Below are 72,089 nucleotides of genomic sequence, written 5' to 3'. Positions count from 1 at the left end.
AAGATAGTGTATTTAAAGCTAACCTATCGTCGCCGTAGGAACTATCGAAATTGGTGTAATATTTGTATGATTTCGCGGAAACCCGGACCTGCAACATCCTATATTCAATTTTCTGTGAATTCCCCTGTTTTTCATATCGTCAATGACTGGAGAAAATTTTGCTGACATTTATTTGACTGTACAGGCTGACTAATACTGGTGGTATATGTTGGATTAGTTTAGGTGTGTCTTAATAAAACCATCTGCATCCCCTGTAGTCATTCTAGGTCAGAAAAACATGCATTATATATAACCTGCGATCTGCAATCTATCTTTGCATAACTGCTTATAGTAAATAAGAAAAATTCTTAATCGGTACAAAGATTATAAAAAAAGTGTTTTCGAATTTACAGTATTTTGTATATCCTCTGGGCTTCATCTAAATGTCACATGCTTAACATATTGATATAAGCTAAAAAGTTGAGAATGTTTCAATTTTTCATAAAAGTGAATCATTGCTGAAGGGTTTTTTTAATAGGTGTGGGTCGAAGCAGGTGTTCCTGTATGTCATAAATCCCAGTTTTCTGGTTGTCTGGTAGCCAGCCCAGCCCCGACTGGTCAAGCCTCCGGCCATTTTAGTCAAGTGACCAGCCGAGTGACCAGTACTAATCGATTATCTACATCTTTTTATGGTGTACGGTCAAACCTGTAGCATTTATAACTGTCTTCACGGCCTGTGGTCGTTGTTGGTGAATGTTTCCACACCTGTGTCAATGAGGGGCGATATCACCCTCCCTGCCGTGACCAAATCCTCGTGTCAGGTGTGATGGCCCCCTGGGAACCGTAATTGATTTCAATCTACTGGAAAAACCTATCTACCGCACTTTGAATAGAAATTCGCAATGCCCATTGTAATGCCTTGGGAAGTTTGACATCTCTTGTCTGATGGCATAGATTTTATGGTTTTAATTCTGAGATGTCAGCGAAAATAAGCATTGGTGTGTCTTAATGTTGTCGTTTCTTTCATTAGCCTGACATCTTAAAGATGTTTAAACATTTTTACGTCCCCAAAAGTTACACAACCATACTTTAGCGGGAAACCTCGACAATATGTGTGACCACAATCCCGAAATGAACACTGTCACTTTCAATACCAAAGTATCAGTTAACGAGCAGAAAAAGTTTGATCCCAAGTAAGATATATATATGTGTGGGGTATACATTTACTGCGTACAATCCTTTGCCTAATAATTCTGTTTCTCTTCATTTTATATATTTTCATCTCATCACGACGTCCATCGTTCTACATACATTTCTAAGAAGATTGTAGGTCATATATATGAGATATAAAATAAATTAGCTCCTGGTGGGCAGTGTCTGATATGATAGAACCAACCAGCAATAACTGAAATAATCGTTACGTCATGTTTTCTGATGTCAAATTGTAAACTACAAGTATAAGATCAGAATATTTACATTTCACTTGGAGAAAGTGATTTGATGAAAAAAAAATTACATGCATGTTATATATTATTCCTTGTGAAACCATTCTTGAAATATTGACAAGTAATGGTGTAAGTAAGTTTGTCGAAAAATACATACTGTTCTTATTGCGTTTTAATTTGTCACTAAGAAAGTGTGTCTTAGTTTATCTTAATTTATCCGGACAGTGTGACAATATACAATAAGATTTATCAATCTGGACCAAAAATGTATCCAGAAAGAGATATAAACATATAAATTTGTCTTCTAGTGTCCTTTTTTGGGTCGACCACATATTGTATAGATGTGTCTTGTTTCAAATGTATTGTTCTTAATGCCATTCCGTGCCTTTTATTTCTAATAAAATATGTTCACATCGAAGAGAAATGCTTCATATTCAGTTATGTACTTTTTATGTCCCCTGATGTATTGAATAACTGCACGTGAGCTGTGCTGACCGATGTCTCCACACCTGTGTGTTAATGATTAAATGCCTTCCTCTTCAGTCATTTATAAATGCTACTCGCCAATCTGATACAGTCTTATGGTCCATAGTAAATTTTAATCTGCTGGGAAAATCTACTCCGGGAATGGTCATGACAATAAAAACCAAACATAAATTCAACATTGACCTTACGACTAAATATGTTTATTGTCTCACTAAATAAGGCATCAACTATTTTCTAAGTTAGTAATTTGGGATTTTTTTTTTTTCAAATTTGGAAGATTTTGGACATTTTAATGATCAAAAACTTGCATAACGTTATATTAATTGTGGAGGTTTTTTTCAGTGGTCATTTTGTCCGTTTATAGGAAATGACCACAAAAGAAAGAGGGTATTACTATCCAAGGAAGCATGCATTGACACTTGTGGAAAACATTTCTCACAGTTCTAGGGAGGTTTGCATATTTTCTATTAATAACTTGATTTGTAATAATCTGTAACACTTCCCTACAAACTATTGCTAATGCCTGGTTAACAGTGTTCAATAAATTTTATATATAAAAAAGACAGATTTGAAAATGTATCATACCAGTAATTTCAATTTGTAAAAGACCTGAATTAATTTGCTTCTTATTTCAATAACACCGTAGTAATATATATACAATGTGACCCCATACAAGGCTGGACTTTACAAGGCTCTTTCAAATTTACGGCGTTAAACGGAAATTTTACAAGGAACTAAATTGATTTGTTAAAAAAAATCAAAACCAAGTGACGAGACACAAATATTTCCTTGTATTTTTCCCCATTTATTTATAATTTTATATTTTCTTAGTAAACAAACGGAAATATATTTGAATGATAAGTATTAAATCCTGAAAAGTGAATCAGGATGTATGAACGTTTAATGGCTTCCCTAAAAATTAAATAACAGCTAATGCTACAGACATGTTTTGTATCGTTAATTCATAAGGAACAAAATGTAAAGGGTATTTTTAAATATTCAACAAGCAGATATCAGCGTCAGACAACATGTTAATCTTCTCATGACGTCTACAGAATCACCGTGGGATGCCACCCGAGGAGGCGACGTCATTTCCTATATCATCCATAAAATACATTTATGTTGAAACTTTATAACTTTCATCTTTTAATAACATTTTCAGCTCTTTAAAAAAAAAAAAAAATACACACACAATAGTCAGATTCAAAGGACATGTATATCTTAGCATCCCCGCGGTAAAAACTAATAAGGTAGTTTAGTTAGACGCCAAAGTACAGCCGTTTCAAAGCTGTGTATGTGAGCAAATCGTTTTAATGTTCATACGCTCTATGAAAAGAAGAGTGTGAAAGCGGTGACAACCTTAAATAATGTCAATGGTATTAAAATGGAGCGTGTCATGTGTGGCCATTAACTTGTGACGTCACGCGGTGATAAATTGGTTGTTAGGTACACACAGGGAGGATTTAGTGATAGACGCAAAATTCTCGAGTATTACACTGCCCGACCTAATTATCTCTAAGGCGAAGTGAAAGAAAAGGGCGTTAGGGAACGGTCGTTGGTAATGTTAAATCACTTTGAAAGTGTATATATAATCCATCTGAATTACACTTATGTGCATTGAAATAGGTTTACGTCAAAACGAATGTTCCTGTTAAAGAACATTCTAATATCCAGGAAAATTGTCGTCACATACTAATACACCACGATCCACGAAAGAGTAAATTGATGTCAAGTACAAATTTCCGTATGATAACATTGTTTACTAACATGTACAAAAATATGCACGTGCATCCGGAGTTCGGTTAATCTCGTGACGACAATAATGACAACAACAAAGCGCTAAGTTACACTTTGTCTGGTACCGTCCAATGCATCAAAAAATAATATATATATACATATCAACGACTGTTTCATATTTACGTTTTGAGTGAACTTTAACCTACTGATTAGGTCATCTGACCAGGAGGGTCATGATGTCGTCCATGACCGTGTGACATGCCGTCTGATTTGCACCGTGAGCAAACCTTTCACATTTTAAATATTTCAAGTTCCACAGGTTGGATTCAATTGAATCCTGCCTGAAATGATCCTGAGATAGTCTTGATCAAGTGTTGTTATTTTTCGGGTGGATCTGAAATCCAATATGGCTGTCGTGACCGCCATCTTAAACATATCTTTGAACTTCTTACGTTCCACCGGTGTCATTGAGCTGAAAATTGTTCGGAATGTTAAGGAAAGAAAGCTGACACTATTGCTATTTTTCGTTTTGTTATATAATTGCTCGGTTTTCCTGAAAAAACTTCATTTAAACTTCAAGTTACACAAGTGGGATTCAGCTGAAACTCATTTGCCTAAAATGATCTATGGTTCTGACCAAGTGGTTTTTTTTCTGGATCATTCCAAACTTCAATGTAAAATCACATTGTAAAAGCCTTATTTCAAGTTACACTGGTGCAATTGAACGGTAATTTTCTAAGAATGTTGTGGAACTGAAATAAGAGTGTTTTAGCCTTAAATGCTTAAGTATTCTGAACTGTTTTAGTTATTTGAGCAATGTTTCTACTACTGCTACTATCGTTGTTGTCACGTGACCGTTAAGGTCCATGGTCGTCTTATTTAGACATAGAAGCTTATTTGTCACCAAGAAATCATCCTATTAGCATTCAAAAGACTATTTGATGTAGTTTCTGTATTCTAATTATATCGTAACAATTCTTATGCAAAGGAAATATTGTTGAAATCAGAGCAACACTTATGATAGACAACACAGCAGAAAATAACATTCCAAGCAATGCCAAATTTTCAGTAAATCAATTTTTAAGCCAAATTCAAGAGAAAATCCTTCACCAGCCCACTGGGAAGAGATTATGAACTAATTCATAGCTTTATTATCGCCAACATGATATCTTATTTTTTCTTTTTTGGGGGGATGGTGATGGGCTTAGATTATCAACTAATTCATTATCTTCGACATAATGTTTTGTTTGTTCCTTGTTGTGATGTAGAATCCATTCAGTAAAACAAACCTTTTTGTATATTCCTCCGACCATATGATATGCTTTACTATTGCTTCCGATTAGAAAAAAGTATCAAATTTTCGAACACTGCACCACTAACCCTTAACAAACAAGGAAGTATTCTCTTGAAATCTCTTCTTCGTTGAGTTTCTAGAATACTTCATGCTTGACACTTGATACAGTCAGTCCTATCAAAGCGATATAGTGAAAGTGAAATTTATAAGTAATTGATCCTGACTTACAACAGGGTTCAGTTTTCAAATGTTGACAAATTGGTATCCATATGATTGATTGTGATACCTTAATCTATGCGACCCCCTTCTCCAACCTCCCCCCTGTTCCACTTCCTTATCACCATACCAGTATAATGATCGAGTCTGTCACTCAGAGGACGGGGCAGTCCAGCTGTATATATCCCTTAGTGGACACCAAGGGTTAATTGATGATAAATAACATAAGTACGTATTTTAAGCGTCCGTATTCAATCATTTTCAGATGATTATATTTCGAAAAATGTCACATATTTCACTTGTCAAACCCGGATGATTTATCGTGGTGTTAGCCAGCTGTTTTGTTGTTTTGTGTCCGGTAGAATTACGCTCGACCACGAAAGGAAATTCTCCCTATAATAATAGTTACTCTCTTTCTCGATCGTATGTAAGCTTGTCCTGAGTAGGGAATGATCTTATATTTTCGAGTGGAAAAGCAAATGAAATCAGAAGATTCCTGATATCAACATGGCTAGATATACAATTACTAGTATCGCTGTCATAAGGAATCCAAGTCCTCTTTGTGATGTATGTTGCAGTTTCCACATTATTATTCAATTGATAATCACTTGATTTGAGGTATATATCTAACTTATATTTTTAATAGATATTTCGTTTTATTACCGGACCTATTTATTCTGGCGTTAAATACCTTGTGAAACAATGCCATATAAATATTTGCATAGATTTGCTGGGCGATCGTTCGGTAAGTGTTTGATCGGAACTACGGAAGTCTGCGTGAATGAAATACTGAAAATTCTACAGCAAACTTCCTGTAGGAAATCCGTGGTACAGATTGTTTAAATTCATAACAGGAAATAAATGATTCAATACATAATATTTAAGACTGTATGACATAGCCACAGCAACCTTACCAATGCAACAAGAAAATACCAACATAGTCATAACCAAAATTCATATTAAATATGATTTTCATGAAAAAGACTAAGACCAAGTGCTCCGGAAGCGTAAACGTTTTCTGCTTCATCGACGAGTAGTTTAAATAATCAGTAGCTTTGATTGGAAAAAATAGAAAGTCGAGAATATCATAATGAATATTATTCTATATGATTATAAATCACTGATTACTGATTGTCAGAGGAAAGATATACAAAACTAAAAGCAGGAAAGAATAAGAAAAATGAAAAAGATAAAGATCCAAAGTGTAATCTAGGCAGCAAATTGATGTCGGTCTTCTCTTTTTCTTTGAAACTGACGACAATCTCAGCTGTTTTGCACTCTGAACTCTGTTCTAAATGGCGACCATTTGAAGTACAGTACAATTTCATTTATAATACCGGTTCAAATAACATCATTTCTTTCTTGGGTGTAACTAAATGATCATAGTTCATCATTTGATGTAGATGGATGTGACGGATATATAATATTGCCGTTTAACTCGCACACGAGGTCAGCAACGCTGTTGGCGCTGCTATCATGGTCCTTATCAAACGTACATAGACACGTATCTCGTATTCAATCATAAACACAGACACACTGAAGTCGATAACATCATCAACAAGCGTAAATCAAACCAAGTACTGTTTATGTGTTTTGTATACACTTTCATCAAGATTCATTTCTGTAAGTCTTGTAACCGATATTTTAAATTTTTGTTGATAACTATCAAATGGATTGTGGAATATTTTAAATAAATTGATGCCAAACACCAAGGAAAGGTTGACATCAATTGAAATTATAAAGATCACATTGTGGCATTTTCAGTTAATCATATGCAACAGAAATAATTAAATGTATGTTGTAATAAATATTGAGTAGTTGCAAATGAAATTTGAGTGATGGCAAATGAAATTTGATAGAATTGAGCACAAGAGGACTTTTTTCACTCTTTTTTGTCAACTAGTGCATCATAAAGTATAATGAATTGGAATCAAAACGCGATAAATCTAATCAGATAGAGTAACCTCGTGAATTCAATCGAAAAAACAGGAAATGATCATGAAAATAGGAAAATTGGCCATGGTGAGCTTTGATCAGATATAATTCATTGAAATCGTCACACACACTTGAATTTATTTACCTGGTGTATATCAGTAGACATAAACTTATACCCTTTTTTTCTCCGAGATAAACCAGGTAGAGATAAAAGCATGAAAGAGTAGGTAAAATATTCCATTAATGACAATTAAGGACCAAACATCGACTGACGAGGCGACTACAATCCCAGAGAGTCTGCCTGTTATTGTTCGGGGTGTTTTTTGTTATACTTAGTGATATCTGATCAACAGTTGTGTCAAGGATCATTGTAAGTGGTCTATCGTTTTTTTAACTATATCTATTTTATGTCCGTATGTCTAAAAGTTACAGACAGAATGTCTGATTTGCTCTATCCAACTAGGCCACCACAAACATCCCTAAGAGCAATCTAGTTGGCAGTTTCACAGGGTGGAGATAATTTTCTGGTTGTCGGATCAAATTTTTTTTATGTCTATCTGTCCTTTTTGAGATCTGTTATTTACTTATGTCAGATTGTGATGATGTTCTCCAGTGGATGTGGCAGTATTTGTGGCTGGATATTCTTCATGTGGTGGCATAGTCTCGTGTGGAAGATTTTCTCTCTTTTTAAATAGTTTATAATTTCTTCCTGATGTCAGCTTAATTCTTCCGGTTGAAACAATTTCTCCCTTTTGTATCTAAAGCCTTAATAAGTACTGTAAAATTCAAAATAATTTTTTGAAATGAAAAGTTATTTAAAAATTGCACGAACATTAATGTATTTTGTGAAATGCTACTTTTTTATCAATAGTGACTGCGAGAAATATATTTTGTTGGTTGTGTTCCTAATTTAAATTCGTAGACAATATTGCTTAATAATTCACTTTGTAAAAGTTCGTTAAAATCAGGTTGAATATCTAACACACAAAGATACGCCTGGAGCATTGAAGCCGGAATTTTCAAAAGGAGATAAAATGAAACCAAACGAAATTGTTTGGTTGAATTGGTGCTTAATTAAAGTCGAACTAGAATGAAACCTTAAGTAAATCCAGCATGAAGCTTACACTATTGTCCGGGAGAGATGGCATCGGTTATGTACTTTCCCGGTACAAGAACCGTACTTACTCACCTAGGGACTCGTATTACTACTAAAGAAATCCACTAACGCAGATTTGGCATGTTGTTTATATAAATACACTCAAAATGTAACTATTTATCTTTACAAATATTTAAAGTCCCTAGCGTCTTGGCTGTTAAGAATGTTTGATCCCTGGTTCACATAGTAACACTCTTTACAATAGCCATTGTCGGTACTTTACAAACAACAGTACACAAAGAACAATATACAGCCATTGAACTCTTATCATTTAATCATAAATAATTTCGTTTTTTCCCCACTTCCTAATCTTACAGAATTATTTTCAGATAATGAACTTTTATCTGGATTCCGATTGAATATAGAGCCCTATTGAAATGAAATGCTAATAAGCGTGGGGCGAATCGACAGTTTATTCACATTTCGATAATGACCTATTTGTATGGGTATGTCACGTTTGACGGCGTCTACAAATTTATTACAAGCTCAGGCTTGTTAAAGATTATATGGACAAGCCGCGGCTTGTTTTTACCTGTGTAGGTCCTATGTGTATTGATAAAATTCCACCTGAGCCGCGTACCGCAGATATGACTTACCTGTACAATCTTGTCACGTGGACGTGTCAACATTTGCGCATGCGTGCATAGATTAGAAACGCGACATGTTGAAGCGTGTTGTTTCGTATTTAAACCTGTAAGTACCTGTTGGTGACCTTGTGGGTTTAAATATAAGTATCGCCTATGTGTATCTAGGGTAAAATTTGGACCGCGTCCAAGTTGTATTTACAAACTGTCTTATGTGTGTAACCCCGACGCCGGTCTATGAATAAGACCGCTTAAACAGAAAATTCTATGCGACGTATTTTTAAACTTAAAATTTCCAAAATAAAGTTAATTTTAGAAATATTAAAATAGTGTGCTGCAATTATTTCTAATACTTTTTTTTAAAGTGTGTATTAGATACACATGCATATTGAGTAAATCCAATGAGGAAAAAACCATGAACCTTTGTCTGTACTACTCGTAGTCTGACTGATCAATCAACATTATGTCGAATGAGCTGTTTGGAGATTACAAAGATTTTTTTATTATACGGCTAGCATGACAAAGCAGAATTGAGACTACAGTTATGAAAATAGTAAATCACGACAAAACAGCTCTTAAGAGAAAACTTCTCAGAATTAAAATGTTTTCTTTAACCAATACACTTTTGAGATGAATGTTAACCACATAAATCATTTTATCTCGTGACTAATTCCTATGAGAAAGTACTAATTCACCCTGTAGGGTTGTACGAAGTACATAGATCTTGTCCCTGTAGGGCTGTACGTAGTACAAAAATGTACTTATCTAGGCCCTTTGATAACATGAGTGGCTATGTGATCGTATCTATCTTGAAGGTCCAACGAAAAAACATCTGAACATGCCTAAATAATTACTCAATATGGCATTGGACATCTACTAAACCAAAATTATTATGACATTTTGAGACAAAACAAATCACATATGAGCCCTTCAGGGGAAGCTGTTTATAAATATTGATCAACATAAAGGGAAAATACTCGACGAAAATACAAAGTCTGGATGAAAGATGGTCGTTTACAGACAAGCTTCTGATGTAGGGATAGCAGTGATATTGGGATTGAAATTGGGAATAGTAATTGATCTAGTGTTGTTTTAATTAAGCCATTCAAACACTATATCAAAATTGATTGATGCTGGTGGGTTTTATCTAATATCTACCTGGATTGTATATAATAATTCTCCTCCTACGTCTCTATTTCAGGTGTACCTTGACTTCTATTGCCAGCCACGCCCAATTGTCTTCTTCCAAAGGTAACAATACAACTTCCTAAAGTGACTCAACTTGTTTATTATGCCACACATTTTAAGGAGCATATCAGTAAAATTTTTCAACTTTTGACCATATTTTACCAATAAAGCATCTTATTAAACGTGCATCACAACTAGAAGTATGTAACAGCATTCAGTAGTTATCAGGTGGCCCGAAAGTAACCAATTGTTAGAAATTTTGTATTTATATCTCCATATCATAAACACACATTATGACTAATGATATAAATAGAAGGTATATGTTAATGTTTAAACGACTTTTCCTATTTGTCTAGGCCTATGAATAATTACCCGTCATTCAAGCCTGGGTTTTGAGGACTTTTCAGGGGAACTGTCCGACGAATATAAATATCTACAACGTTTCGAATAACTCGAAAGACATGAATTCTTCAATTCATCGTTATTGCTTCTTTTAAGTTAATTGTGAAGTTTTGTATAAATATCTAGAGATTAAGAGTATTAAGCTGGATCACTCGAATCCCATTGCGTCTGTGATATTTCTAAATGTGTCAATGATAAACTTACAGGGTCTTCCTGTACTTTTTACACATTCAAAATTCTAAACTTCTTAATTTGTATTGAAAAAGTGTCATTTACATATTTACTTATGTACAATACTCCAGACAGTTTCACCTATCAGATGTTAAGATGTCATTCAAATGAGGTTTGACTGTGATATAAGTTGCCCCATTAACCCACATATATATTTACTAGCACAAGATTTTGTACAACAGTTTCCATGATAAATGTTACCAAAGATGTATAGTCATTTTTTGTTGATTTAGTGTTCCCTGTGACTCTATCGCCACAGAAGATATACTTTAGCAGGAAGCTGTCAAAAGTTCAAAATGCCTTACGCCCTTTTCTTAAATTTGAGGAAGCTCAGGCTACGTTGTGTTCTACAGTAAAAGCGCCTGTTAATCACAAAAGACGATGATAGCACGGCTTTATTTTGTACTTCCCGGTAAACATTTCAATCTTGATTATTTTTAGCAGTAATCTTACGTCAGAATACTGTCTTAAATCATGTTGAAACTTGAATGTAGGCTAACAAACATGTACGGGCATGTTTTCTGCGTAATAGATATGGACCGCTTATGTAATACACTAGTACTGTCGTCATCCCATTGTATCGTACTTAAGTACTTTACTGAACATAATTTCCAGAAAACTCACAGTCTTACATTTTCATTTTGCCTCACTTCTGAGAACTTATTCGATAAGTTTAAAAACATGAGTAGTCGGATGAATCATGGGTTTGCTTTAAATATTTGTTCGGGTAAATACTTACAAATTTTGGGCTTTTGATTAAAGAAATACTGGTTTTCAAACACATATGATATGTGGATTAAACATAGCAAGAAATATCTATTCTTAAAGGGCAGACCCGAAGCAGAAACAGCATACAGTAATGCCATCATTCGCCAAAGTTGTACATTAAAGAGGTTAACACTCATATATTTGTCTGATGATAACGAAAGAACTACTGGAATTATACAGAATGCCCTCGTATTGGTATACATTCGAACTCGGCGTGACCATTGGGAAAACTTCGAGATAACAGAGTATTTGATCGAAGTAAGTTCGCATGTTTAGTGTAAAGTTAGGCAGGGATCAATGAAATGCTTCGAATTAAACGGGATCTTCGAGTTATACAAGCTCGAGATAACGACGTTAGACTGTACTAGATATGTTGTCATTAAGAATAAAAACGTGACATCACAGACGTGTGTTATGATAGCACAGTATAGGTATTCCTGACAAGGGACCCTACTGGCAACGACACGGGCCTTTGAAACAGAAGCAGGGGTGATGATAGATATTGTTTTAAGGATAACACAAAATATCAAGCTATACCTATACAGAGTAGTCTTAATGTATGGAGTTTTCTGTCCTTCATTACCCTGTCAATTTACTAGTATATTGACCTGCATTAGTACCAGTATGTTAAAATGCCTGTCTAACCTTTGTAAATTACATACCAGCAGGTTTAGTAATATCTCTCTGTTGTTATCATAAGAGAGGCTACACACAGGAAGGCTAAATGTCGGTATGATATTTCGTTAGCTGAAACGATATTGCAATAAGTAATTATGGAATTCCGTCTTTTATTTTCAGTTTTCTTCTGTTTTTTTTTCTTCTTGTGACTTGCTCTGTCACTGATCCCACTTATCCTTATCAGTGTGTTTTTAATATGATTGCAATAGTGTTTAAGCATTAATATTATGTAATCATTATGAAATGTTCCCTCACCGGGTTTTCCTTTATTTATTTCCGTGATTACATGTGCTGTGTCTGTCTTTCTGAACTTTACTAGCTTGACTTCTAAGATACAGTTTTATTAACTAAATAGAAGATATTGATCACAAATGATCTATCACCTAGCAACTTATATGAATCAGTCTTGTTGGCGCGATGGGTCCAAGTGTAGGCGGAAACCGAATATCCTGGGAAACCCCACGTGATCCGTGATCAGGCAGGTGACACCATACTTTTTCACTTTTTCTTTTCCTTTAACATTTATATTGTTTTAATTTCAGTATTCAGCTCCAACTCCTTTTTTTCAACAGTCACTAATATCTAGCATCTCCATTGCAATCATTATGTTGTGTGCCTCACCATCGAGATTTTGACATTTTTTAGAACTATTTTTATTTTTCATTAGTCGTCCTAAAGATATCTAATCCTTAATTTGTATTCAAACGTGATATTCATCTATATGTCTTATTCACAGTCATTAAAATACATTAGTCACATAACGTATTATTTCCGGTTTTAGAAATTGTGTTTGCTAAACTTCTAAAACGGACCCTATTGTCCTATAGATTAATATACTGTGTATATGTAAGACGTAGTTAAAAATCCGACCAATGCAATATTCTAATACTAGAATCATAATTTGTATAGTATTTACTTCCGTGTCACTAGAATAGGCATTTGTCATGTTTTAAGTATGATAGCTACACTGCAGAACATGCTTAAACATGTTTGTTTGACGCTGACGTGTATAGACTTGTCTATATAGGTTTTGGTTGCCCGTGATAGAATATAGGACGCTAAACTTTTTATACCGAATACACACTTTATCACACAGGATCTAGGCCATGCTTGATTTTAAATAAAACGTCAAAATTAGGGATCATGTTTAGGATTATCAAAAGGATTGTTCTTTTCTTATCATAGTTGTTAGTGTTGACACCTCGACATGGTTCACAGTATGCGTTTGATAATACAGGTACAATGTAGTAATATTTTTTTCCAAAACTGTAAAATTATCTTTAATAATAATAGGTTTGTTTTTATGCGTTTTATTCTTCTGTTGGCTGTAAATATCTTCTGGACCCTGAAAAATATAATTCAAATGTATTACGTAAAATGATGCCTGGTATCATTTTCAGCTTCAACAACACAGAACATTTCTGAAAGTCATTTTGTGTGAAAAAGCATATATATATATATACATACATATATGTAGACAATTTGCTGAAAATGTTCGGTAAGACTAAATGTATGTGTTTTATCAACGCTGTCATCTCTGGTAAAACATACCAAGAGACACACCCCAGTATCAGTATAAACTTACTCTCTTAAGGAACTCTTTAGACTGGTCTGACGTCATAATGAGATACTACATGTTTGGACTCGTTATTCATGTAGGCGTGGACATGACGGGGCTAACAAAATATTAACGACTGGAAATACTTATCTTCTAATTTAGAACACTGACGAAATGGATGTAGAAATGTAAGCCAATAGGCATGAAGTATTTGTTAAATCAGCCATCTACAGATATGTTGATGTATATTATACTTAATCTTGTCAAATATCGTCTTATTTCTCTAAATCATCAGCTATATCAATTTCAAATATTTATATTACTGTTCTTTTGTTGTACAAAAATATTTGATATGAATGATAAGTTAACTTATCTGTCCTGTTTAAGTATACATCCCCGTTGTTTTCTATAAATACATGTTTATTTTTAAGTACACATACTACGTTTCTAACAAGTGATATTTTTACACCAGATTTCTAGAAATGAAGACTGCTTTCTGCGTTTCTTCTGAATTTATATAAACTTAGTTTTGAGAACGTAAGGAGCGTAAAATGAAGACTATCTCTATTAACAACTAGTCATTTTAAAAAGTTCATTTCAACTTTTAAGAATTTTAATATCCGGTGTACATCGTCATTTAGTATAAGAATTATGAAAGCAAAGTCTTTAATATCATTATAGATGAGTGAAGTTAGCTGATGGAAAAAGCAGTCTTGTCCAAACAGAGCTCACACAGCATGTCAGATGTTGTCTCTAGTTCCCGCTAGCTTGCCTCTGTTTGTGCATTTCCCTACTCACAACAGGTCAAACGAGGTCACGTCAGGTACAAACATCATATACTGTTTGAATCCTACGTCATTGCATGTCCGATTTCAACAAACTTTCATACAGACAATTTCATCTTATCAACTTGGATGTTTTCTCAATTTGTCTCGACGTTTAACACAATAACATGTTGAATTCGCTTATTTGTCTATGTCTGTCTACTGTCAGTTGATAAAACATAGGGCACTGACCTGTTCACATACTTTGTATCACCCCTATATAACAACTTTACTTTGTGTGCTGTGTAATAAAACTTTACATTTGAGGGCAGTTTCGAGGAATGCACTTGTAACTGATAAAACCTTCTACTTCCATATTACCATTTTAATACATTTACCGCCTGCGGTTTTCTCTATAACGACCGCCTCGCTAGAACTTCGATCAAAAATACATTTGATCTAAATCGAATCTCGCTATCGCGAACTCGTATATCTCGAAGGCCCCGTTTTATTTGAAGCATTTCATCGGTCCTCGCCTGACTTTACACAAAACATTCGAACACACCTCGATAGAATATTCGGTTATCTCGCCATTGTCCATGGTCCTGCTGGGTTCGAGATAACGAGGGCCGAGGGTACGTCAATGTTATAGACATCACTAATGTTTTGTTTCTATTGTTTATGTTTTCCAGTGACACCTGTAATATATCTTTCGTGTAGTCCTCTCCTGCATTATGGCATACTCCCTTGTAATATTATACGTCAAATACAACTTGTGATCGGCTATTGTTGTTATGAATGTGGATTTAGTAACTTTAGCAAAAACAGTCCTACAAGTAAGTGTCAAATTTCTTTTGTTACATAAGACTCGAGAACTTTCTATTTCCTAAACTGTACAGTAAGGTGTGTGCAGGTGTGATAAATGTTTTTATTTTTATTTTGTTTTGTTTGTTTCCCTTTATTTTCTCAATGTTATGGTTGTAAGAGCAATAAGTGTTTTCTGTGATAAACAATACCATGAGAAGATAAAATTAAATACATAGTCTTTAGTAAAGCTATCTTTAAGACAAGTCTGAAGCCATGATCTTACTACAAACATGTTTGAACTCGTCTTTTATGTAAGCGTTGAAACATGTCTGGTCTTGTAAAACATTCCCAGCTGGATATACTTACAGCTAATACAAAAAGTGACACTAGTGGTGACACTGACAAAATAAAATTTTGAAATGGCAGCCTTCTATATATCCTACTGAATATGCTCTATCAAATATCGTATATCGTATCAATTTATTTCATTTTTTGTAGTAACTGGGGTATTTTATAAACGTATTTTTAATGTGTATGATAAGAGAGTGATATTTGAAAAAAGTTTACCTTCATGTTCTATCAATACGTTAATTATATTTTCAAATACACTTACGAACAAGTATCTGATTAGTGAAATTTTTGACCAGAGATTATATAAATTTAGTGATCTGTGTATCTGTACATAAACATAGTGTCAGAAAACACACGTGATTTTGTTGCATGCGTATCATTATATATAAAATGTTAGTTTCCTCAGTTACTTGTTTCCAATTAGCAATTTTCTCTAAAGTCACACAAGAAGTTTATCCTCCTTAAAATTGAAAATGACCCGTCTATATGTAATCACAGTTAAATATATTATCTAAAACGACTTCGTAAAATCTATGTAATCATTTAGGATTTTTCAGTTTGTTTGAAACACGTTCTATTCTTAACGTAGCCGAAAGTGCAAAGTTGCAATAAATCCATACTCATACCCAAAATTCTGCTCGATTTATCAGTTAGAAATCGGTAATCGGTTATGGGTAATCAATATCATGTTTAATGAATGAATAAGATATTAATGAACACATATGTTCTTGAAAAATTGTATCACTTTATACTCATATTCTAACGCCTTCTCTTCCGGAGCACCTGGTCTTATTCTTCCTGTACTTTGTCAGGAGTCTCCGTGTAAATCTGTCTTTTCTTCAATATTCGTCCTAGGTTTATGGAAGTTGAGTTTGGATTATGATTATGTTGCCATGTTGGTAATTTTCTATATTTTGTTTTACAACTCACAGCAAAAATACGTTTAAATCAATATTTTATTGATCTGAAACCACAGAGAGATAGAGAGATCGATTATTATAACAAGGCTTTATTCCTACTTTTAGTAACTAATAACATTATCTTAAACCTACCAATCCAAGGAGTTTAGAATACGAATAATTAATAGGTCCTGTATGACTAATTATTGTACATTCTCTCTACAATACATGAATTTAGAAAAGTTTGAAAACTTTATTACAATAATGAAGCAATAATTCTGAATGTTCTTCATTAACATTTGTATAAATTGCATCATGGAGATATGAACGACTTATATAAAACAAGTAGAAATTTGTGAGCGGTTGTTTCGTAACGTGTACATATTTGTGTGATCCTGTGATTATTTCTAACGTAAAATGATACTTTCTCGTTATTTCATGTCCCAAATGTAAGCAATAGCTGTAATGAATTAATTATCAAGGTATAATGATGTGAATAGCACACGAAATGAAAATACTTAAATAAGATGAAAGGAAATAAAACAGATATACTGAATAGAGTGTTGGTTTATATACTGCTATCCAAAGCCGGAATTGTTTGATAGACAAACAAAACTGAAACGTTTTATTTGCTTTATTTATAAATACCAAATAACATCAACATCCCAATATACATTTTCCTATTTGGGAAAACCGCTTGTGTTAAAGTGAGACGGCGCTCGGAATAGACATGCACTGGAACTTTTCAAGTGCTTAAAATACATATGAAAGAAAGTTTCTGAAGTTGTTATTTCAGTGAACGGTATGCAAGATAAACATTTCAGCATTGACCTAGTTACGTATTGTGACGAGCGTACATAACATACTTTAATGTGCAAAACATGTTGTGTACGTATTTGTAAAAAGTAACCCTCGTGAATGCTCCCTGAATTCGTAGTCGCACTCCCTGTTACATGTTTTGAATTCCGATACGTTTCACAAAAATACGCTGCTTGTTGACAATAACATTTGTTGACATTCCTACTTGTTGATATCTTTTAGCTGTTCATAACAGGTGTCACAACTCTAGGTCACAGTTTAAAATGTCGAATCTGATATAACAAGATGTATTCTAATGTATGAAATATACATATTGACCTCTTTGAAAGACCAGGTGATTTTTGCTGCCTGGATCAGAGATTTTCCCTATCCTTTTTTTCAAAATAGTCATTACTTGAGTTTCTGCTGTGCTCATTTACTACTGGTAGAGTTATAAGAAGGCTTGTACTATTGTCATCACCAACTTAAGGAAAATGTTCCGAAACACTTAAGCTACGTTTATAACGCTCAGTTCTGATTTTTCAAAACATTTTTCATGATATGATATGAAGTGTGATTTTCCACTTTTTGGCTTATTTCAATTTTCAGTGTGTCTTGTAAGGATTACAATTTGATTTCTTCCCCAATGTTAGATATAAAAACACATAAAACACATAGTAATTCTATAGAATTCCTACACAATATATGTTGTGACATACGTAAAATGTTCCATTTCATGCATTATATATGTCGTCCAAACCTTTGCACAGGTATCAAGACAATCAACATTTTCATTTGGTTATTTAGGTGCAGTTTTTACATTGTATTCCATACTGAAATAGAACGATAATCATCACCAGTTGTTTTGGCTAGTATTTGTATTGAGTGATTAGCTAATTAACTGCAGAATTGCTACGTTAAAATCCACACTTCGTATCAGTAATGGTATAAAGCTTTGTTACATAGTTGAACATATACACGTATATTGCATCTAAAATTATGTTTACGCAAATTGTTGTGTAGAATAGTTTCTAATTTCATATACCGTACGATATTCAATGATCATTTACATATTTACAATAATACCAAAATATCACAAGACGTAAAGAAATGATGATATTCGTGATACAAATAGTACCAAAACAGTTTTCAGATACACAGCATACTTGAAATATTAAACTTCGGAGATGTAATTTTCTATTACTAAGGCATTATGTTAAATTATCACAATACCATACCACAAGACTCTTATCTGTATTACGAATGACGATAGACACCTGTAACAATAAACAGTAGATATTCTGGTGATACTCAGGAGATTAGTACTGGACTGACTAAGACGAACTTTCTATAAAGTCAGGTAAATATAACTGATATGATACCTTAACATATTACAGGTGGTTAACTTGTCATACTTTCAACAGATAAGACAGATAAGATACGAAAGTCTGTAGCACCGCCATACTGTAATACAATTATGTAAAAATGCGATTACGTAAACATACGAACTACTTTAATGTCAAATAGGAAATTACAATGAGACAATAAATGTCATCCTGGATTACTGATTTTGCACGGAACTAGCACAAGATCTACATGAAAATAACATGAAATAACTTTTTAAAGTGTCTTAGTTTAATTAAAGTCAAACTATTGTCTTAATTTCAAAACAATAGTTTGACTTTGATTAAAATCTCCGTTAGCTATAGCTTTATGGCACAATTGCCAAACCTGCTTGGTACTACTATCTTCTGCAGACAAAGCCTTTTACGCAAGCTACATATATATACGATTTGGATAACATCCCTAACGAACCAGCGAGCGCTGTATCCTTTTTTCTTAGGAATAGCTGATGAGAATTTAATTATGTCTCAAACTGTATTCGTTTCAACAATGCACGTGCATGTATTCTTCAACGCAAAAAGTTATCAGATAGGTTATGCACCTGCACGTCCCTCCCGTTACATACCCGCGGAATGCTCTAAGATAAGATTGTTCTCTTTTGTTTTGCTCGCCAAAACCATATCAGAAGTGGCACCTGCCTGAAGCAGGCCGTGGGAAGAAGCCCAGGTGTAAAAAGAAACTTAGAAATACTTTATCATTTCTCTTATATTCAAGAATTATTTTTCTCAAATGATCAAATCAGAGCAATAGCATACCATTCAGTGGTTTGGCGGGAGAATTTTGTTCTATTTTCTACTAAAAATTAATTTATCAAGATAAAAAAAAGGTTGGCAATCTGACAAATTACGAATTACCTTACAAATTTGTCAATTTTACAATATGACCCTGTAGCCATGGACACGACCTCTGTATATAACATTATGGATAGTGTGAGCCCTCCAAAAAACAATCATTGTCATGTATAGAAATTGGATGATATTTTGAATTTCAAGACCGTGAGTCAGGTCATCAATTAAAAGTTTATGAACAGGTGTCTTTTATCCAGTATGTTGCTACTGTACAATAAACTGCTGTAGTCTTGTACGCGCCATTTCGTTTCTGACATATTGGTGGATAGATGTCGATATGTTAACCCCAAGCAGTTAGGTTTAAACTAAGGCAGTTTTTGTTACTCTATTCTATCATAACCTCACTGACTCACTATAGATAACTGATAGGTAACCATTATTTATTTATAACAATCAGAATAAAATTTGTCATTTGGTACAGAATATATCCGGTAAGCGCCACCATTTTTGTTTCTTGCCCGGATGTTGACCAGGTATAGAAAGGTTTTTGCAATGAATGTATAATAGCATGTACGCGAATGATTCATATTCAGATATAAAAAGTCATTCGTTAAGCTTAACGTATAGAGAACCTTGAATTCCATGCACTGCATTCTTTTTCCATTTTTTTTCCCTATGAAATAAATTATTGCTGTTCAGAATTTTACAAAATCAATATAGATTTCCTTTTTCTGAAGCGTTGTAAAATTCATTAAGGTCTTTTTTTCGTTTTTCCGTTCGTTTTTATTTCTCTTTTGAAAATAACATTTGGAGGACTTTTCTCTTTTGCAAAATTAGAAAGTAGCTTATTCAATTATATCAATGTCGTTCAGTTTTATAATTGAAATGTGTTGATTATGTTGGAACATATTCCTTCGATTCCTTGTTTTTAGTGATTAAATATGTTAGCCAGATATCTGTAAAAAGATACCAAAACCTGCAATTAAATAGTGTAGATCAGAATTCTCCTTTTTGTCCTTAAAATCGACATCAAATTGCCTAAAATACAAACAAACAAAAAATGATAATTACTAATTGATTATCGGTAGGAGGAAATGAAAGTTAACGTTTCTATAACTATGTAAGGCTTTGTCATTGAGGACAGTGTTGCATGCTTTCCAAAGTTCTCGTGATTATGGATGGTGCATTTTAACGTAGTGATTACCAGTAAATATTTATGAATCAAAACTAAACAGTTTTTCATTGGCATGCCTCCAACGATTGTACTAAAGACACACAAGTGAATAGCACCTTTTAATATTTTAGAGTTAGATACGGTAGAGTCAAGCAGTGAATTATACTGCATCATACAGCTGTTTCGTCATTCTAGAACTTGTCAATGATACTAAAGGCCTTCACTTTGAAGTCTAGGAGGCAACTGAGGAAAATCAAAAGTGATTAAAAGAGAAATCAAAATCTAGAAGGAATGGGAGGTGGCAGCAATCCCAAAATTAAATAAATCTCGTAAATTTCATATGTCAGATAAATTTAGAATAGCGTCAATATATATGTATATTCTGAACCGTGCCACTATTCGAATGAATTAAAACGTGAGTGACATGAAGGTTACGGTAAACCACGAGGACTAAAAGCCCACCAGCATTGTCTACCTGATATTGATATTGCACAGTGGCCTTGTTAGGTAAATGTTTCAAGGATATTTAATACCAAAATTAGGTGATTTTGAAAAGTATGACATACTTCATAATTAAAACTGTATAGTAATTTATGAAAATATTTTCTTCAAGTAGTCAGTGTTTTGTGATGATGTACCACGTCCATCACACTGTATATTTCATCCACTGTAAATAGGAACAGCTACTATCGCGAAAACATGGCAGTTAAAATGACTCCGTGATGCTGTTAAAACGGAAATCCTTAATTGATCTACATTGACAAGAACTGGTTAAGTGGTATATCTAGTTTCAACAAAACAATCTCTATTGTCATGGCCATTGTTTGATAAGTAATAACACAAACACAGAAATATGACCTGTTGGCCTCAATTTTGCGTGTCATTCTCCTCCAAGCTGCTCTCAAATCCCCTTCAGAGTATATTAGCTGACCAATTATACCAGAGGTCAGTGCTCCGAATGCCGTTTTTTTTATCTGAAAAACAGACTGAGTTGTTAGAAGTTAAATTGAAAATGATTACAGTAACAGAAATGTCCAGTCAAGTAGAAGATATAAATCCTGTGCCATGTAGGTGGAGATGTCTGTCCAGATCATGGCGTAGGAAAACAGCTGGCGTCCCCTACAGCAACGATTATACTGGGATATAAACCTTCTTTTATAATCATTCGATATACGATTACACGATAAAAAAAGACATCTTATGTATTTTGGAACGACTCGCAACAGCGAGATTCGACAACATAATGAAATAAATTCATTATAGATGAATTGAAAACAATTTTAACATTATTCTAACAAAAGAACTTATATCCGACACTAATTATGCTAATATACTAACAATTTTCCAGGGATAAGTGATGATTGTTTGTCGTCATATCATATAATTATGCTTATGATATACACACGAAGCTTGTAATAGGGCCTATTATGAAAACAAAGTGAACATGCAATGACGTCATGAACTTCCAAATGCCGCCACGAGTCAGTATGGCCAAAATTTGTAGTTCAACATTTCATGTCATCAGGAAAATAATTCTGAAATGTGTTAGTAATCCAAAACTGTAACATTTTATGATAATCATAATGTTTACAGACATACAAAAGGAGAGCGCGATAGAGAAAATTAAAGTTAACAAAAATGTCACGTTTTGTGGCTGCAAATAGTAAGTATAAACGCCACCACAGAAAAACCTGTTAATTTGTCAGGAATATGGCTTGTTTTAAACTGCTCAGGTCAGGTAAGGTCAGACATATATAGACAGAAAAGCCAATGACCGATGGTACCGCCAGAGGTCCACTTACGTACAGAATACCCATTTTGATTAGTATGGTTGCCTCTGGGGTCCACATCAACACAGACTGTTTTCACCATCTATTTCAAATCAATGTTTACCCAAGCGTGAGGTAGAGCTACATTAACGAAGGACGGAAATTATTTAGCGTATAGAGTTCGACAACTAACTCAACCACAAAACTTAAGCAGATCAAGATCAAGGTCGTTCACATATAGAGAACATAATACTTATTTTACAACCCTCGTGTAGCTGATGTTTTTCCAAAGATATTGACAAAACGAAAGCTTTTAATATCTTCCGATAAACAAATTTATTTGCTTATTTGTTATATCTTTTTCATGTTATTTTTCATTTATTTATTTTTTTTCAAATTTCCCCATTTTTTCTCTTTTATACTATGTACATAATAAATACGTATTTGTTTGTGTGCAAAATGATTTGGGGCAAGCACCACTAAAGTATTCCATGTTTACAAAACATCAGAACGATAAAAAAAACGAAAAATGCAGCATTGAAATGAAGGTTATGGAAACACTTTCGCTTTCACTGTTTCAATGTTGAAGGGAATTTTCAGTCTTAATCAGTTATTGGAGTTTTCTTGAAAACTGGAATAGATCACAGTAGATCTAAGGAGAATACATATTTGTCTATTTGCCAACCAAGGGCGAATCGCGAACTTACAGCTGTGTGCACTGGCCTCACAGCATGGGATGATGGATTTTCTTTCTCTGAATGAAGTACATATTCTGTCATTAAGTATATAATGGCTATTCCGCTGATAAGATGTCTGTAAAATTCTTCAAAATCCCTTCATTTGACGCTTTGCGTTCTTGAAGCGTCAGAGTTCCTATCGCAATTCCTATTAATTTTAATGATCAGAATTGACACCACGATATATCGACAGTAAACATCCCTGAGTGAGAAACTGATCACACCTTTAAAATACAAGGGTTTTGCTCTCGATATAGTCTTGATTTACAAAGTTTAGACATAAATGCTTGCTTTATAAGTAAGATCTTGCTGGTGTGTGATGGGGGCATATACTCATCTGGACGAGAAGACAATATAAATCGCCAGGTTTGATCTTGTAAGCAGTGCACGGTTCCAATCCTAAAAATTAAAAAAAGCACTAATAACGAATTAAAATTAGAACTTTCGTGAAAAACATACATTAATATTAAGAACAATTATGCATATGGGAAAAGTCTCTGATAAACTTTAGCTATATCACTGTCTTTGATTTTAACATATCAATGGTATTTTTCCTATCCTATAGTTTATTACAGAGTTGTGAATGACATCCCTGTCATTAGACGAACTTATGTAAGACCCAAACCCTTGTTTTGTTCCCATGTCCGTAAGTGTAGGTTGTATTAAATCGTTCGGATACACTCCGATGTATTCCTTAAACACAAGATTCTGTGTAAAAAAAAAAAAGAGGCATGAAAAGTGATACTAACTTACTGCTTTAGGGGTAAATTGGGCGTATGGCGTCTATTATTAATTCGTAAACCTTGCTATTAGGACGGAACAAACACATACAATCAGAGATGTGCCCCCGTTCTAGTAAAGTAGCTATCTCAAAGACATCTTTTTTCGCTGTGGAAAGTAAAATTATATATAGAGTAGATTGAACACATTTTACTATATTCAAAATAAATACAATCTCTCCATCTGATCACAAACAGCCTCCCTCCCCTTGATCTCAATAGAGTTTTATAAGGTGAAACGTATGAAGTATTATCTTTACAAAATATGTTGATTCGGGCGTGAAAGTATAAATATGGTTGAGTGACTTAGGACCGACAAGAAAATGTAATATACAGCAGTGACACGCTGTCAACGAATGGTATACATTAAATGTAGTAAAAACACGAATTTCAAAAACTAGTGCAAATGTACCTCAGCTCAAATTATCAACTTGATTTTTTAAAACTTTTTCCCTCAGTAGTAGTTTGACATTTATATGCATGTATTGGGAAAAAAATGTGGTTAAAGATGCTTAACCAGTAGTTAAAATCTACCGACATTCATTTTTTATCACAAAAGAAGTTTTTGTATTGATGACGCGCTGTAAAGATACAAGATAAACAGTTCAAACGCGATTCTATAGAATATCAAATTTATGGAATAGCCATCGAGCTTCAGATGTCTCAAAAATGCATGTTAAGCGATTCAAACCTAATTCAAAAGTGTGTTTGATGGAATGTCTCTCTTAGAAATTTCCCTACAGAGTGCATCAGTAAAGGCAAATTTTGGTTGTGTGCAGTTTACCATGGAGACAGCGACAATGCTAAGGAGGACACGGCTCATTTAGATCGTGGGGACAAACAAGACATTTACCTCCGTGAGTCACGCCCTCATCTACATATCTGTAATGGACCTGTCTGTTCATTTCATCGTCAATTATGCAGGGAATGCAACTGACATTTCGGAATATCTTTACATCAAGACTACTTGGATTTTCTCTTTCTGTCCTTCTCTCAATTTTCTCTCTATTCCTCATACTTCGTTACTTTTATAGAAGTTGGTTTCCTTCGGGAAAATACCCACAGGCTTCCTCTAACATATGCTGTTTATTAGCGTTCTGACTGCCATCGTACACAAATCGTGGATTGTATATGCATTGATCATAACGTTAAGCTTTATCCAAAACCCAGGCTCAGAAAGATACAGATGTCCAGCCTCTCAAACCGGGCTCGAGAACCTGACGCGCTATCGATATCACACGAACAAGTAACAGGCCCATTTTTTTTCTTTTCCCTACCTGAACAACGATGATAACGGACAAAGGTATTTTTCTGTCTATCTATCAAATCCATTTACCGTTCTCGTCTGACGCAGGAGCCATATTTTATACGATTAATTTAATGCCAGTTCTGGTACACTGCAATGTTATCGTTAAAATAAGATGTATGATTTATTTCTTTTAAACGAATTTCTGATTGCTGTACTCCTGCTTCGAGATGTGAAGGTACCGATTATAACTCATTCCATGGTCTGTAGCAATGTGCATGGCGGAAAATTTATGCGCATGCCAAGTAGAAGATTAAATGATATACACGTGCATTAATAAATTAACATATACAATCCGGGTCGCTGAAAAGTTTGCCATTAGTATGGCTTCACGACCCAATTATCAGAATGCATAATTTCAGCAGGAATGCCAGCGTGCCAATGAGCGTTGTTTATTGACTTACTTAGTCCATCGTGCTGGTCAATGGCTATTCATGCCAGACATGTATGTATTAATACCATGTTACAATATACATATTCAGGGCCGTGGTATGCTGGCACGTATTGTACGTGCCATTCAGAGACAGCGTCCGAATCACGTGTCATAGTGTCAAGTCCGCGGAATGCACACAGAATTGACTAAAGCCTTACGTGGTACGTGTAAAACTAAACACAGCCCCGTTCTACCATAGTGGCATTTCAAACATTTTTTTTGTCCATATTGATTTCAACAACATGCTGGATGCAAATATACATATGTTGACCGGAGATTGAAACTGACATGGCCGTAATGGCCACTGACATACATATAATGACCATTTGGCGCTTGACAGCTCTGCTAAAAGCCTTTCCGTGATGATCCTTTCAAAATGTTCAGGATTGTTGGAAAATATAACACATGCCATGAGTTTCAAATTAAATCGTGGCAAGATTGTACAAGCTTGATCGAGTACATATGGTTAAAGTTTAGAAATGTATTCTCAAGTAATCCCAATGTCTTAACGAATTCATCAAGGAAAAGACTTTAACGTCAGAAATATTTTTTTTACCTCGGATCAGATTTTACTTCATACAATCTTCAGATGAATATTAACATACTATTTTTTATATATAATGTTATTGGTGGCGTTTAGTTAGTAATACACTTTTATTTTTACTCAGAATCCCAGTGAGCAATATTAAAAGAAAAACGTATTTTTTTCTAAACATTCTCATAGGGAGTTATGCTAATATATTTTCTATTTATTCTAAATATGCAATAACTTACCTACATTATCTCGTATAATTATTGTAAATACTAGTGAAACATTTCAAATATTCACGAACTAGGATAAGGTAAGTATAAGGTTAGTAGCTTAGATTATACAAATATTACTTATAGAATATGATTGTGTTGACATCGATGCTTTTATAAAAAGGAATAGTCGTTTTAATACGAAAATCAGCGGAGTCCATTTATTTAACGGGCATCTAGATATCATCCAAGTTAGAGAGTGAAATGTCACATTCGATCTCTATCTTAGATTTATATCTTTATAAAGTACCTGTCTAGGTTATGAATATCCTTTGCACATAGAATAAAGAACATTTTAGCCGTGTTTAATGGCTATAGATATAATTCCTTACCGTGCTGTGCAATCCCTTTCCTATAGACTTGTTTTAAACATCTCGGAAATCTTTGATTTTAGAAAAGATAAACTTTCTACAAAGGGAAGAATTTAAACAATGCTTGACAGAAAGCTCCGGAAGTAGTATTAGTAGAAAAAGAAAACTCCGCGAGTAGTATTAGAAGAGAAAAGTCAATGCTCTGTTTCTTTTTTTTTTCATAATATTGAAGCACGACATTTCTATAGGATAAACATTACCTGAAACTTAAGCATTTTTTAAATATTTATTTAACATCAGTGTAAATTGTCCAACATTTAGGTTAAAAACGTTAACATTAAAACAAAATAACGTCTATGTTGACTTTCTTAAAGTTTTCACTCGTCCAAACCTCCTCGGATTTGCTTGTATTATGACTCGGTTACAACGTCTTAAACCATTCTTTACTGAGAAATGAAATTTCTGTTACAAAACTTATTTTCAGTATTGGAGGAAAGATAAGCAAATGAGGTCATATTAATATATTGTTATTAAATATGTGTATAGAATAAAAGAGGCACCGGTAGATCGCCTTGAGGAGCACCAGGTTTCATACAATCATAAAGAGAATGTAGTTAGTTACTGACAGGCATCTAGTATCCGTGAACTTGGTCACACTGATTGGTTTAGAATCTGAGATGCTAGTCTTGGTCTCCAGGAAACGTATACACAGGGCGAATCAAGCTATATTGTCATCATCAAAGCAAGCTGATGCACGAGAGAGCCATACTGTCGCCTAGATTCATCAAAGAAAGTAGATACAGCAGAGAGCCCTGCCGACACCCCGACAATGTACGTGCACGCTTTATTTAACACAGCTATGATGTACGCATACAAAAGCCGCGCGTCGCCACAAATTGCCCTCTTACGCGGCGGATTAAAGAACTAGTTTCTGGTTTAAATGTTTAGAAAATGGTCCATAAAATGCACGGTTGATTTTTAGCCGCAGAATCGTTATTTTCTTATAAAGGAAAGAGAGCAGAGTTAGAAGAAATGTATCGTTGTTACGTACGTTGAAATGTTGTGAAATTTGTTCGGATTGATTGACCAAGTTAATTACGGATGATTAAATGTAATCCACAAGGAAATGCCTTACAGGAGAACTGCTTTCCCACGATGGCAGTCAACAGGGTGTCCGTTGCATTCCATATGCACGTGTTTGGTTTGTCAAGTCTGTCTAATGAACATCTACTATTTAACCATTTATATCTATAAAAAACGAGAAATGTGCATACGTGGTGCTCCGTCATGTACGGTCTACAAATATATCTAATGATTTTTCATCACATTTTTACTTCAAATAGCTTAAAACAGCTTAAATATTGTTAGCTTAATCAATGAGGCGATTGGTGTACATTGAAATGTAGGTTATTTGGATAATAATCATGCACGCAAATCAGAAACTGACATGTCTTTTGTTATTATCAGAAACTGAGCAACGTAACAATAACGAATTAGTTTCAGTGTTTTAAATAATAATCAAGTTTATATAGAGTTGTACAACGGAATTTTTATTGTGTGGACAGGAAGAAATAACACGGTCGTATCTGGGTACATATCAAAGATCTTACTTTTCGTTTATTTTGTAGGGTCGAAATGAATTTTTAATTTTAAATAAAGGCTGAATCATATTTATTTTTGTGAGTCATTTATGAGAATAGATCGCGTAGGTAATAGGCAATTTTTTTCCATTTTTAATTAATTTTTAATAAAAACATCTTTACCATGTTTTCCGTACTGGAGACTATTGTTGTAAGTAATTTGATATTCAGGAAAGGGAGGTGCCCAGGTGTGTTTTGTATCCAGTTATTCGCTAGCGGGACAGGGCGTGTTGCGACCGACGCGTAATGATACCTATCTAGCTGCGGGCTAAAACAGTACGCCATATCACTCAAGCATGTTACATTCATCCTCTGCACAAAAAGAGTTCGTTTGCCCTTTAGACAGGTATACTCCCTTACCTATACACGTCATTGTTTTAAAGTTATTGGAGTGCAAACCACTATTCCCCGATTTAACTAGTTACCGTGTCAGTGAACAGATCATAAGTGATTCTGTCAGTCGCTGGAATTAGTCATAAAAACGGCCTTCCATGTGTACGCCCCTCAGAGTAAGAAATGAATACATTTAACATATTTTGAATAATGATGTTACAGAGTCAGAATAATAAGATTCTAACACAGATGACGTTAAAGAAACAGAGGTGAAAGTTTAAAGATCTGAGATAGCGTGGAAAAAGATAAGAACTTAAAAAGACATGCGACACGCTTAAAATATTCATTTCAATCGTTTATATTGATGAATTCAAAGCATGTACTGAACGGTAATATATTTTGAGATTGGTGAATGAGAATAAAAGGCAAATGTTTGTTTTGATGTTGTTGTGTTTAATGCATGATGTAATTGTTATGTCTGACAGTTTCACAAACTATTATTACTTGATCCAATTATGAGGATTTAGAAAAGAACATGGGCAATTAACATAATAGCATTTCAAATAAATTGAGAACTTACTCACACACATGTCAACTCAATTTTATACAGGGTAAACATATAAATTACACATTCCCCCGAGACAACATCATGTATTATTTTTACAATTCAGAATCTTTCGAAAATTCCCCAAAATTGGTCAGATATATGTTTTAGTCATGAGCAATCGACAGTGGTCTAAACTGAAACACCATCGTTTTTTTAAGTCCTCACCTCGCGCCCGGCGATGTAACCAAGACGCTTTACCTACCTTTTATACAGGAGAGCTCAGAAATCGATATCATTCACTGGACCGCGTAAACATATTTTTTTTCTTTCATTTACGAACAGATGTAAACACGATAACATTTACGCAACATCCATATGCAATATTTAATTGCCCTTAAAAGCGATGAGTTTCAATAACTATTTGCCGAAAGCGTGAGAATGCCGCCGGTAGGTGAAAATGATGTTCCCGATGTCATCTTGTTCTTTGTAAGCAGAGACCAACATTAAGAGTTTGTTAGACAATCTACCGTGTATGGTATGTTACAATTAACACCACATAATGGGACAATATCTTAAAAACGAAACATATACTACAGTCTCCAATACAAAAGATCTTTTCTCACGAAATCTTCAAATGATATCAAAAGGTTACGAAATAACTTACTTAGACTTTGTTTAATGGAGAACGGTTTTGTGGGAGGGGGTAAGGGCTAGTTCTTAGAGGCAAGTATTTCGATAATTTAGCAAATAAATATCTACTTTATAAAGTATGATAAGATTATTTTATAAATATTAATTATCATTCATTTTGTTAATTGGTCTTTCTCATTATCTTAACAATATACGTGCAAGTTTAATTTACAGATGGCATGTCCAACTGCCTCAATACATGTTGCATTGGCCGAATAAATGATAGTAGTGATGTTTTTTTTTCTGTGTACTTATTCAAGTTAAATACATTTAACAGACGACCACTGAAGTCATCAGGGCTGTTTTTGAATGAGATGGACTCAAAAATTCCAATATCCATATTGTACACTGTTTTCTGGATACCATTAAAGTTTATCTAACCCTGACACTATGTACTTTAACACTGGGTAATCTATTTTTTATTTATGAATTTTCATATTGTGAATTGTTATGATCAAAACGGATTTATGTATGTTTTTCTTCCAAATATATATTTATGTATATGAAATATTTTTTTCATATCGACGTATTTAAACCATTTTTTTCTAGAATCCAAGACAAGACATGATATACGACATCATGAAACAAATATAGCAGAGAGCATAGTTTCAAAATAAGGGATAAAATAGGTTTTAGGGAATAATTGTGAACTTTCCCCCTTGTAATTCAGCTAACTTCATTTGGTCTAATGCATTTTTTTATTAAGATACATTTAAGCAGACACAATTCAAGGAAGATAACATAACATAATTTTAATGTATGTTTAATTTTTTACTTCTAAGAAAATACCTATTCTAGCTATGAATCACAGTCTGTTTGTATGACGTCACCAACTTTTCAAAATATGCATTTAATAATATTTATTTCCATTTCTCACAGCACTCGTGAATTAAGGCCAAAAAAAGAAAGAAAGATATCTAGTTTTACCAATGAGCAGCAAATTTTCACATGGGAAAATTAAGACCAAACATCATATTTAAGATGTGAAATGACTCACCGATAGAGTCATGATATGAGAATATGTTTGAACTTAATCGATCTGATTTTTATCAACGACATCGGAGAGAATAGCCCGGCTCTGAAGCCGCTAACCGTTATGAGGGAATGTTTCACGTCGGTGTGAAAAAGCAGGAGGTATGTTTGATTTTATCTATAAATACCGAAGCGTGACAAATCTCGACTATTGATGGTATCTCGAGAGCATCTTTCTACAACAAAGTCAGACTAGTCTCTAACGCGCACAGCCTCGGATTAAAGGGACATATTTCAATTTTAATGATGTACTTGTAAGGACGAAAATTTTGAGAAACATTTATGAAATGCGTCCTTTTCAAAAAAAAAAATTGTGTTGAGTTTGACAGAAGTCCAAGTACCCGTAACGAACCAAGACGTGATGCTTACAAACAAATATGTGAAATTGATTTTAACAGGAGATCGGATATCCAACATATCAAGATTCGAACCTAGGACTTAAAATTAAAAGTTAGCTCTCTAACCAATACTCATGGTTATTTGTTTCGTTCTGACAAAGTATTAGGTCGATTACGTATGAATACTTGCATTTCACTAAGACGGAAGGGGTTTAATTCCCCGATTGAGTATGAAATCCACTAATGTACATACACGGGGGCTACAACGACTCATATCACTTGTTATGAATTGTGAAAAAACAAAATAAAACAAAAAACAATTAAACAAACAATCATATCTTAATAATTATTATCATATAAAACTTTTATTTCAAATTTTGTAAAATTTCCTTGTCCTTTCTTTTCTGCTCCTGTAATTTGTACGTAACATTAGATTTAGAATAACATATTTCACGGAAATGTATTATGAAAATAACGATCAATATTTTATATACAAGCATTCTTTATTGCTTATTGTGGTCTCTACAATAGACAAAATATTGTATTGGGTACATTAAATTACATTTTACATGAAGTTTTGATTTTCAATGTTTAACTTGTCCTGTTGAAAATTTCAGAAATTAATTTATCCTTAGTCTTTTAATTGAACTATCAGCTGTGATTGTAACCCTTCAAATTATCGGTTACTAAAGTAGACATACACGAGAGCAACGAGCTACAAACCCCTTAAGCCCTACGAACTGTGAACGTTCAAAACTTCCCAATCAATGATTCATATCAACATGATATTTTTTGTTGATGAAAATGCGGTTTGAAATCTTACATCATGTATAATCCTTCTTGAAGTCGAAACATTTGAATACATAAACTTGATTCACTCAAAAGCAATTTTTGTTGCCGAATCAATTGAGCGCGTCCATCCTTGAAGATTGTAAATATTTGCCTGCTTGATCGCTCTGCTGATACATCAGGTCGTCACAACCCTGGAACTTGTACAATTTAATAACAAGGGCGCACTTATATTCACAACTCTGGAAATGTACACTTTGATACAAGAGGACACTTATATTCACAACCCTGGAACTGTACACTTTCATACAAGGGAACACTTATATTCACAACTCTGGAAATGTACACTTTGATACAAGGGAACGCTTATATTCACAACCCTGGAACTGTACGCTTTGATACAAGGGGACACTCATATTCACAACCCTGGAACTTGTACAATTTAATAACAAGGGCGCACTTATATTCACAACTCTGGAACTGTACACTTTGATACAAGGGGACACTTATATTCACAACCCTGGAACTGTACACTTTGATACAAGGGAACACTTATATTCACAACTCTGGAAATGTACACTTTGACACAAGGGAACGGTTATATTCACAACCCTGGAACTGTACACTTTGATACAAGGGGACACTTATATTCACAACCCTGGAACTGTACACTTTCATACAAGGGAACGCTTATATTCACAACCCTGGAACTGTACACTTTGATACAAAGGAACGCTTAAATTCACAACCCTGGAACTTGTACAATTTAATAACAAGGGCGCACTTATATTCACAACTCTAGAACTGTACACTTTGATACAAGGGGACACTTATATTCACAACCCTGGAACTGTACACTTTGATACAAGGGAACACTTATATTCACAACCCTGGAACTTGTACAATTTGATACAAGGGAACACATATTCACAACCATGGAACTGTACACTTTGATACAAAGGAACGCTTAAATTCACAACCCTGGAACTTGTACAATTTAATAACAAGGGCGCACTTATATTCACAACCCTGGAACTGTACACTTTGATACAAGGGAACACTTATATTCACAACCCTGGAACTTGTACAATTTGATACAAGGGAACACTTATATTCACAACCCTGGAACTGTACACCTTGATACAAGGGAACGCTTATAATCACAACCCTGGAACTGTACACTTTGATACAAGGGAACGCTTATATTCACAACCCAGGAACGTGTACAATTTAACAATGGAACACTTATATTCACAATTCTTAATGTGTACAAAGAACACTTATCATCATGGAAGAGGCGTTACTATGACAGCACACAACTCCGGACGTGCACGCATTACAATCACGGAACAGATGTTACCACGACAGCAACTTACACAAACAATTTCGGACGTGAACGCGTTACCATCATGGAACAGAAGTTACCACGGCAGTACAATTGTAAGACTCGAAACAATATAAGGGTACATGGTATTTTCATAATTGCCAAGGGTTTATTAAAAAAATACATAATCGTAATATCACCGCCTCGAATAGAAATATTGACCTCTCATCATACAATATGGCGTATTATGAAGTACTTCTCATACCTAGGTTTATCATCAAAACAATTTAACGATATTTGAAAATCTATAGTATGAATTAATTTCTCGTTTCATGTTAGTTTAAAAAATATTCCATTTATTAGTGGGATGCAGAGAAATTTAAGAATATGTTGATTTTTTTTAAACCAAGGGCAATAACTCTTGAAAATATTTACATAAAACATCCTTATTCTTTACAGCGCTGTGCAACAATTCACATAAGGGTACAGGGTTAAGGCCCATTCAACCCTCTGGCGGTACCGAAGCCAGGTAACCATAGTTACGTGTCGTCCATTTCCTTTCCTATAATTTAGGGATTAATTCATATCCTGAATCCTGTTATAAATCGATGATAAATATACATATATATATATATATATCCTGGTGTGAATGACAAATATATATATATCCTGGTGTAAATGACAAGTACGTTAATTTTGTATCGTAAAAGCACGTGTTTCTTGTATGTTTTTAATTGATAGGTAAAGCCCGTTGGTAGACTGCCTCTCCGTGCCTTTGATCACAATGTTTCGAAATAATTACAAACAACCTGCTGACAATGGTGTTACTGAACATAGGCAAAACAGGTATTTGATATCATTATTGAGTCTCATCTTGTCTTATCTACCACTTACTTGTCATAAACGTTATCTGTTTGTGGTCTTACACTAAGTAAACTTGCAGGAGAAGGTAGGAAAACAACAGTTTGAACAATTGAACCAATTTCATGGATCTATCGACGACCTCGATAAAGGCAAATGTAGTCGATAAAGCATTGTGACATTATGATGAAGGACTGGAGTAAGTTCTAGAAATCGTTTACTTGCATGATGTTCCGTTGACGTATCTCGCTGTGTTGATCAATGGTTTGCACAAAAGCACGTATTTTTAGTGATGATTCTGTCCCTATCTTATGAGTAATGTTTTTGCCCATAATTTATTATCAGTGATGTTTTGTTGTCAGGTCTGTTATCAGTGTGGTTTCGTTGTCTGGTCTGTTATCAGTGACGGTTTTGTTGTCTGGTCTGTTATCAGTGATGTTTTGTTGTCTGGACTGTTATCAGTGATGTTTTGTTGCCTAGTCTGTTATCAGTGATGTTTTGTTGCCTAGTCTGTTATCAGTGATGTTTTGTTGTCTAGTCTGTTATCAGTGATGTTTTGTTGTCTGGTCCGTTATCAGTGATGTTTTGTTGTCTGGTCTGTTATCAGTGATGTTTTGTTGTCTGGTCTGTTATCAGTGATGTTTTGTTGTCTGGTCTGTAATCAGTGATGTTTTGTTGTCTGGTCTGTAATCAGTGATGTTTTGTTGTCTGGTCTGTTATCAGTGATGTTTTGTTGCCTAGTCTGTTATCAGTGATGTTTTGTTGCCTAGTCTGTTATCAGTGATGTTTTGTTGTCTAGTCTGTTATCAGTGATGTTTTGTTGTCTGGTCTGTTATCAGTGATGTTTTGTTGTCTGGTCTGTTATCAGTGATGTTTTGTTGTCTGGTCTGTAATCAGTGATGTTTTGTTGTCTGGTCTGTTATCAGTGATGTTTTGTTGTCTGGTCTGTTATCAGTGATGTTTTGTTGCCTGGTCTGTTATCAGTGATGTTTTGTTGTCTGGTCTATTATCAGTGATGTTTTGTTGTCTGGTCTGTTATCAGTGATGTTTTGTTGCCTAATCTGTTATCAGTGATGTTTTGTTGTCTGGTCTGTTATCAGTGATGTTTTGTTGTCTAGTCTGTTATCAGTGATATTTTGTTGTCTGGTCCGTTATCAGTGATGTTTTGTTGTCTGGTCTGTTATCAGTGATGTTTTGTTGTCTGGACTGTTATCAGTGATGTTTTGTGTCTGGTCTGTTATCAGTGATGTTTTGTTGTCTGGTCTATTATCAGTGATGTTTTGTTGTCTGGTCTGTTATCAGTAATGTTTTGTTGCCTAATCTGTTATCAGTGATGTTTTGTTGTCTGGTCTGTTATCAGTGATGTTTTGTTGTCTAGTCTGTTATCAGTGATATTTTGTTGTCTGGTCCGTTATCAGTGATGTTTTGTTGTCTGGTCTGTTATCAGTGATGTTTTGTTGTCTGGACTGTTATCAGTGATGCTTTGTTATGTTGCCTAGTCTGTTATCAGTTTGTTGTCTGGTCTGTTATCAGTGATGTTTTGTTGTCTGGTCTGTTATCAGTGATGTTTTGTTGTCTGGACTGTTATCAGTGATGTTTTGTTGTCTAGTCTGTTATCAGTGATGTTTTGTTGTCTGGTCTGTTATCAGTGATGTTTTGTTGTCTGGTCTGTTATCAGTGATGTTTTGTTGCCTAATCTGTTATCAGTGATGTTTTGTTGTCTGGTCTGTTATCAGTGATGTTTTTTGTCTAGTCTGTTATCAGTGATATTTTGTTGTCTGTTGTTATCAGTGATGTTTTGTTGACTGTTATCAGTGATGTTTTGTTGTCTGGTCTGTAATCAGTGATGTTTTGTTGTCTAGTCTGTTATCAGTGATATTTTGTTGTCTGGTCTGTTATCAGTGATGTTTTGTTGTCTGGTCTGTAATCAGTGATGTTTTGTTGTCTGGTCCGTTATCAGTGAGGTTTTGTTGTCTGGTCTGTTATCAGTGATGTTTTGTTGTCTGGTCTGTTATCAGTGATGTTTTGTTGTCTGGTCCGTTATCAGTGAGGTTTTGTTGTCTGGTCTGTTATCAGTGAGGTTTTGTTGTCTGGTCTGTTATCAGTGATGTTTTGGTGAATTCAAAGCTTCCTTGCTGAACGGTTGTCTTAGACACTGAGACAGCATGCTGACTGGCAAAGTCCGTCCTTTTAGCCTGGATACTGATATTTTTCACCTCCTGTCCATATTGCCATCTTGGTAATATTGTCATTGCAAGATTATCTTTATCCAGTAATTGAAGTAGTAATGTTGTCGCCATCACGGACAATTCAAATTACTGAGGACAGAAGAGATTAAAGTGAAATGTTCATGATACTATATAGGGATTATTAACTATAAATTCCTAGGGAAAATATATACTACCGACTTAACACAAATACACGCCTTCTTGCCAGGAGAATATATCAATTCTTAAACCATAACATAACTTTAGCACCTGGTATGACGTACAGAGAAAACCAACGTCACATGAAACGTACATTAATAATTGTCAAAATTCTTATTTATGACTGGTGAACGTAGAGTGTAATGAAAGGAACCCAGAACGTGGTACATCAAGGGCTGCTGAACCTGGTACGTTGTGTGTGGACGAGAGGAGCATGAGGAGGAGCAAAACCTGGTACGCGGTATGTGGTGTGTGGAGGAGCGGGGCATGGAGAGCAGAACGTGGTACGTGATGTGTGGAGGAGCGGGGTATGGAGAGCAGAACGTGGTATGTGGTGTGTGGAGGAGTGGGGCATGGAGAGCAGAACGTGGTACGTGATGTGTGGACGAGTGGGGTATGGAGAGCAGAACGTGGTACGTGATGTGTGGAGGAGCGGGGCATGGAGAGCAGAACGTGGTACGTGATGTGTGGACGAGTGGGGCATGGAGAGCAGAACGTGGTACGTGATGTGTGGAGGAGCGGGGCATGGAGAGCAGAACGTGGTACGTGATGTGTGGAGGAGTGGGGCATGGAGAGCAGAACGTGGTACGTGATGTGTGGAGGAGTGGGGCATGGAGAGCAGAACGTGGTACGTGATGTGTGGAGGAGCGGGGCATGGAGAGCAGAACGTGGTACGTGGTGTGTGGAGGAGCGGGGCATGGAGAGCAGAACGTGGTACGTGATGTGTGGAGGAGCAGGGCATGGAGAGCAGAACGTGGTATGTGGTGTGTGGAGGAGCGGGGCATGGAGAGCAGAACGTGGTACGTGATGTGTGGAGGAGCGGGGCATGGAGAGCAGAACGTGGTACGTGATGTGTGGAGGAGCAGAACGTGGTACGTGATGTGTGGAGGAGTGGGGCATGGAGCAGAACGTGGTACGTGATGTGTGGAGGAGTGGGGCATGGAGTGTGGAGCAGAACGTGGTACGTGATGTGTGGAGGAGCGGGGCATGGAGAGCAGAACGTGGTACGTGATGTGTGGAGGAGTGGGGCATGGAGAGCAGAACGTGGTACGTGATGTGTGTGTGGAGAGAGAACGTGGGTGTGGAGGAGCATGGAGAGCAGAACGTGGTATGTGGTGTGTGGAGGAGCGGGGCATGGAGAGCAGAACGTGGTACGTGATGTGTGGAGGAGCGGGGCATGGAGAGCAGAACGTGGTATGTGGTGTGTGGAGGAGCGGGGCATGGAGAGCAGAACGTGGTACGTGATGTGTGGAGGAGCGGGGCATGGAGAGCAGAACGTGGTACGTGATGTGTGGAGGAGCGGGGCATGGAGAGCAGAACGTGGTACGTGATGTGTGGAGGAGCGGGGCATGGAGAGCAGAACGTGGTACGTGATGTGTGGAGGAGTGGGGCATGGAGAGCAGAACGTGGTACGTGGTGTGTGGAGGAGCGGGGCATGGAGAGCAGAACGTGGTACGTGATGTGTGGAGGAGCGGGGCATGGAGAGCAGAACGTGGTACGTGATGTGTGGACGAGTGGGGCATGGAGAGCAGAACGTGGTACGTGATGTGTGGACGAGTGGGGCATGGAGAGCAGAACGTGGTACGTGATGTGTGGAGGAGCGGGGCATGGAGAGCAGAACGTGGTACGTGATGTGTGGAGGAGCGAGTGGGGCATGGAGAGCAGAACGTGGTACGTGATGTGTGGAGGAGCGGGGCATGGAGAGCAGAACGTGGTACGTGATGTGTGGAGGAGTGGGTTATGGAGAGCAGAACGTGGTATGTGGTGTGTGGACGAGTGGGGCATGGAGAGCAGAACGTGGTATGTGGTGTGTGGACGAGTGGGGCATGGAGAGCAGAACGTGGTACGTGATGTGTGGACGAGTGGGGCATGGAGAGCAGAACGTGGTATGTGGTGTGTGGACGAGTGGGGTATGGAGAGCAGAACGTGGTACGTGATGTGTGGAGGAGCGGGGTATGGAGAGCAGAACGTGGTACGTGATGTGTGGAGGAGCGGGGTATGGAGAGCAGAACGTGGTACGTGATGTGTGGAGGAGCGGGTTATGGAGAGCAGAACGTGGTATGTGGTGTGTGGACGAGTGGGGCATGGAGAGCAGAACGTGGTATGTGGTGTGTGGACGAGTGGGGCATGGAGAGCAGAACGTGGTACGTGGTATGTGGTGTGTGGACGAGTGGGGCATGGAGAGCAGAACGTGGTACGTGATGTGTGGAGGAGCGGGGTATGGAGAGCAGAATGTGGTACGTGATGTGTGGAGGAGCGGGGTATGGAGAGCAGAATGTGGTACGTGATGTGTGGAGGAGCGCAGTATGGAGAGCAGAACGTGGTAGGTGATGTGTGGAGGAGCGGGGTATGGAGAGCAGAACGTGATACGTGATGTGTGGAGGAGAGGGTTATGGAGAGCAGAACGTGGTACGTGATGTGTGGAGTAGCAGGGTATGGAGAGCAGAACGTGATATGTGGTGTGTGGACGAGAGCAGCATGAGGAGCAGGTCGTGGTACGTGGTGTGTGGAGGGGAAGGGTATGGAGAGCAGAACGTGATATGTGGTGTGTGGACGAGAGCAGCATGAGGAGCAGGTCGTGGTACGTGGTGTGTGGAGGGGAAGGGTATGGAGAGCAGAACGTGGTACGTGATGTGTGGACGAGTGGGGCATGGAGAGCAGAACATGGTACGTGATGTGTGGAGGAGCGGGTTATGGAGAGCAGAACGTGGTATGTGGTGTGTGGACGAGTGGGGCATGGAGAGCAGAACGTGGTATGTGGTGTGTGGACGAGTGGGGTATGGAGAGCAGAACGTGGTACGTGATGTGTGGACGAGTGGGGCATGGAGAGCAGAACGTGGTATGTGGTGTGTGGACGAGTGGGGTATGGAGAGCAGAACGTGGTACGTGATGTGTGGAGGAGCGGGTTATGGAGAGCAGGTCGTGGTACGTGGTGTGTGGAGGAGCAGGGTGTGGAGAGCAGAACGTGGTAGGTGATATGTGGACGAGCGAGGTATGGAGAGCAGAACGTGGTACGTGATGTGTTGACGAGCAGGGTATGGAGAGCAGAACGTGGTACGTGATGTGTGGACGAGCGGTATATGAAGAGCAGTACGTGGTATGTGGTGTGTGGACGAGCAGGGTATGGAGAGCAGAACGTGGTATGTAGTGTGTGGAAGATCGGGATATGGAGAGCAGAACGTGGTATGTGGTGTGTGGACGAGAGCAGCATGAGGAGCAGGTCGTGGTACGTGGATTGTGGAGGAGCGGGATATGGAGAGCAGAATGTGGTATGTGGTGTGTGGACGAGCGGGATATGGAGAGCAGAACGTGGTATGTTGTATGTGGACGAGAGGGGCACAGGGAGCAGAACGTGGTACACAGTGTGTGATAAATGGAGCAGAACACGATACAAGGTTTTTGCATGAGAGTAGAGGGGAGTAGAACATGGGATTAGGTGTGTGCACGAGGGTTGAGGAGGCAAAAGGTGGCACAAGGTTTGTGGACGAGAGGTGTGCGGACGAAATAGGGATGCAGATAAAGAACGCGGTACGAGATGGGTTGGACGACGGGGTTTCTTTTACAGAACGAGGTTAGTTTTGTTGGCCAAGAATGCGATAGAGTGTGTGATACGTAGTGGGGAGATAGAGAAGGTGGGTAGCGCCATGTAAACACCTGTGTAGTACATTAATATAGACACTGAGACATTCTGATCCGTAAACTATAGGGCAAGTCACGAACAAACCCCCTTCCCACTGATACATCTCATTAACAGCTGTTGATTTACATTCTAAGACACGCTGATTTACATAGTTATACACACAAATAAATTGTCTCTGTATTCCTAGACAGCGTGGACGCATTTTCATTCATAAAATGCATTACATGTGTATTTTCCCGATGTAGATAAAGCAGGATGGGAAGTTTGTGCCATTAGAGATTAAACACATTATTTCAGTCAGTAGAAACCTTTGAATGCTTAAAACACAGCTATCTGTCGTATCAGCTCACTCAAAACAAAAGCCCTCTTATCCCGTCCTCGAAAAACCAGTTTTCCGGACGAGACCTATGGGTCTATCGGATACATCGCTCGTTATGTATCTGGGATATTTCAATAGTTTATCTAGATATCATCATTTGTCCACTTTCGGTGGGAATCAAAATAAACACTACAGTGAATATCTCTCAACTTTGACCGAGATATGACGTGACATCATGCATCGTAAGCTGACCCTCCAATTCCGTTCTTTTCAGTGATGATAAAGAAAAGTTAAGGTATTAGAATGGAGTCGTGTTGCTGTCATTGACAAATGATAAAATGTTTCCACAGAAGACAGCATCATTCATGGACGGAAACGATAACAAGTTGACTATTGGTAAATCGAAACATAAAAGACCGATATATACATGTAAGTTTATTTATTTTTTATATGTTTATGTTATTATTGGTTTTTTCTTCTCGGGTCATTTTCTTAACATGCTTAACATGTTACTTTTATTTTTCCAACACATTTTCGAAAATTAAAAACATACCAATTTATTATTTTTTTACTCTACTTCGTTGCGTGTCATGTTGACATACATGTCACCTCGTGCTATTACGAAACACTGATACCTAAGAACTCATGATTTGATTACACAAACAAGTAAAATGTGCCGCAAAGTTATTATCAAACCGACTAGATTTTATCTTTGATTAAGTCTGTCAAATTTAACGTTCTTTCTCATCCTTGCGATTGGTCAGTACGTTACCCTCTTAACCAATCAGATATGATCAGACATCGATACCACTAGAATAAAAATCGAAGACTGCAAAGATCCTCTTCGCAAGCCAAAAACCAATAAAGAGATATAGAAACACTGAGAGGCAATATAGGACAATGATTGGGGAATATAAAGAGCGAAAGGGATGGCGAAAGTGGTGAAATATGACCTCGTTTCACCTGACGAGGAGAAGTAAAAATGATTTATAAAGTTTATACATCTTCAGCGTGTTTAACGAGCACCTTTTACTGTCTTAACAAATGAATATAAATAAAAATCCCGAGTATGCCATTTGCCAAGATACTTATGACATATTATCTCCATCATTTCCGACAACAGCGCCCCCTACCATCCATCACTTAACATGGCCGGGGATAGATTTACAACCGTTGGCGTGGCCTCTCCATCATCAGTTGTGGCCAGTCTCGGATCACTTAGCCGTCATCACCCGCTGCCTAAGACGGGTGAAAAATTGCCAAATGGCACGCAAAAATGTTGGTTTATTTTACGCTGTCATTGTTCGCTGTTCGAAGTCGGAAATCCGAGTAACGGCTCGCTGCTGAAGAAAATCTTGAAAACTCTATATCTACAGATTGTACACAAGCTGAGAATGGTTATACTTATTATTTGTCATAAAGTTTAGGAATGTGTTGATAAATATTTAATTTTCCAAAGGTAGAAAAACCTTAGTAAAGAATGTAGAGAAACGTACCGAACTGAAGTATGTTTTTATGTTATCCGCTCGACGTTCGGCACATTTGATTTGACTTTTGATCAAGTCCCACCTTTCTGAGAGTAAACTTTGCAATAAATTAAAGGTAACTAGGTCAACAAATCGACACAACTGCCTCGGACTTTTTATCTACAACTTAGTAACAAAAACACCGGAAGTGGTTAACACAAACTTTCTCGGTGGGTCACCGGGGTTATCTACGAGACTCAGTAAGCTGTTTATCTGCTGTTTGGCGCAGATATAAAATCGTTTTGTGTGTATTGATGATAATTAGTCGACTTTTGTGGATAAAGGTGGAAGAACAGGTCGGCCACGTGCGCCCAATTCTTCGTCTGTGATAGGGCACCGGATCCAGAGAGAGTACGATTACATAAGGCCATAAGGAGTCGGACACGGGTCAAAGTTCCGGAAATTGAGCATGTCTTAGTTTTTTTTCATTTGCCATTAGCAAACAGTGCGGTGTTAAAGTGATATGGCATATGGCACAGACAAAACCTTTGTAGAAACTTTCAACTGAACGGAACCAGACTTATGTCAGATAATAAAATAGTATGCAATGTGTGTATGAAAGCTTAGTCGGAAACAGCATATCCTGCGATGTAATTTCCATCTCTTTGTTCCACAGGAAAAAACAGATGTCAAACGAAATACATTTACTAATACACATCAGTACTAATATTTTTGTTTATGGTATAATTACTAGTTATCTCCTACTGTGCTTTGCAATAAACCATAATTTCGAAGAAGGGGACGATAATTTCTTGTCTGTAATGGCTCAAAGACAGTACCAGTTTGTCTAGCGGTTCGATGTCTCCACTTAAATAGCATATGTTGTACTGAGCCCCTACTTGTATCATTTATGGAGCGAGAAATCGCCACATCTCCGTTTCATAAATTTAATTAGTACATCACAGGAATAAGGGAGACTTGTGTGTTGTAACATTAGTCCAAAATTGACTCCGGGAATGACATTTTAATATGAACTTTTTTGGAGCGTTAATAATATGCTGAGATAATGGAACTCATTGTAAAAAACATCAGGTAGTTAAACTGAAAATTTGTCCTTTCACATGTAAATTATCAGTATGTGATAGTATGATGTTATAAGATAGTTTTTTTACGTCATAATTAAGCTGATATTCGTCTCATCGTTTATTCATCTCTCGGTGAAATGATTATGTACTATGTGCGTGTTGAATATAGAAAAACATTTTTTCTTGCCTTTTTCCCACTTTTTTTTTCCAGAACTCGCACAATCATGACCATTTGATAACTTCTTAAACATATTATGATTCACAAACGATTTGATAATTTCATACATGGCGTATTTCAGTAATGAATTAAATTTCTGTTACCTTTTCGACAAAGTGTTTTGAAACCGAAGATTACTGATAAAAACAGTTTGGCAATTGGCCTGTTTACACTTAGTTCGTTTTAGATCAACATTTGGGTTTGAAGTTTCGCTTATTTGTTATTCTTTTCATAAATCGTTTATGAAGATACAAACCTGTACCGAGTTGATGTTATCTGACAGCCGTACACAAGGTAGCCTCCGCTCATTATGTAGGACCCAGGGTCACTCGGTACATCTAGCAGTCTACTCTTACCTGAACAAACCAAAGTGTGATGTACCAAAGAGAAGTTAATTATCCTACAAGTTGAACATTTTCCATCGTTTTTATGAATGCTCGTCAATAGACACTCGAATAAATTTATGACATTTTTGCTAGTTGTAAAACATTTCCAGGGATTTTAAAATAGCAATTAAATTGTCACTCACAAAGATAACTAATTCAATTGTTACAGCAGTTAAATTAAGTAGTTTGGTGATGACAAGACTTCGGAACACACAGGTAGTGGGTGGCGGAGTGGAAGGGGAAGATTTTGAGAAACGGTTTACATCCGTCTTGAAACCATGAATCTCCGTCCACCTTCTGTCACCTGTCGAGGCTGCAGAAACACGTCCTGTTTGAAGTAAATTACAACGTGGGGACACTTTGTTTAAGTTTCGGTAATAGTACAAAATGGAAGGAAATTGTCTAGTCTGGTCAAGATCCGTGTTTTATATCAACCACGTCAGTATAGAGTTCACACTATCTTGTTCTGGAGTCCCCTTCCGTGTGTCTGTAGACAGCTAGTCCGGTCCTGTATTACAAAATTTTACTTTGAGAGTGATTCGAAAATCCATCTTGCAATATGCTACCAGGTTTCACGATTTTTTTCTTTGTGGTTATGTCATACGACAACAAAAATGACCCAATGTTTTATTACAGCATCACTGCACTTAGCTTTGATCAACGTGGTGGTTTAATTGGATCGTCAAAATGATGTTATGTGTAACGGAGTTATGTACTTGAATAAAATCGAAAACGTGTCATTTCTGAAAAAAAAATATAATAATTACAAAATATGCAATTTCTGTTATAAATGCAAGACTTAATTTCATTCACCTCTCAAATGTCACAAGAATTGAAAAGAGAAAGGGAGACGTTGCTGAATTCTTTTTTTTTTAATTTGGCGCATTTAAGACTAGTTTTAATGACGCGTCTTCCATGCCAGAAGTTTTTTTATCAGTTTAGTGAAAATGATATCAGTCTTTATCTAGAATATATTTATATTACATTACATAAGGATATACACGCATTAACGTCAATCTTGTAGTTGTCCGAACCTGATCGCAATATGCTCGTTTTGTTTATTTATTTGTTTATTTATTTATTTATTTATTTATTTATTTATTTTATGACAACATAACAGATCTGTATCGTGCATTGTAAGACTGAATGTTTTTTATTGTCTTCTGAAAAGTGCATCATGGTTATCTCACAGGCAAAAATACTCACATACACGGTTTTCATCAAATTGTCTTTCCAATATTTCTTCTGCTATTTCATCCGCCTTCAAACGACAATTTCTGAAATTTTACACCCGTATGTTAGAATACATATAACGGATTTAATGGACAAAGAGACGGGGAAATTCTCTCACAGTATGTGTTTTTATAGTGCGTGAAATAAAAACGATCTCAAGACCTATTCACAGCTAAATACAATTCTCGATGGTTTAGAGGAAGATATTGTAAACATATTTATCAGTGTGAGATTTAGAGTAATTACAAGTTCGGTGACACATTGTTGTAGACCTAATATCATCTCGATGGTAGGTTCGCGTTTCATTTCAAGCATGTACGTCTGTACTTTTGTCGTTTGATGTTCATTTCAGCCGTGTCATTCAGACATTCTAAGGCAATAGGGATATGGATATTTTTTCCTTACAAAGATGAAAAGGACTACAAACATCTTCACTTCTTGTGATATTCTGAAGTGGGAAATTTGGGGGAGGGCTTTGTCACACCGCCCATCCATATATATACCTGTGATCGCTGGGGCGTGGTTCAAGGGGGCTCCACTTGTATCATTTAGTGGAGAAAAACGGCGCACGTGAAACATTTATGCTACGTTGAATCTAAATTACTCACAAGGGACATGAAGTGGACACATGGGGATGCTTCGAGTGGTCACGGTCTTTCTGTGTCGGACACTTGAGCGGACACCATCGTACTCTAATGACAGCATAGAGGTCTTTAATTAGCAACCTTAAACTGTTACACAGAGAGACGACCAACTAATCGAATTTACACACACACACTCAAATATTAAAGTTTCCTCATCCGTGAACCGCGAAGTAGAATATAGCACCGAAACCTTCATTGGGCAAATCATCATTGGGACTATTAGCTCACTTACAAATTTCTCCGCCCAGGGAATCGAGCACTTTAAAGGTCACTAACACAGGTGTCCTGGTCACACAATGTCCAGATCTAGTATTCGTTACTATTATCTACCAGTTACCAGTAAACTGTAGCAGTTTTGTTTGTCGTAACTTGTGTGGTGATCTGAAAATAATGAACAGCTGTGACATTTCCAAGCGCTGAATTGAAAGTATCATCAGATATCTAATAATGAAAATATGTATGATGTACACATATGGAGAAAAAATCTATGATGTTATCGTTAATAGAATATTCTGTGATCGTAAGGGCATCCAGTGAACTGACATCTAAGCTTTAAGCGTACACGGTTCACGGGCAAGGCTTTCATACACTGATGTCGCGTGTGAATTTTACGCATATTTGAAATGTGTCGAATTGAGTTCCGTAAATAAAACCAACATTGATGTGAAACCAATGCATCCCGCATTCCTCCCGAGCAACTGGGACGAGGCAAAGTGTAATACTTCTAAAGCTGGCATTGTCATATACTCCGGCTGTGTATAAAACACGCTACATGCTTCCTCTCGTCCGTAGCGAGTATGTTTTACGTAACATATGCAAAATTTTGTAACTTTTTCTTTTTACTTTCTACACGAAACGTTACCTTAGTATTTGAATTTAGTATGTTTTGTCCCTTTAAACTTTATCTTCGTTTTCTTGTCAACGAAGGAACTGCTAAGTCAGCTATTCTCGTTAAAGTTTGATTCAAACAATACATCGATTTTGTGATTGGAATGTTTCGGTGTGATAGGGAAGTTTATCTGATAAAACATATCTTACTGTGGTGTCAAGTTTTTATACCTTGTCCATTCTTAAGCTGTGTTGTTTTTATGCTTCTGATACATCTTTATTCCGTCGTTTTGTGTTGATACTGTGGTATATTTTGTCCCTTGTGTTAATACTGTGGTATAATTTATCCTCTGTTTTGACACTGTGGTATATTTTGTCCCTTGTGTTGATACTGTGGTATATTTTGTCCTTGTGTTGACACTGTGGTTTAATTTGTCCTTTGTGTTGATACTGTGGTAAAATTTGTCCTTTGTTTTGACACTGTGGTATATTTTGTCCCTTGTGTTGATACTGTGGTATAATTTGTCCTTTGTTTTGACACTGTGGTATATTTTGTCCCTTGTGTTGATACTGTGGTATATTTTGTCCTTGTGTTGACACTGTGGTTTAATTTGTCCTTTGTGTTGATACTGTGGTAAAATTTGTCCTTTGTTTTGACACTGTGGTATATTTTGTCCCTTGTGTTGATACTGTGGTATAATTTGTCCTTTGTTTTGACACTGTGGTATATTTTGTCCCTTGTGTTGATACTGTGGTATACACTGTGGAATATTTTGTCCTTGTGTTGACACTGTGGTTTAATTTGTCCTTTGTGTTGATACTGTGGTAAAATTTGTCCTTTGTTTTGACACTGTGGTATATTTTGTCCCTTGTGTTGATACTGTGGTATAATTTGTCCTTTGTTTTGACACTGTGGTATATTTTGTCCCTTGTGTTGATACTGTGGTATATTTTGTCCTTGTGTTGACACTGTGGTTTAATTTGTCCTTTGTGTTGATACTGTGGTAAAATTTGTCCTTTGTTTTGACACTGTGGTATATTTTGTCCCTTGTGTTGATACTGTGGTATAATTTGTCCTTTGTTTTGACACTGTGGTATATTTTGTCCCTTGTGTTGATACTGTGGTATATTTTGTCCTTTGTTTTGACACTGTGGTATATTTTGTCCCTTGTGTTGATACCGTGGTATATTTTGTCCCTTGTGTTGATACTGTGGTATATTTTGTCCTTGTGTGTTGACACTGTGGTATAATTTGTCCCTTGTGTTGACACTGTGGTATATTTTGTCCTTGTGTTGACACTGGTTTAATTTGTCCTTTGTGTTGATACTGTGGTATATTTTGTCCCTTGTGTTGATACTGTGGTATAATTTGTCCTTTGTTTTGACACTGTGGTATATTTTGTCCTTTGTGTTGTCACTGTGGTATAATTTGTCCTTGTGTGTTGACACTGTGGTTTAATTTGTCCTTGTGTGTTGATACTGTGGTAAAATTTGTCACTGTGGTATATTTTGTCCCTTGTGTTGATATTGTGGTATATTTTGTCCTTGTGTGTTGACACTGTGGTATAATTTGTCCCTTGTGTTGACACTGGTTTAATTTGTCCTTTGTGTTGACACTGTGGTTTAATTTGTCCTTTGTGTTGATACTGTGGTATAATTTGTCCTTGTGTGTTGACACTGTGGTTTAATTTGTCCTTTGTGTTGGCACTGTGGTATAATTTGTCCTTTGTGTTGATACTGTGGTATAATTTGTCCTTGTTTGTTGACACTGTGTTGACACTGTGGTATAATTTGTCCTTTGTGTTGATACTGTAATATAATTTGTCCTTTGTGTTGATACTGTGGTATAATTTGTCCTTGTGTGTTGACACTGTGGTAAAATTTGTCCATGTGTGTTGATACTGTGGTATAATTTGTCCTTTGTGTTGATACTGTGGTATAATTTGTCCTTGTGTGTTGACACTGTGGTTTAATTTGTCATTTGTGTTGACGTTGTGATATATTTTGTCTCTGTGTGCTGACGCTGTGGTATATTTTGTCTCTGTGTGCTGACGCTGTGGTATATTTTGTCTCTGTGTGGTGACGCTGTGGTATATTTTGTCTCTGTGTGCTGACGCTGTGGTATATTTTGTCTCTGTGTGCTGACGCTGTGGTATATTTTGTCTCTGTGTGCTGACACTGTGGTTTATTTTGTCTCTGTGTGCTGACGCTGTGATATATTTTGTTCTTGTGTGTTGACGCTTTGATATGAATTGTCTCTTTGTGTTGACGCTGTGATATGTGTTTTGTCGCTGTGTATTGACGCTTTGATATATTTTGACTCTGTGTGCTGACGCTGTGATATATTTTGTCTCTTTGTGTTGACGCTGTGATATGTGTTTTGTCCTTGTGTATTGACGCTTTGATATATTTTGTCTCTTTGTGCTGACGCTGTGATATATTTTGTCCTTGTGTATTGACGCTGGGATATATTTTGTCTCTTTGTGCTGACGCTGTGATATATTTTGACTCTGTGTGCTGACGCTGTGATATATTTTGTCTCTTTGTGCTGACGCTGTGATATATTTTGTCTGTGTGTGCTGACGCTGTGATATATTTTGTCTCCGTGTGCTGACGCTGCAGTATATATTTTCTTTGTACGTCGGTGACTTATTTTGTTGCTGAATTACATATCTTTTCAAAGATTTAAGTTGACACACAGAATAAATTAGATTCTTTTCGTTTGAAATATTTGAGACTTTAAATTGATACCTATTTTTGCAGGCCAAACTAACCAAGCTACCACGAATCTAAACATGTCACACAGATTTTAATGAACCCGAAATAAAGAGCTTGAATTGAAGGGTTGTACAGATGTGTTTAAATGGCCGATGTTAAAGAGATCTATTTATGTCCTTAGGTTTTTTATAGACGGGAGAGATTTAGTTACCTGAATCCGTGATTGTACCTGTCAGGAAAAATACGGCCTTTTGATTATGTTGTTCCAAATTGCTGTACTTAAAAGCGCATTTAGTGACAGGGAACTGTTTATGATTTTAACCTAGATTTGGCATTTCAGCGTTTTTTTTTATATACGAATTTTATATTAATTCTCTATCATTACATACCCTTCACACCGAAATCACAAGCCATGTGTGTTTTTCGTTTTCAATGTTGAGTCGGAAATGGTGGACATTATATCGTTAGCGTTGAACAGTGCTTGCTGTATTTTTCATTAAAAAAAAAAATAAAATTCAATTTGAAATCTGATCTCTCCTTTCCAGAGACGGTGAATTGGGTATACCTTAAAACACCTGTGGTTGTCAATGTTCGTTAAAATTACCTGTCGATCCACAGCAACAGAGAAACGGCGAACAAACAGGTTCTTGAATTTCTGCCTGGCGCTAAAAGTGCATGTATGCCAGATTATTGATCGTCAGGTACATGTACATCCGTGTACCAAGCAGGACATCATAAGCAGTTTCTAATCACTGATATAGGATACTATGGTTTTGTATTTACATATATATTCTACGACGTATTGCATTAAATTGAGTAGGCAATGTTTGTTCTTGGGGTTTTTATTTTATTTTTTTGTTATTCATTTTCATTTTCACACTGTTGCTTTACCTTAAATGGGATAAAGATTATTTACATAGTAAAGTACTTTGTTTTCAGTTGATGCCCGTTGGATATTTGAAAGTTCTCATCTCAAAGAAATACTAAAATTCGCAATGCATCTTATTACTAAACAACGGATGTCTTTATCTTTGCCTTATGTTAATTTCTTCTGTGTAATTGGAGAAAACGACAGTATCCTTATTAGGAAAAGGTACATGTTATGTATAAGTATATCATAACATAAGTATATCATAACATAAGTTTATCATAACATAAATATATCATAACAAAACATGTCATACCATAAGTATATCATAACATAAGTATATAACATAGGTTTATCATAACATAGGTTTATCATAGCATAAGTTTATCATAAGTTAACAAATCATAAGTCTATCTTATGTATATATGATACTACTGTTACCATTAGCTACGGTAATTCATCTTTTCAGAAGAGATGTTTTAAATATAAAAATAATTTTCGTGTTTTGATTACTAATTAAGAGGCACGATAGTAGTAAATTATTAGAACATAATGTTCCCTAATGTCAGCAGTTATATGCATGATTTGGTAGCAAATTAAACAGTTTTTACCGTGCAATTTGATGTATGTTAGTTTACTTTGAATTTAAGTATTAAAACACCTGTATCATTTTTAACATAAAATCATTTCCTTTTTTAATATTTTTATTATAATTGTTAATCCTTTCGAGAGTTTACCTGGATTTCTCGTGAACGCTAGCGCACCTGTTTGGCTGGGTAGATCAGGTAGAACTCTTATGACCAATTACTGGTACAAACGTGAGTGACAAAATAGAGATCGCACGTGTGAGTATTAAAATGTCCATTGGATACGTCTTGTTTATTATGTACAGGGCCGTAAAAAGGACCACCAGGGACGCCAATGGCTGACGGGGCGAGGGCCTTACTGCTGCAGGGATCACGTGTGGTCATCAGTGATCGGGAACGAGGAAGGCGCTAGGAGAGACAGACTGAAAAGAACAAATATATAAGGATGGTGTTTTTCTTTTCTTTTTTTTACGCGGGACAATGGATTTCTAGATTAGTGATTAAAGATGTTCAAGATCAAAGCAATGATAGACATTGTTAATTATTAATCACAGGGAACTAGTTCAAAGGTTAAACAGGCTACCATACTATCACACGAAGAAAATATTAATTTGTAAACGTTATAAAAATCGAGGAATTGATATAAAAAAGACATCCTTTTCTCGATTTTTTATTACTTGTTTCAAGTTAATATTTTTCTGGAAAAAAATCTCGTCATGTAGATTATGGTGGCCGGTTCAACTTTTGAAAACGAGATTATTTTATTTAAACTCCTGTGGATTTTAATATATTTTCCGATTTCTTGTTTATACTGTTTATTGATGTAGTAACAAATATGTTAGATAGCAAATAATGTCATTAAGAGCATGCTATTAGCAATTTTATTCTTACAATCAGAGGTAAAGTAAATATCTTAGAAAATCGAAATTAGAGATCGCTCAAATTATCTTATTTAATAATTTCATTCTAATGATCGTGATGACCACGCCAGTGATGATGATGATGATGATGATGATGATAATGATGATGATGATGATGATGATGATAATGATGATGATGATCCCTCTCCTGAAGACTCCCGTCTACTCGTAGTTTGATAACGACGTAAGCCTTTCGTCCGATGACAGTAACTTTACAAGTGATCTCTGATCCGGAAAATAAGATCTTTTTTTGCTCAGACAAACATGTGAAAAAATAAGATATTTGATGTATTGTAGTAATTAGTTTTTTATTGGCATCTACGTTTCCGTGGATAGGGTTACGTATACACCCGTTGTTCGTCTGAAACCGGATCTAGCTGTCAAGTTGTACTAAAGTGTCAGTGAAGTCGACAGGACGCGCGAGGGTAATTTCCCGGCAGTCTTTAGGGCGTTTCGGCCGAAATGGACACACACCAATTCTATTGATCAGCGCTCATGTAATTTTAAAAGGTGTAAAACGAGTATTCAGGTTTCAAGCTGTAACTATTCTCGCTAATGTCGTTTGTGTATCATATCATTTTTGTAGACTAGGTAGATACAAGGGAAATCATGACTGTAAACACTACAGCAATTTACTACAGACAGAGATATATATCACATGTTATATATACGTCTAAACTTCAGATGCGTCCTTTAATACTGTGTCGAGAAGTGTAGAAAATATTTACACCAACGTCCTGTAGAAATTATCGCAATATGAATTGGATAGCAAAGAAACTTAATTTGATTACAACTTTTCTGCAGAATGTCGTGTATCTACTCTTTGCCTCGTTGCTGTTGTATGTCTCGCCTACCATTTCATTCGTCGATGCCTCTGTCTTTCTCTGAACCGCATACTTTCAGTATTTTGTATAGAACGAATAAACATGTTATCCTAGACCAAAACAAAAGGTATAGCAACATGAATAAGATTTTTTAGTATATGACGAACTAAAATAACGATGCAGTGTTTTGAGAAATCTGTCGACATCTACTAGACTTACTAAAACCATGTTTGCGGCTTTGTAGAATTATCTTTTGTTGTGGCGCTACAACACAATAATGATCTATAATTGTCGCTTTTCAACCACGAAGCGCTGTTGCCTTCTTTCTCCCTTAGAAAATATATTCAGGAATTTGAATCATTTGGACACACATTGCACTGCCCTTTGTCGTTGGGTCAGTATCTATGGAGATATAGAAAAGATGCACAGATCTGTCAATTGACAGATAATCATTGTCGTGGAAAGGATTAAAGTTATTGGTTCGGACAGTGGAGACCTCCCAGGTGAAACATACGTGTTATGTAGAGTGTCCGTAATAAACACATACTGACGTGACTTATCGGGGTTAGAACCCAACACTGACCTGTTAACACTGTTAGTGTATTGGTCAAACATCTCCAAGGCCTGAACCATCAGCTATAAAACGTCGTATGAGAGTACAACTTTTCAGGAAGGCAGTATTGTTTAAAGTTACACAGGAAGACCAAGCGTCGTATTGTTTAAAGTTACACAGGAAGACCAAGCGTCGTATTGTTTAAAGTTACACAGGAAGACCAAGCGTCATATTGTTTAAAGTTACACAGGAAGACCAAGCGTCGTATTGTTCAATGTTATACAAAAAGATCAAACGTCATACATAATCCAAAGTTATACAGAAAGACCAAGCGTCATACATAATCCAAAGCTATACAGAAAGATCAAACGTCATACATAATCCAAAGTTATACAGAAAGATCAAACGTCATACATAATCCAAAGTTATACAGAAAGATTGTATTGTTTAAAGTTACACAGGAAGACCAAGCGTCATACATAATCCAAAGTTATACAGAAAGACCAAGCGTCATACATAATCCAAAGTTATACAGAAAGATCAAGCGTCATACATAATCCAAAGTTATACAGAAAGATCAAACGTCATACATAATCCAAAGTTATACAGAAAGATCAAACGTCATACATAATCCAAAGTTATACAGAAAGATCAAACGTCATACATAATCCAAAGTTATACAGAAAGACCAAGCGTCATACATAATCCAAAGTTATACAGAAAGACCAAGCGTCATACATAATCCAAAGTTATACAGAAAGACCAAGCGTCATACATAATCCAAAGTTATACAGAAAGATCAAACGTCATACATAATCCAAAGTTATACAGAAAGATTGTATTGTTTAAAGTTACACAGGAAGACCAAGCAGCATATTGTTTAAAGTTACACAGGAAGACCAAGCAGCATATTGTTTAAAGTTACACAGGAAGACCAAGCGTCATACATAATCCAAAGTTATACAGAAAGATCAAACGTCATACATAATCCAAAGTTATACAGAAAGATTGTATTGTTTAAAGTTACACAGGAAGACCAAACGTCATACATAATCCAAAGTTATACAGAAAGATCAAACGTCATACATAATCCAAAGTTATACAGAAAGATCAAACGTCATACATAATCCAAAGTTATACAGAAAGATCAAACGTCATACATAATCCAAAGTTATACAGAAAGACCAAGCGTCATACATAATCCAAAGTTATACAGAAAGATCAAACGTCATACATAATCCAAAGTTATACAGAAAGATCAAACGTCATACATAATCCAAAGTTATACAGAAAGATCAAGCGAATAATCCAAAGTTATACAGAAAGACAAACGTCATACATAATCCAAAGTTATACAAACGTCATACATAATCCAAAGTTATACAGAAAGATCAAACGTCATACATAATCCAAAGTTATACAGAAAGATTGTATTGTTTAAAGTTACACAGGAAGACCAAGCGTCGTATGGTTTAAAGTTACACAGGAAGACCAAGCGTCGTATGGTTTAAAGTTACACAGGAAGACCAAGCAGCATATTGTTTAAAGTTACACAGGAAGACCAAGCAGCATATTGTTTAAAGTTACACAGGAAGACCAAGCGTCGTATTGTTCAAAGTTACACAGGAAGACCAAGCGTCGTATTGTTTAAAGTTACACAGGAAGACCAAGCGTCGTATTGTTCAAAGTTACACAGGAAGACCAAGCGTCGTATGGTTTAAAGTTACACAGGAAGACCAAGCGTCGTATTGTTTAAAGTTACACAGGAAGACTAAGCGTCGTATTGTTTAAAGATACACAGGAAGACCAAGCGTCATATTGTTTAAAGTTACACAGGAAGACCAAGCGTCGAATGGTTTAAAGTTATACAAAAAGACCAAGCGTCGTATTGTTCAATGTTATACAAAACGACAAAGCGTCTTATTGTTTAAAGTTACACAGGAAGACCAAGCGTCGTATAGTCTGAGGGTATACAATGAAACAAGTCTGATTTTGTCATAGGTTTAACAAATAACTAAGCGTCATACAGTCCAAAGATATGTAGGAATACCAAGCGTCATATTGTTCGAAATTGTACAAAAGAAACAAATTGCATTGGTTTTGCTTCCAATTTTAAAACGTTCATGCTTCATTTACTAATTAAAACTCTAGGTGTTATCCCCTGCCTTGCTCCAATAATATTGACTTAGGGACCGAAGGGTTGTTTCTTTATATCAAAACCGATTGATTGCCTTTTCTAATGAATTCAATTAGATAGATCGGATGTTGTTGGTTTCATCAAATAGACTGCTAGAGTGGTTGATTGTCACATCAAATGGATTGCTACAGTGATCAAATGGATTGCTAAAGTGATTGATTTCACATCAAATGGATTGCTACAGTGATGGATTGTCACATCAAATAGATTGCTAGAGTGGTTGATTGTCACATCAAATGGATTGCTACAGTGATCAAATGGATTGCTAAAGTGATTGATTTCACATCAAATGGATTGCTACAGTGATGGATTGTCACATCAAATGGATTGCTAAAGTGATGGATTGTCACATCAAATGGATTGCTAAAGTGATTGATTTCACATCAAATGAATTGCTACAGTGATGGATTGTCACATCAAATGAATTGCTACAGTGATGGATTGTCACATCAAATGGATTGCTACAGTGATGGATTGTCACATCAAATGGATTGCTACAGTGATGGATTGTCACATCAAATGGATTGCTACAGTGATGGATTGTCACATCAAATGGATTGCTACAGTGATCAAATGGATTGCTACAGTGATGGATTGTCACATCAAATGGATTGCTACAGTGATTGATTTTTACATCAAATGGATTGCTACAGTGATTGATTTTTACATCAAATGGATTGCTACAGTGATGGATTGTCACATCAAATGGATTGCTACAGTGATGGATTTTCACATCAAATGGATTGCTACAGTGATGGATTGTCACATCAAATGGATTGCTAAAGTGATTGATTTTCACATCATCCTTCATGCTAGTGCAATTTCGAGCACATATTAGGGTTGAATAGAAAAAAACAAAGCTTCGTGTATCTTTTATTCCGATAAAAGAATAAGTGTATTAAAATCTTGTAAGAAGCAAGCACAGTGAACATTTCACTATGAAGTGCTTAAAAGTCGGTATATAACTAAAACAAGGTTAATTGAAAGAAAAATAAAACATGTTGTAGACTTGAGCCGTAATTGATAATTTACTTAGAAGTTACTAGCGTTTACAATGGTCGTCTACAACCTTGACCTTGTTGTTAGAGTGCAGCCACTGAAGCTAAGTATTTGTTTACGTAATCTTAGCAGCCTATCAAGTTGACCTTGACCTACAGGAGGAGACGTACAAGTGCATAAAATCTTTGATATGAAAAGCAAACGAGTCAGAAAGGTTTTTTTTATTATTTTCAAGTAAAATGTACGCAGCGTAGCGAAGTGTAATGATATCATATCTATATATCTACAGTTCATAATTTAATTATAATCTTAAAGTACATTGCATTTGTTGGGCATGCGCATTGCAAGTTATTAAAAGTTAGTTCAATAGATATATCATGCCTGAAGTAACGATTATTATAAGTATGTCAAAATTATTTTTCACACACCAGTTTATGTTGATTTACTAACAGATGTTGAATCTCAAACGTCCATGGCCTTGCTCTGAGTCGCAGTGGTTTAACACAGGTCTTTTTATCTCTGGTGTGATGGTTATAACCGATAGCAAGGTCAAACGAAACCAAATAGGTTTTCACACAAATTAGTTCAGTCAGCTGCATTTGTATATCAGGATAATTTTCCAGAGTATTTTTAGAACTTTTGATACTTCAAAGAAATTCAAAGATGACCCCCTGTCAAAATTGGCCCGGAGATTCTACAGATGTTTTTTTGGATCAAAGAGACGGCAGTTTGTATCCTCAGCTTCTGAAACACAATACAGGATCGTAAATGACCGCTCGTTGATGTACTAGCCACATAAAAACCTGGAGATTAGTTCTGACGGGATAATTGGTGCACTTAAATTTGTCTAAAACAAAAACAAATTACTACAACAAGGAACTCAACAGCTGTAAGAACGGGGCACTTGCAACATCTCGGCCACGCTTGTGCTGTCCGACACACATCCCGGCCCCGCCACTGCTATCCCACAAACATCCCGGCTCGCCATTGCTATCCCACAAACATCCCGGCTAGCCATTGCTATCCCCAAAACATCCCGGCTCGCCACCGATATCCCCCAAATATCCCGGCTCACCATTGCTATCCAACAAACATCCCGTCCTCTCCACTGCTATTCCACCAAACATCCCGGCTCACCATCGCTATCTCACAAACATCCCGGCTCGCCATTGCTATCCCCAAAACATACGGCTCGTCATTGCTATCCCACAAACATCCCGGCTCGCCATTGCTATCTCCCAAACATCCCGGCTCCCCATAGCTATCCACCAAATATCCCGGCTCGCCATTGTTATCCAACAAACATCCCGGATCACCATTGCTATCCCACAAACATCCCGGCTCACCATTGCTATCCCCCAAACATCCCGGCTCACCATTGCTATTCCACAAACATCCCGGCTCGCCATTGCTATCCCACAAACATCACGGCTCGCCATTGCTATTCCTCAAACATCCCGGCTCGCCATTGCTATCCCACAAACATCCCGGCTCGCCATTTCCATTCCAAAAACATCCCGGCTCGCCATTGCTATTCCACAAACATCCCGGCTCGCTATTGCTATACCACAAACATCCCGGCTCGCCATTGCTATCCCACAAACAACACGGCTCGCCATTGCTATTCCACAAACAGCCCGGCTCGCTATTGCTATCCCACAAACATCCTGGCCCGCCATTGCTATCCCACAAACATCCCGGCTCGCCATTGCTATCCCACAAACATTCCAGCTCGCCATTGCTATCCCACAAACATCCAGGCTCACCATTGCTATCCAACAAACATCCAGGCTCACCATTGCTATCCAACAAACATCCCGGTTCACCATTACTATCCCACAAACATCCCGGCTCGCCATTGCTATCCAACAAACATCCCGGCTCGCCATTGCTATCCCACAAACATCCCGGCTCGCCATTGCTATCCCCAAAATATCCCGGCTCGCCACCGATATCCCCCAGATATCCCGGCTCACCATTGCTATCCCACAAACATCCCGGCTCACCATTGTTATCCCACAAACATCCCGGATCACCACTGCTATCCCCCAAGCATCCCGGCTCACCATTACTATCCAACAAACATCCCGGTTCACCATAGCTATCCCACAAACATCCCGGCTCGCCATTGTTATCCCACAAACATCCCGGCTCGCCATTGCTATTCCACAAACATCCCGGCTCGCCATTGCTATCCCACAAACATCCCGGCTCACCATTGCTATCCCCCAAACATTCCGGCTCACCATTGCTATCCAACAAACATCCAGGTTCACCATTGCTATCCAACAAACATCACGGCTCGCCATTGTTACCCCACAAACAACACGGCTCGCCATTGCTATCCCCAAAACATCCCGGCTCGCCACCGATATCCCCCAAATATCCCGGCTCACCATTGCTATCCCACAAACATCCCGGCTCGCCATTGCTATCCCACAAACAACACGGCTCGCCATTGCTATCCCCAAAACATCCCGGCTCGCCACCGATATCCCCCAAATATCCCGGCTCACCATTGCTATCCCACAAACATCCCGGCTCACCATTGTTATCCCACAAACATCCCGGATCACCACTGCTATCCCACAAACATCCCGGCTCACCATTACTATCCAACAAACATCCCGGTTCACCATAGCTATCCCACAAACATCCCGGCTCGCCATTGTTATCCCACAAACATCCCGGCTCGCCATTGCTATTCCACAAACATCCCGGCTCGCCATTGCTATCCCACAAACATCCCGGCTCACCATTGCTATCCCCCAAACATTCCGGCTCACCATTGCTATCCAACAAACATCCAGGTTCACCATTGCTATCCAACAAACATCACGGCTCGCCATTGTTACCCCACAAACATCCCGGCTCGCCATTGCTATTCCACAAACATCCCGGCTCGCCATTGCTATCCCACAAACAACACGGCTCGCCATTGCTATCCCCAAAACATCCCGGCTCGCCACCGATATCCCCCAAATATCCCGGCTCACCATTGCTATCCCACAAACATCCCGGCTCGCCATTGCTATCCCACAAACAACACGGCTCGCCATTGCTATCCCCAAAACATCCCGGCTCGCCACCGATATCCCCCAAATATCCCGGCTCACCATTGCTATCCCACAAACATCCCGGCTCACCATTGTTATCCCACAAACATCCCGGATCACCACTGCTATCCCACAAACATCCCGGCTCACCATTACTATCCAACAAACATCCCGGTTCACCATTGCTATCCCACAAACATCCCGGCTCGCCATTGTTATCCCACAAACATCCCGGCTCGCCATTGCTATTCCACAAACATCCCGGCTCGCCATTGCTATCCCACAAACATCCCGGCTCACCATTGCTATCCTCCAAACATCCCGGCTCACCATTGCTATCCAACAAACATCCCGGTTCACCATTGCTATCCCACAAACATCCCGGCTCGCCATTGTTACCCCACAAACATCCCGGCTCGCCATTGCTATTCCACAAACATCCCGGCTCGCCATTGCTATCCCACAAACATCCCGGCTCGCCATTGCTATTAAACAAACATCCCGGCTCGCCATTGCTATCCCACAAACATCCCGGCCCGCCATTGCTATCCCTCAAACATCCAGGCCCGCCATTGCTATCCCCCAAACATCCCGGCTCGCCATTGCTATCCCACACCCCAGCAAAACAATGCCTATAACAGTAACAGGAATCGTCATTTCATAACACTGAAAAAGAAGCTTCAATAATAATGTTTGTTTTATATGAAACGAATTTCCAACAAAAGTCTTGCTTGAAATCGAGCCTGTTTTTACTTCTCCTGAGTCTGGTATTTTACATCAACAAAAACTACTTCAAACGCCGTCCATTGAGAAAAATAAACTGTTGTATGCATACAAAGTACATTCGTACACCGTCACCACATACACAATATCATAACACTACGTTATCTACTAGTATTCAAAGTCCAGTTGGATTCTGCCTTACGCTAACCTTCAACATGTTGACTTTGTGTCTCATTGTCGCTTTATGACAATGACTGTTTAGTGTCACTAGCATGTGATACGACGATGATTGTAAATTGAGTTGAATTTCCTGTGAACTATGATAAAGTACACTGAACAATACTAAGTCTACTTACTTCACTAATGTTATCTAATTGAAATCCAACCCTAATCAGCGACCCTAATGATTACGCCTGGTGGCGTAGCCGAGCGCGTCTCTTACTTCTATGTTTGTCAATGGTACGAGTTATATATGATACTGTAGACGACTCTACTTGGCCTTTCTATACTGAACAAATACTGCACAAGACAGTACCTTTATATTTATGGTTATAGGTATCTGAGTGTTGTGACATTTATCATTTTATGAATGCCAGCACTTCGAAAATTACACCGCCATTAATCAATGGGCGTCGAGCTACTAAAAATATTCTTCAGTGCTTTATTGCATGAACAGCTTAGTGTTGTTCACTAGACCAGACGTTATGACAATTTGATGTCTGGTTTGCACAAGAAGAAACTGGGCACCTCTGAACCCCATCCCCGCCCCTTCCCTAGTCCACGAGCAAGCTCCAACTATATATAGTCCAGATTGGACCGACTATTGTTTGGTGTGGGGGGCTGCACAGAAATGAAACGAAACGACAGCTCCCTGACAATTAAATCACGGAGACGATTAAAGTGATAACAAGGTGTATCATCAGACACGAGTTGGGTAATCTGTTTTACTCATTCGTCGTCTCGTAAACCTGAACGGACACAATTAGAGTCGTGACGGTGCAAAATTGTGTACATCACTCTTGGGTAAGTAGGCTAAATTAATCCAGTTTTACGTCAGGATTACGAGTGTTACATAACGAAATATCCCCAAATATAAAATCTCTACTCAAAGAAACTGAAGGCGAAATAAATGAAACATAAAAGTCGACAGGTGTAATATATAGATATCAAAAAATGAATGAAAACAAATTGCAAATTTAGGCCCAACACGTTCTTACTTATCAAGATAATAACAGTTCAACGAATGCAATGAAATTAGGATATACCTGTCACGATAGTTGTCAGGAGGGAAAGAACATTATTTATAAGTTAGCTACGTGGTTTAAATAGGTCATTTGGCAGCGACTATAACAAATAGGCTGCTACACCTACCAAGGTGTCATCCTAAGATCCATGTATAAAATACGTTCCTGAAAGAAATATATTAATTGTCTCTACTTTCAGACATTTTTTATTGGCATAAGCGGTATCTATATCGTTTCTGGTAAGTTTAATACAATTATCAGCATACTCCATGAACTGAACAAAAATCAATAATCATGTTTGCTAATTTATTGTTTCACGAGGAAATGTTCGGAAAGTTGTTATTTCGCAAGATGAATGTCCAAACTGCTAAGTATATCACACTACGATTAATTCTGTAATTGTCTTATTTAATAATACTGGAAACCACAGAAGCATTGCGACTCGCTGATAGGGTCAACCTTTCTATCCGTAAGGTCAAAAAGGGAATAGAATCGAGGCTATGCCTGGATCCTGAACCTAAACTCTATACCCTCGGATAAAATGGCGATGTACATGGAACATGGATGACCTACATATCTGCAGGTTTGAAAAAAAAACACCATAATTTTGTTAACCACGAACAATGGACTTGACCAGTGTAAAATCCTGAAGTGGAACTATGCTTTAAGGTCATATTCAGTAGCGACGTCTCGAGCCATGTGTCAGGGCAGGTCCAGGAGAGAATTCCGGGAATCTGGGTTTAATTCAGATCAAGTAGAGACGCATGGGCTGGGAGTGTTAAGTTCGGTTCAGTAGAGATGTATAAGGCTCTGGGTTGGATTCAGATTCGGTCATGCTTCATTGGAGTATGCCAAGATCAACATTTGACTACTACCAGAATACGCCTCGATCGTGTAGAATTTCCACTACGGTCAGGGTGTATTACGCTTACGTGAATGCGCGTTGTTTCTATGATAGAAGCATGTGTAATACGCTTCTTTTATCCCAATATGATCTGTATATATATATATATATTCTTTCTAGCGACTTTATTGTGCTCGTGAATTAATCTTGCAATAAAGAACAGCAAACTGTCAAACAAGGACAGATCACTCACAAAGGTACTACAAAGACGAAATTTCACTGTCGTTTACATGAGAACCAGAATAATGTTTTATATTGGAATGCGGCTGCTTACATTTTCATGTGCAGTCGAACTTCTTTATTTCGATGTCGTTTGAACAGTTTGAAAACTTCGAGTTATCCGAGTATTTCGAGTGAGATCGAATGTTTGATGAAAAGTTTGGTCGGGACAGACGGAATACTTCGAGTTAAATGGGGTCTTCCTATTAAACAAGTCCAAAATAACGAGGTTCGACTGTAATAATTTCACACTTCGAGTTGATATTGATGGCATTTTAAAACGAACTGGATAACTTCTCTATTGGCTGAAGTTCTTCCGGTTATTATGGACACTAGTGAAACGAAACCGTAAATGAATTGTGGGAGATAAGTACAGTATTGTCTTCCTTCTTCCTCGTGCACGTTCTTCTATCAAAGACAAAGCAGCTAATATTTCCGTGACTAGATAAATCGGTTTCGTTTGCAATTTATTAATAAATAACATGGCAATCGAGTTAAGGATACCTTCGTGAACATTGCAATATCATTACAGAAATAATAGTCTCAATGGGGCCATACACCGCCAATAGAACATGCATTCATGAACACTATAGTCATATTTCTCGTCTCTACGGGACCCTATCTTGATGTGTATTTGGTAAGAACTTTGCGTGTTGAGACTGTGCCAGATAGAAATTGAGTCTAATTTGACCATTCGCAACCGCCATGTACCTGTGATGTATCACTATTGTACATAAATAATTCAGAAAGAAGTGACGACATCAGAGGTTATCGACAACTGGAAGCCATGTTTGTGTAGCAGTCACGCTATATAGCAACCCCCTGGTGACCGGATCGGGAAGTGATTTTAGAGATTAGACTGGCTGTGGAGTGTCAGTAAATTTTCTCTCGGCGTGGGACCAAGATTTCTCAATATCCTCTCCAACCGGGAGATCAAATTTATCTCCTAAGAACTGCTTTCCCGACTCCGTGCAGTTGTCTTAGGTACCTGGCGCGTCTTTTCGATTTACCGTATCACCACAGTACAGGTGATAAGATGAATTAATAAGACGTTATTGTGTCGAACTCGTCCTAAATGACTGTCGTTCAAGTGATTACTGACCACTTCAGCAGTTCTTGATTAACGAGCGGTAAACATGTCAAATTTAACTACCCTACCAGGTTCAGGACCTTGGTTATCCTTCACATAAACATTATCACCGGTTTTGTTTGTTTTGAGCAGACGATGGTAACATAGTTTTGCATATCTAGAGCAGCCCATGTCATTGATCAATTGCTTGGTTTGAAATTTAAATACAAAAATCCCAGATACCGGAAACAGTATTCTATTAAAGGGGAAAAAAGAAATTATAACATTGAACCGTAATAAAAAAAATTGTGTTCGTTGTGGTGATGTGTTCATCATACCACAAGTCATTGTGATAGCGAAGCGAAGCAATAACAGATTTTGCTGTATCAATAAATGTATGGTACAAAGAGGTATATCTTCGAGGCTTATAATAAAGTCCATTGTTGTTAATGTTGTTTGTTTGTTTGGCTTTTTTTCGGGTGTTTTTTTTTTATCTTGTTATTCAGATAACACCCAAACATGCATACGTATCGGTTGCGTTGATAAATATCATATAATATTACAGCTTTATGTTTCAATCGGCACTCCTCGGTTATTTTCGAAAAGATTGGATCGTTTCATCCACTTCGTTGACAAAGGATAGGAACGTTCATGAATATCAAATCAATTCCCAACTCTATATGCAGCAGGTTAGTAAAAGCCAGACTGGTTTAGTAGACAATGTGGTTTTTTTAAATATATCGTTACGAAGTTAAGTAGACCATAGGTAATAATTGTCGACACAGGTGTTGTGCCTCCTGCAGTGAGAAAGAGGGTTGAAATCAGTTGTTGTGTCTCCTCGTGTCATCTGTCAGGTCGACGTTGACACAACCGCAGTATCGTCATCTGATACACAGAGTCAACAATATACCTGGCCTTGGGTCTTTACCGCGGATCGCTGACAACTCGACCTCCGCACGTGTATCAATGTCGCTAAACCTGAAACCCGACTATAAGGCCTACTTGTAACTGTTTTCGCTACTGTCTGGGAAAGACAATTCAATTTCGAAGCCATGTTGTCATTTGAGATGGGATGACGTAATATGTACAATCAGGGTCGACAGGACGCCGTGAAATAAAATATGATATGTACATTACACAGTGTGTAGTTCAAACATGACACGGTGCATGCTTATTTTGACAGCTACTGATGGGTAGGGTGATATATAGGTACCATCCATCAGTAATTGGCTCATCCTGTCCATCGCTGTGTTTGCACTATTGGGTGTGAGAGAAATGACCCTAGTGTAAACAATACGCTGTTGTGCATGTAAATACGTCCATATTTACATCCATAATTTGACACTGTTCTCCTGGGAACTTCAATCATCTTCATCACAAAATCTCCGAAGCAAGAAGATAGTGTTCGAAAGACAAGCAAACAAAGCTGTGAACGACTACCTCGATGAGCACACCTGGCAAACAACCAACGCCATATTGAATTTATAAAGAAACGCGAATCTTTAAAAGTTTGTAGTTTTGAAAGGGAGAATTAGCCAGATCAAAAAAAAACTACCGGAACATTTTTACAACGTTTTAGACAGGTAGGCTGTCCAGATATCTCTTGCATCTACATGGATTAGTTCGCTCAACGTCTTCCTGGCTTATCAAAATTCGAAGGCGATGTCTATAGTTTAGACAATATTTTATTCAATATTCAACAACATAACACCAGAGACGTGATATATACGTCTCTGATAACACATACACAATACTAATGTGACGGGAAAATAAGCTTAGAGCTTTTCCAAGTACGTATAGAAGCAAATGAATCTTCGAAGCAGGCAACACCGGATTTGTAAGGAATGAATAATAATAAAGTTTAATAATAAGCACATGTACATGTGGCGCTTCATGACGTCATAAATTATTTATCTGTAGATACAAGTTACCTTATATTGCTAAATATAAGTAAATGATGCCTCACAATAATATACATATTTAAAAACAATGGATGAAAACATATAAGTTTAAAAAGTTCACTTTAATGACTGTCAAAATATTTCATCATTTTTTTTTTGCTTTGAGTATTTATCATTTTCACATGGAAGTGGTTTTTTTCAGAAACTATGATATCTCATTTTGATAACGTATTTTGTCTAATTATGTGTGAAATAATATAGTAAACAGTGATGACCTCTTTCTAATAATTTGAGGGTCGAAAATATCCTCTGATTTCTGTATGTGTAAATGTTTTTTTGTAATAACTTTGAAATTAGGATCTGAGAAATCTTCCGAATGACAGAGGTCTGTGGTCGTTGTGGTGATGTGTTAATCAAGCTACAAGTAATTATAAAATAAAGCCATGACAGACTTTGGCGTTTCAATAAAAGACGCAGGAATATTTCAAACTCTTTTTTAAATTAGCGCCTTACATCCATATAAGGATGATCTGTATCATATCACGAAGAGATGTCATCGATCGGAACATGCCGAGGAAATTTGGTACTCAACGATTTACTTTTCCGTTAAATATTATTGTTGATACATAAACAGGGCATTACCTTGTGTGAAACGGTAGTATAGAATTACAGAAATCCGTGAGCCATCTGTAGTCGTGACGTAGAATGGCGCACGCGAGCGCCGCACGAGAGCAATTGAAGTTGAGTAAATTTCATTTTTCGCGGAACATCCATTTCCGGTAACCAGCAGGGATTTTCTTCGCACTTACTCCCACGTTTATGTGCTTACATGTCAGGAAATTTTTAAAATCTGTGCATATTTTTATTTTTTGTTTTTTGTTTTTTTTTTGTTTTTGTTTTTTTTTGTTTATCGGCTATATTATATCCAACAGAAGTGAAAAAATCACTTTTCTAAAAGATAACTGAATCTTTGATCAAAGAAAACAGAATCTGTATTTGACAATTTCTCGTTTGTAAGTGTTTGTTTTTGTGTTCTTCGGTTACAGCCATGTGAACATGGGGAATAAGACGTAACATCTATGTCATAGAAATGTCGCAATCCTCGTGTCCCAATGGTTAGTATAACGATTCTGCATTTTGATAGGAAACGAAGCGAAACATTTAACTATCAAAATCCAGGTGTTGAAGTACAAAGATAAAATCGGGTGTGCAATGTTCCCGCGTGACCGCAAGGTATGCGTGACAAATGCATTGACCCATCCTGTCCTGCCAGACGTAAGATGAAGTTGCAGAACAAGCATATGCATCACCTTCTAAGGTCAGTGAGGTCAGGCGGGGCTAGACACCAGCTGGGCATATGTCCAGCAGTATGACATGACTACATATGAGTTGCCATTTAGACCACATAATCTACTTGGGTACACATGCCAAGTGATTAATCATTCGGAATACTTCAGACTTTTTCTGATGAATATGAGCCGATGACTTTTGCCTTATCAAAAATGTAACAGTTGCGAATTTACGTTTCGATAATGTTATCCTATTGGATGAAAATCAGTAACATTTATATCTTTCTGAAAAGCGTAATGAGATTCATTATTTCTTCAGATTCGGTAATGAAATACTATTAACACCTCCCTTCAAGGCTTCGCTTTTTATCGATGTTAAACTCCTGAAGTATTCCTGATAATTTCACTCTCAACTCTGTTCTGTTTGATATATAAAAAAATTCTAGATTTCGATCACAAACATCATATCAAAGATCGATGAAAATAGCATAATTACGCTTCACGTTATGGAAAATGAGTTCGCAGTCACATAAACAGCATGTGCACGTGGATTGTCAGTATCCGATGTGGTCTAGTGGTTAGGATTTCTGGTTTTCACCCAGACGGCCCGGGTTCAATTCCCGGCATCGGAACACATTTTTACCCAATCCAATTTGTTTTGTTTAAGAACTTTAACTTCACATGAATGACGTTATTAACTATTAAACCGAACTTAAAAATCGTATTAAAAAGCAGATATGTATTACCAGCAGTACAATTACATGAATTTTTACATGTCAATTTTACATGTACATATTTAAAGGATATGGTGAGACGATAAATGAAGAAGTGTTGATAAGCAAATTAAGTTGTACTGTGACTTAATTTTAGCCATGTGCTGTAGTGTATAGAATATGGTATTATGCGGAACGCTCGAAACAGTAAGCTCGTTAGATAGCAATAACTTTTTTAATCACTCAAGTGACTCAAAATTCTGAAAGAATGGAAATATATGTGCTTTGTATCTATTTTGAAAATATTATCAATACATGTGAATATTTTGTTTAAGTCAGTATCTTACTGATCCATTCTTTTTTATTGCAATTTTTAAAAAAAATCAGGTTTTGTTGTTTCTTATTACGACCGAAACTTTCTTTTATTTGTTTTCTTGAACAAAATCCAAATCCGAGGAGACGGGAACTATTTTAAGTTTCAATACACTTCTGAAAATGCTTATCTCTTCTACAACAAAAGAGACCTATGTAGACATCTCAGTCTTCAACAAGCAGAACTTTACTCATCTAAAAAAACAACGACATTTTTGTTAGCAACACATTCGCAGATTATTTCGGCCGTGTCTGTTATTTTTGCAGACCTGTAGCCCTAGACTGCATTCCTAACATCGGAGAGTTTGGCAGAGGGAAATTGGGGGTGAAATTTCGAATACGATCCTATAATTATACATGTAACATGACCATTGAAAATTTGCCTCTTGTTTTTTTTTCATACACACAATTTATAACTTCAAAATAGCAATACTATTTAACATTCTTTGTAAGATATGGGTACACTTTTCCGACGCCAGGTGTCAGTGCTGTGAACCCCATTTCTGTCCCCCAAAAGTGGAACAGAACGGCTGCTCAACCTTTGCACACTTTGGACTGGAGACGGCGCGCGTGCTGAAGACTAAATTATGTCTTTTCAGGGACGGAGAGCTGGTCTCGTGCCAAATATCAAGGACGAGATTTAAACCACGGGCTCCAGATGAAAAAAACTTTTTGTGGCTAAGCTGCCCTTCCTTGAAGGCTTTCTTTTGTATGTTTGTGAGATTTATAATCTTATCTAAATGTGATGATGAGTCAGTCTCCCAATGCAGTCTCTCCATCACCTAGGTCTAGACTATACGCTTGCCAGCCACATCCATCTGGCGAAAGGGGAGGGGGAGTAGGGTTGTAATATACATCACCCTCTACCATTCATCAGAGTTCATGAGGTCAAAAGTGCATAATCTTCAGAAGTTAACACAGATGAACGTAACTTATGTAAATTTACATATTTGAATATGTTTATTTAATATTCTAATGCTAACCGCTTTTTCATATGGTCTATTTTCGTTTTCCTCGTCTTTAGTCGGTTTTGCTCCCTGTGAATGAATCACATCGGTCTACAAATGTAGCAAACGAATTAATGTAGAAAATTGGTTCGCAGTTTTAACACCAACTTACGGACCTTATTACCAGTTGGTGTTTTACAGAAAAAAAGTTCAAATTTGACAAATTCAAAAGACGAATACAGATAAAATGGAATGAAATAGCCCTTTACTTGTGAGTTGTGTATTAAGCTAGCTAGTAACTGACAATCTGTTTGAATAGAGTCGTTCGTTACTTTACCGACGGGATTAGATGTTGTAGGTTCGGGTTCGTACCGTTGTCTATGTACTTCAGTTACCGGCTTTAGCAGTCTAAAACAAATTAGATTTAGTTATTTCATTTGAAAACAATACTATCATGACAGCAATGTTATTACAATACCAAATCCCTGGATTTCATAGATGGATACAGAGGGAGGTGAAGACACAACGCCGTTCCCTGTGAAATTGAAGCGGCTAGTCCAACAGATACATGTACACTCTGCATCAGGTAACTCATTAAAGTGCAGGAATATCGTGTTCGTCGGTGTTAAACAGTGCTGGCATGTAATAAATCTACTTAAAAACTGCAACAGCCTTGTAACGCATTAACTCCTAACATCAGGGACGCATAATGATATCTTTCTTTACGTCAATGGAAATTTATAAGATATTAGAACTTTGGATATGTGATAAGTAAAATTATTATCAATAATTTTCATGTGGAAGTTTTCTTCTTAACGTACATCATTTTCTGGGCCGATGTTGCCCTGAAAAAAATGTACTGGGCTAATATTACCCTCATAATGAGACTAAATGTCCACAAATCGTGTCACTGCAAAATTAAAACATATAAAAAATTTAATTTATGTGAAATTCTATGCGCTGGACATGTATATAATATCAGGTTGAAGTATATCCCTTTCCTGTGGATGCTTCTCAAAAAACGGATTACTAGGGGCAAAACTCGCATGAATATAGTCAACATATTGTAGTACAACTCTCTTTTCTATATCTCCCTGTATATTAAAAATAGGATCGCCCTTTTCATGAAGTAGTTAGGTCAAATATCGCTACTGAGGGGGGAAAGGTTTAATGTGGAGATGCTGCAAGGTTTTGAGATTCTTGAGTTGCCATGCTGGCCTCGTGTATTGGCGAGTCATGTGCTGCCAAGATGTCGGAATAACGATAAAGCAACGTGATGGAAGGGGCATCCACGCGTCCGAGATAAAAACAAACCAAGCAGATAAGACTTCGGGACCATGTGGCGCGGCAAACACGTGAGCACGCGTGCGCCTCTTTATGGCACACACTAAATTCGGGATTGTTTGCCGAATTTTATCATTACATTTCTGTGAATCCAAAATAATAGCATAGTGTTGTGCTATTGAACATGTCCTCCGTGACTTGTGGCATATATCAGATTTCTGCAGGACTGAATGTCCGACGATCCGAAAGTCTGAAGGTCCCATCGTTCTAACGCTCAAAATTCAGAATGTGTGTTTTCCGTCATTTCATTATTTCTTAATCACTTCAATCAGAACATTTTACGCGGAATATTTTTTTTTTTAAATGTGATTTTATTTACATTAAGTATAATCATATCCTTTGAATATAAATTTTCATTTAAATTTCGTGAGGTCTCATCAGAAAATATGTCTTCGGTATATGAAGGTGCCTCTGGTTATGATATTTCAGCAACTTATCACTTTTATGGCACTTTCACGCCGTGTCGTTTGTTTACATTTTGCAACATAAGCGACAAATAGCTTTTGTTATACATCAATATGACAACAGAATGAGGTACTGAAATTTATGTGTATCAAATCCCCATCGAGTCTTCCATAGTTTGTTCACGGCAGACTTGTGGATATTTGGATATCTAAGCATTATTGGTCCGGATATCTTGTTATAACGGTACTTCAAACCTCGTCAAAACCAAACTATCGTAACAAACTTATTATAATTGGAATATAGAATGACGTACGAGCGAGCACACAGTCACGTGGTTTTCACCAGGACTATGTTCACGAAACCTCAAAGAATGCAAGCGACTTTAGCATTTCAAGTATGGCGGGAAAACAGAAATGTCACAGAAAGGCTAGTACAAAAATATAATTTCACCTCCTAACGATACCAATTGCTTTGTGAGAAACTCCTTAACCGGTGATATGAAGTTGAAAACCAAATTGCATTCGTCATTCAGCTTCACGTTATCGGCCCGTATGTTAAACGTACGCCATGTTTTAGACATTGCTTTCAGTATCTCCCTCTGAAGTGATATTTCCTGACATATAGTATATAGCACCATTATACATCCCCAAACAACCCAAACAAATCGGCCAGGTCCCGATCTAGCGCCGTGCCAGATTGAGCAATTATCATCCTCCAGATGCAACGTACTACGAAATTGACAATGCCATCTGGAGAGGTGATCTGGCAAAATAAACGTGTCTTTGTTTTGTGTTCCTATCTTTCTCCAGTTACACATTTTATCAAATTGTGTTTCTCTTTAATCACCATCAGGCACCTTAAACTGTAGTAAGTATTTCTAATACTGATTAGATTCTCAGTTTAGTTCCTTATTATAATCAATTAATTTACCGACAACAGAAAGCGCTATTCTTTCACTCCAGGACGAAAATAAACACGATACAGCAATTTCTATACAGTGTTTGGTACATACAATTTTTCTTCTTTTTCTTTTTTCTTCTTCTTTTTTATAGGTTGCTTGAAATTTAGGTAAAATTGTTGGAAAATAAAACGACAAACTTGTGTTTATTCCTTTCCTCGCTCTTGTTTTTCTGCCTAAGACATGCATTCTCCTGTCTGACTGTATGCGCCCGTTCGTCGTGATTTATCTATTCATATAACTAAACACGTTAAAAGCCTACAGCATCTTATTTCCAAATGACCAAGTCGTGAGAAAAAGCAAAAAAAAAAGTTCTTTAATTGAAATTATAATTGAAATACAAAACTGTTTTATGTTTTCTGCCTCTTTAGATGGCCATTGTGATATTATCGCCATAAACGGGGATTACAAACACAGAAAATGTAAAAAGTATTGAAGCGAGTGAAAAAAGCTTGGTACAAATATATCCATCAACTAAAATAACCCTAGCATTTATCACCGAGTTATTGTCCGTACCCTATGTGTTTGTAGTATTCAAATGTACAGTCAAAGACCAGCTCTTTGGTGTGTGCATATTTCTTAAAGATAATTTGTCTCGGTACTCCACATAAATTTTATTTTCAATATTCACGTGCTGTGTGGCTCTCGAGTTTTCTGTAATGGGGGGTCACTCAGACTGGACACGCTAAAAAGGATTCTGGCT

The 72,089-nt window shown here is 37.0% G+C and overlaps 1 protein-coding gene and 1 non-coding gene across 2 annotated transcripts; both read left to right on the top strand.

The window, feature by feature from the left end:
- Positions 1–40,184: 40,184 nt before the first annotated feature.
- Positions 40,185–59,962, top strand: LOC132559614 (uncharacterized). The gene is made up of 2 exons (XM_060224247.1): positions 40,185–40,286; positions 57,257–59,962. Exons 1-2 carry the CDS (start codon positions 40,185–40,187, stop codon positions 59,960–59,962), a joined length of 2,808 nt encoding a protein of 935 aa, XP_060080230.1.
- A 7,245-nt stretch (positions 59,963–67,207) lies between these two features.
- On the top strand, positions 67,208–67,279 carry Trnae-uuc (transfer RNA glutamic acid (anticodon UUC)). The gene has a single exon. It is a non-coding gene; the product is annotated as a tRNA-Glu (tRNA).
- Positions 67,280–72,089: the final 4,810 nt, after the last annotated feature.

Source organism: Ylistrum balloti, unplaced genomic scaffold (assembly GCF_031769215.1).
Source record: "Ylistrum balloti isolate Yb309-2 unplaced genomic scaffold, AGI_CSIRO_Ybal_v1 Utg370946, whole genome shotgun sequence".
NCBI classification, from domain to species: domain Eukaryota; kingdom Metazoa; phylum Mollusca; class Bivalvia; order Pectinida; family Pectinidae; genus Ylistrum; species Ylistrum balloti.
The sequence above is the reverse complement of the archived record's forward strand: the minus strand, read 5'-3'. Positions and strand labels throughout refer to the sequence as shown.

Coding starts and splice junctions, on each gene's coding strand:
- LOC132559614 (XM_060224247.1), top strand. CDS start 40,185: ATGGGATTAGGTGTGTGCACGAGGGTTGAGGAGGCAAAAGGTGGCACA. Junction 40,287..57,256: donor GGATGCAGATAAAGAACGCG/GTACGAGATGGG, acceptor CATCCCGGCTAG/CCATTGCTATCCCCAAAACA.